The sequence below is a fragment of the Oncorhynchus mykiss genome, chromosome 2 (assembly GCF_057628025.1).
Source record: "Oncorhynchus mykiss isolate SJ-2025 chromosome 2, ASM5762802v1, whole genome shotgun sequence".
NCBI lineage: Eukaryota > Metazoa > Chordata > Actinopteri > Salmoniformes > Salmonidae > Oncorhynchus > Oncorhynchus mykiss.
This window is the reverse complement of record NC_143023.1, coordinates 76,113,867-76,176,322: the sequence shown is the minus strand read 5'-3', so window position 1 is coordinate 76,176,322 and position 62,456 is coordinate 76,113,867. Positions and strand designations below refer to the sequence as shown.

General features: G+C 43.4%; 2 protein-coding genes across 14 annotated transcripts; one reads left to right on the top strand and one right to left on the bottom strand.

Annotated features, from left to right (window-relative positions):
- Positions 1-3,092: 3,092 nt before the first annotated feature.
- On the bottom strand, positions 3,093-16,955 carry LOC110496459 (dnaJ homolog subfamily A member 2). Its single transcript, XM_021572387.3, has 9 exons — positions 16,822-16,955; positions 15,917-15,976; positions 15,185-15,420; positions 15,014-15,094; positions 11,931-12,064; positions 11,638-11,834; positions 5,717-5,861; positions 4,730-4,857; positions 3,093-4,610 (listed from the first exon to the last, which is right to left on the bottom strand). Exons 1-9 carry the CDS (start codon positions 16,897-16,899, stop codon positions 4,422-4,424), a joined length of 1,248 nt encoding a protein of 415 aa, XP_021428062.1. The 5' UTR covers positions 16,900-16,955; the 3' UTR covers positions 3,093-4,421.
- Positions 16,956-16,996: 41 nt separating this feature from the next.
- Positions 16,997-45,548, top strand: ppp6r2b (protein phosphatase 6, regulatory subunit 2b). 13 transcript variants are annotated; one of them, XR_016488376.1, is made up of 27 exons: positions 16,997-17,064; positions 17,421-17,492; positions 17,955-18,088; positions 18,371-18,506; positions 18,599-18,697; positions 18,773-18,959; positions 19,898-20,035; positions 20,108-20,173; positions 20,255-20,367; positions 20,460-20,573; positions 20,708-20,828; positions 22,279-22,470; positions 22,549-22,890; positions 22,983-23,047; positions 24,855-24,970; positions 25,061-25,146; positions 27,825-27,902; positions 27,992-28,089; positions 28,955-29,009; positions 29,153-29,274; positions 29,642-29,802; positions 29,994-30,351; positions 30,442-30,527; positions 31,129-31,354; positions 31,672-31,799; positions 42,151-42,261; positions 45,115-45,548. XR_016488376.1 is itself a non-coding variant. In XM_090208143.1 (26 exons), the coding sequence occupies exons 4-26, from the start codon at positions 18,379-18,381 to the stop codon at positions 45,119-45,121; spliced, it is 3,069 nt and encodes a 1,022-aa protein (XP_090064269.1). In that variant the 5' UTR covers positions 16,997-17,064; positions 17,421-17,492; positions 17,955-18,088; positions 18,371-18,378; the 3' UTR covers positions 45,122-45,548. The 13 variants fall into 13 exon arrangements, 6 of the variants coding, with proteins under 6 accessions (XP_090064269.1, XP_036811721.2, XP_090064252.1 ...); XR_016488375.1 differs by lacking the exon at positions 45,115-45,548 and adding an exon at positions 42,340-42,611; XR_005037930.2 differs by having other exon boundaries at positions 17,012-17,064; positions 18,368-18,506.
- The last annotated feature ends 16,908 nt before the right edge of the window (positions 45,549-62,456 follow it).

Genomic DNA, 62,456 nt, shown 5'->3' with positions numbered 1-62,456 from the left:
CAGTTGATTTCTTCAAACCAAGCTGCTTACCTATTGCAGATTCAGTCTTCCCAGCCTGGTGCAGGTCTACAATTTTGTTTCTGGTGTCCTTTGACAGCTCTTTGGTCTTGGCCATAGTGGAGTTTGGAGTGTGACTGTTTGAGGTTATGGACAGGTGTCTTTTATACTGATAACAAGTTCAAACAGGTGCCATTAATACAGGTAACGAGTGGAGGTTAGAGGAGCCTCTTAAAGAAGAAGTTACAGGTCTGTGAGAGCCAGAAATCTTGCTTGTTTGTAGGTGACCAAATACTTATTTTCCACCGTAATTTGTGAATCAATTCATAAAAAATCCTACAATGTGATTTTCTGGATTTTTTTTCTCACATTTTGTCTGTCATAGTTGAAGTGTACCTATGATGAAAATTACAGGACTCTCATCTTTTTAAGTGGGAGAACTTACACAATTGGTGGCTGACTAAATACTTTTTTGCCCCACTGTAGATCTAGGCTCCGAAACACTAAAATCACACAGATCTGAACTCTGTATTCTTTGTGTGTGTGTTGTGGTTCTGTACGTCATGTCTACTGCAGCAAATGAACAGGAAGTCAGTGTGCAGGATGAGAGTGGTCACTGTGACACACACTGCAACGACACAGCTGGAGACAGACAGTGTGAGGACACAGTCAGAGAGAGACCAGGTGGAGGTTTTGGACTTGTCTCTGTTCCAGTCCAGCTCGGAGGTTGACCAGCGCCCCACCACTGGCCAGGGCGTCTACTATGTCTGGCTCTCTTAAGGTTTTGTCTGATAATACTGTAACTGTGTGATAACTCTGGCTGCATTCCAAACACTTAAAAGACACCCTCTCCCCTCAGCCCTCAAATTAAGTGGACACTTCTGACGAGTTTACACTTGCAGGGCAAGGGGCGAGGGAGGAAGTAATTTTAAATGGACCGCACTTACCCTGAAATTCATCCCTCGTTCAACCCACTAAGATTGTTTTCAGCCACCTGTAGCTTGTGGGTGCTTTATATGCGCTACAGTCAGTCATTATGATTGCATGTCTACTTGTATTAACAATACAATTAGTATATACACCTACCATATAATAGCTAGCAAATTAATTAGCTAACAAACTGCCTGTCTAGCTGGAACTTCTGAAGAAGGAAAATGTTTTATTTATACAATTTCCAAAAGCTAACCAAACAAAAACATCCATACTTTTACGAGACGTGTTTGTGCCACCATGTGGATTAGCAGCACCATTTCTAACTTATTTACATTTGTTTTTACTTACACGTTGTGTATGTTAACTTCTCCATATTGACGTTGAGGTTTTAAGTTTTGGCTGACTTTTCTTAGCGGATGTACAATCATCGCGAATTGAATTATAGGGCGTAATTGTACACTCGCAATCTCGATCAAAAACAAGAGCTGGGGGCTTACGTTGCGAACTTCCTTTGCTTGGCTAATCGTTTGGACGATTCCCCCAAAGGCATAAGGTGTCTTTTATGATTTGAAACGCAGCCTCTGTGTGTTGCAGAAGGAGCTAGTGATGGAGCAATCAGAAAATACCAGGGTAGCCTAGTGGTTAGAGCGTTGGATTAGTAAACGGAAGGTTGCAAATTCAAATCCCCGAGCTAACAAGGTACAAATCTGTCGTTCTGCCCCTGAACAGGCAGTTAACCCACTGTTCCTAGGCCGTCATTGAAAATAAGAATATGTTCTTAACTGAGTTGCCTAGTTAAATAAAGGTAAAATATATATTTTTAAAAGACACTTGTCACACATACTGAGGAGACTCCAACATGGAGCATAGCCCAGCAGGAGGCTGAGTGGGCAGGGCAGTCCTCCTTTCAATGAGGAACACACTGATGACTTCAAACCACACATGCTACTCTAGAGGGAGACAGAACAATGCGGAGTGTGATGGAGAGGACATTGGAGCCGTTCTCTGCAATGGAGAGAGAGAACGATGCGCAGCCGGTTGGACCTGCAGAGGAAACAAAAGAGAGACAGAGAGACTACTTGGGCGGCTGGTAGCCTAGCTGTTAGAGTATGGGACAGTACCTGAAAGGTCACTAGTTCGAATCCCCAATCCGAAAGGGTGAAAAGTCTGTGCCCTTTTCCAATTCACACATATATATACACACTTGTACATGTATAAAATAGGAGAACACTATTTATATTACTGAGAGTGAGACAAAGGGGGAGTGGGGGGTACTGAGAGTGAGACAGAGGGGGGGGACAACCACTGAGGGTGGGAGAGAGACATACTCTTGTGTTTTTTAGGAAGAGAGGCACGACAAGGGGAAAAAAAAGAGAGCAGCTTAGTTATAAAAAGATACTTCCTGTGTCAGGTCCAGGAGCGGCTGTCAATAATCCAGAACAGGAATTCCCATGAGGACCTAATGGGCCTGAGACTGATAGACACCGCACACACAACCTGCCCCATGTAACACACACACACACATAACCTACCACATCTAATATACCCTTTTGTTAGGCATTGGAGGTTGGTGTATAATTCTGGGCTGTATGTGTCTCTCTCAGAAGGATACGAAGATCAGACAGAAACTGGAACAGCTGAAGAGGGAACACTCCTATGTCATGCAGTCTAAATGAGACAGTTAACACACACAAGTAATATGTAAGAGATACAGGTAACAAGACTGGTGTCAATTTCCACCTCTTGCTCATTCTTTATTCTCCCTCCTCCCAGGAATACAGCAGGCTATAAGGAGCTGCTGGGTCCAGTGGAACTCCACAGCGCAGACAGTTGACACTGCTGACTCACTCAGGCTAGCCACCAACACTAACTAATATACTATCACTACCCATATAGCGATGCCATTACTACACATCTAGGTCACTAGAATTCTGATCGGTAAGTCTTGCTCTGGCTGTTCCCCCTCAATCTGTCAATTGCTATACTACTATCCACCCCATTCACTTGCCTGGCTGCAGTTCAGTAATGATTTTGCATAAGATTCAGCTTTCCTTTAATTAAATACAGTGGACTTCAAAGAGCTATACTTTTTTTTTATTAAACTCTGTCATCAGCTTAAATACTGTAGCATGCTGGTAAGTGGAAGAACAGAGGCAGAGAGCTGATGGTGACAGAGTTTATTATACAGTTCAATTGTCATCCTGACAAACATGAGCATCAACAATAATATCACTTACTAAATAAAGCCTGTCTGTTGGTCTGAAGTGTGTCCCTTCAGTGGCCCATTTCATATTTACAGTGACAGTCACATGACTACATCTCTACAGTCTAAAGCAGCCTCCTATCCTCTCCATCTGCACTGATCTCACAGAACTGGACAGGAAAAGGAAATAGGGCAGACTAGCTAAATATTTTGAAACTGGAAATTAGTGTTTTTTTAGGTTGTGATCAAAAAAAAATCTAATTTGTGCCAACTAAACATGACCCTGCTGTTTTGTCCCATTAGTGCAGATGAAGGACAGGAATTTGGATTGGAAGGGAGGAGGCAGCTGAAGAGTACTGAGATGCAACTGTGCACAGGGGATGGGATTGTGGCTGGTATTTACAGAGCTAAGGGAATGGACGTTGGAGATGGCATGTGACAGTTCTACTGGCATGGAGAGTTGTGTATAATACAGAGGTTTGGGGTCGAGGGTTAAAAGGTGACATGGTCAAGGTGGGTCAAGTTCAAAAAATTCAGATGTTTTTATCTTAAATTGAGCATAAACATGAGGTCATCACTCACACTGCCACTACACACAGAATACATACTGCTATGAGTAGAGAAGCCAGCATCTCACACACACACCCTCAGAGAGCCTTGCCTGAGTTTAGAAAGAGGAATAGAGTATGCTACTCAGACAAAAGCTCTGTGGTCACACACACAGATGCGCAAAAGCACACAATCCTCACGCAGAAGAAACATTTTTTTCTGACTGAAAGGTAAATAAGCCTAAAGATTCAAGCTATGTGATTGGTGGAGATAAATCTGAGCCAGGAAGTCCTCAGGTAACTCAGTGATGAGAGGAGTTTGAGCTTACAGAATGTGATGCAATCACTTCCTGTGTGGCTCAGCAGGCTGCCGTGTAGGCCAGGGGCTATGGTAGGCCTGTGTTAAATGTATTTTCAGCATGCGCTGATGTGACAGACTAGACTACGACACTGAAGAAGATAAATGAATGTATTTTTAAAGACAATATTTTCATTTTATACACAAGGTTCGCAAATGACGTTTCCAAAGACAGCTGTAGAGCCTAAAATCCTAGGATGTCAAATGGCCACCACACATCCAGCATAGCCTGCTGACCACACCCACACACTCTGATTGTGGAATGAAGAGGATGGAGGGTCCTGATGGGACCTGGGGCAGGGTGCAGTAGGGAGGTGCCCTTCCCTCACAACAGATGGGCACACAGACTGGAGAGAGAGGGTAGTCGGGGTGTGTATTCAGTCTACTGGTGGGCACACTGTACCCCTGGGCCGTGCGGCCCCCCCTCCTCATCAGAGCTATCATTGTAGGCCTCCCTTCTGGCCCCCGCTGACCCCTGACCTCTGACCTCACAGTCCTGGAGGTCAACCTCCTCTGCCTCCGACGAGATGACTGGTCCATCTGCACGCGCAGGCAGCAGGTCCTCCAACTCCTAAACACACACATGTAAAACACACATTCTGTGAATTACGTACACAAAGTAAAAGGTTAAGACAATGTGTGATGCACCAGACACCTTAGGCGGGCTATTTGGTTCTCAGGGGTACTCACGGTGAGTTTCTCAGGGCTGATCCAGTTGTTGTCAGGGAAGAGGACATCAAACTTGATGAACAGATCGCCTTTCTCAAATGGGTTCCTGTACTGAGGCATACCCTCACCCTTCACCACCCGGATACAACCTGACACACACGTAATGATACAGGGAAAGCAAAATAGATCAAGTTAAAGAGCGACTGCCCCTAAAAAGCAACTTCTCGTTTTGAAAACGTCCTATTTGGCATCGATAGGAGTCAGAATTATCATGTCAAAATGTACTAAAGTAGTATGATCATAAAGTAATTCACCCAAAAAAATGGTACGTCACGGAATGAAGGGTACCGTAAGTGTTCCTTTGGTTGGGCTTATTTCAATCCTGCCCACAGCTGGCAGCACAAGCACATGCAACCCGATCGTAATGACCAAGGTCAATTTCTATTTGACATCCCTATGGGGCAAGTTAGGGACCATAAGTAAGTTACAGTGTACATGGGACAATATTTTAAAATGTCAATAGCTCCCAATTTCAATTATTTAAACACCTCAAACCATCTATAAATTGTAGAAATATCAAAAGCATTTAAAAAGGTGTGCACCATGACAATATTGTCCCATTTTGCTATTTATTGACGGTCACTAACTAGCCCCAGAGTTAGGCTATCCGATGTCAAACCAACTTTGCCACGGTCGCACACCAGCCAGCTGAAGCTAATTGGCGAAAGAAGTTGGCTAGCACTAGCAAGCCTAAGCGACTTCAAGACACAAGACCTGGTTAGACTGTTTCAAGTTATAAGCGTGAGTGAATACTGTGTGCTGTACAAACGAGTGACTGTATGTTCGGATGTGGCAAGCGTTTGTACAGAGACAACCACATTAAACCACACCCCCAAAACATCTCTCGTTTGGCTTCAGTCATGGCTGCTGCATTTCTTAATGACCAAGCCAAAAAACTAGGCCAAACTTGAAGCGGTGTGTGTGTGTTGTGGAGTGGTGAGTGTTTACCTGGGTCTATGACCTTGCCAGGGGGATATTTGACAGCGAGCTGGCGTCCATCGAGGTGTGTGACCGCCAACTGAAAGCCACACAGAGCTTCCACCAGGCCGATACGCTGGGTCATGTGGAGGTCATGGCCATCACGACGGAACTCCTGCAGAACACACTCAATAATTAATATTTTATCAGTACTTTGACTCAACCTCTCTGGTCGGCAAGAGCGTTTAAGGATTGTCTCAAACTCAGGAGATGGGAATTGAGGGCCACCTTCAGAGAGGAAGCTAAAACATTTTGTCACTGGCCGGGTACCACCGAGACTCTGCCCTCAAACTTAGACTGCTGTCCGATGTACATAGTCATTGATTCTCTGGCAGTAAGCACGCCAGTTGCACACTCCCTCAACTTGAGACATCTGTGGCATTGTGTTGGGTGATAACACGGCACATTTTTAGAGTGCCTTCTATTGTTCCCAGCACAAGGTGCACAGGTGTTACGACCATGATGTTTAATCAGCTTCTTGATATGCCACACCTGTCAGGTCGATAGACTATCCTGGCAAAGGAGAAATGCTCACTAACAGGGACGTAAATGCATTTGGGCACCACATTTGAGAGGAAAAATAGTGTGAATATGGACAATTTCTGGGATCTTTTATTTCAGCTCATGAAACCAACCTTTTACATGTTGCATTTATATTTTTGTACAAAACACACACACACAAAGTTTGGGCACACCTACTCATTCCAAGGATTTTCTTTATTTTTACTATTTTCTACATTGTAGAATCATAGTGAACACAAACTATGCAATTACACATATGGAACATTGTGGTAACCCACAAATTGTTAAACAAATCAAAATATATTTTATATTTCTGATTCTTCAAAGTAGCCATCCTTTGCCTTGATGACAGCTTAGCACACTCTTGGCATTCTCTCAACCAGCATCAAGAGTATCAACCTGGAATGCATTTCAATTAACAGGTGTGCCTTGTTAAAAGTTAATGTGGAATTTCTTTCCTTCTTAATGCGTTTGAGACAGTTGTGTTGTGACAAGGTATACAGAAGATGGCCTTTTACCAAATAGGGCTAAGTCCATATTATGGCAAGAACAGCTCAAATAAGCAAAGAGAAACAACAGTCCATCATTACTTTAAGACATGAAGGTCAGTCAATATGGAAAATTAAGAACTTTGAAAGTTTATTCAAGTGCAGTCGCAAAAGCCATCAAGCGCTATGATGAAACTGGCTCCCTCATGAGGATCGCAGCAGTTACCTCTGCTGCAGAGGATAAGTTCATTAGAATTACCAGCCTCAGAAATTGCAGCCCAAATAAATGTTTCAGAGTTCAAGTAACAGACATCAACTGTTCAGAGGAGACTGTGTGAGACTTGCTTGAGTCAAGAAACACAAGCAATGAACATTAGAATGGTGGAAATCTGTCCTTTGGTCTGATTAGAGATTTTTGGAGCCAACGGCCATGTCTTTGTGAGATACAGAGTAGGTGAACGGATGATCTCTGCATGTGAGGTTCCCACCGTGAAGCACGTGAAGCATGGAAGAGGTGGTGTGATGGTGCTTTGCTGGTGACACCATCAGGGATTTATTTAGAATTCAAGGCACACAACCAGCATGGCTACAACAGCATTCTGTAGCGATATGCCATTCCATCTAGTTTTTGCCTAAATGGGACTATCATTTGTTTTTCAACAGGACAATGACCCAACACACCTCCAGGCTATGTATTCGACCTCAACCCAACAGATGGTTTGGGATGAGTTGGACCGCAAAGTGAAGGAAAAGCAGCCAACAAGTGCTCAGCATATGTGGTTGAGATAATGCCAAGAGTGTACAAAGCTGTCAAGGCAAAGGGCGGCTACTTTGAACAATCGCAAATATATTTTGATTTGTTTAACAGTTTTTGGGTTACTACATGACTTAATGTGTTATTTCAGAGTTTGTCTTCACTATTAAATCAACAATGTAGAAAATAGTACAAAATAAAGAACACCCTTGAATGAGTAGGTGTGTCCAAACTTGACTGATACTGTAATATAAATATATATATATATATATACTGCTCAAAAAAATAAAGGGAACACTAAAATAACACATCCTATAAATATTCTTATTAAATACTTTTTTCTTTACATAGTTGAATGTGCTGACAACAAAATCACACAAAAATTATCAATGGAAATCAAATTTATCAACCCATGGAGGTCTGGATTTGGAGTCACACTCAAAATTAAAGTGGAAAACCACACTACAGGCTGATCCAACTTTGATGTAATGTCCTTCAAACAAGTCAAAATGAGGCTCAGTAGTGTGTGTGGCCTCCACGTGCCTGTATGACCTCCCTACAACGCCTGGGCATGCTCCTGATGAGGTGGCGGATGGTCTCCTGAGGGATCTCCTCCCAGACCTGGACTAAAGCATCCGCCAACTCCTGGACAGTCTGTGGATGGAGCGAGACATGATATCCCAGATGTGCTCAATTGGATTCAGGTCTGGGGAACGGGCGGGCCAGTCCATAGCATCAATGCCTTCCTCTTGCAAGAACTGCTGACACACTCCAGCCACATGAGGTCTAGCATTGTCTTGCATTAGGAGGAACCCAGGGCCAACCGCACCAGCATATGGTCTCACAAGGGGTCTGAGGATCTCATCTCGATACCTCTGGCGAGCACATGGAGGGCTGTGCGGCCCCCCAAAGAAATGCCACCCCACACCATGACTGACCCACCACCAAACCGGTCATGCTGGAGGATGTTGCAGGCAGCAGAACGTTCTCCACGTCGTCTCCAGACTCTGTCACGTCTGTCACGTGCTCAGCGTGAACCTGCTTTCATCTGTGAAGAGCACAAGGCGCCAGTAGCGAATTTTCCAATCTTGGTGTTCTCTGGCAAATGCCAAAGGTCCTGCACGGTGTTGGGCTGTAAGCACAACCCCCACCTGTGGACGTTGGGCCCTCATACCACCCTCATGGAGTCTGTTTCTGACCATTTGAGCAGACACATGCACAGTTGTGGCCTGCTGGAGGTCATTTTGCAGAGCTCTGGCAGTGCTCCTCCTGCTCCTCCTTGCACAAAGGCGAAGGTAGCGGTCCTGCTGCTGGGTTGTTGCCCTCCTACGGCCTCCTCCACGTCTCTTGATGTACTGGCCTGTCTCCTGGTAGCGCCTCCATGCTCTGGACATTACGCTGACAGAAACAGCAAACCTTCTTGCCACAGCTCGCATTGATGTGCCATCCTGGATGAGCTGCACTACCTGAGCCACTTGTGTGGGTTGTAGACTCCGTCTCATGCTACCACTAGAGTGAAAGCACCACCAGCATTCAAAAGTGACCAAAACATCAGCCAGGAAGCATGGGAACTGAGAAGTGGTCTGTGGTTACCACCTACAGAACCACTCCTTTATTGGGGGTGTCTTGCTAATTGCCTATAATTTCCACCTGTTGTCTATTCCATTTGCACAACAGCATGTGAAATTTATTGTCAATCAGTGTTACTTCCTAAGTGGACAGTTTGATTTCACAGAAGTGTGATTGACTTGGAGTTACATTGTGTTGTTTAAGTGTTCCCTTTATTTTTTTGAGCAGTGTATATAGTTTTTAAATTATTACACACACGGCCAAAAGTATGTGGACACCGCGTCATATTTGGCTATTTCAGCCACACGCGTTGCTGATAGGGGTCTAAAATCAGCTCAGTGACTTTCAACGTGGCACCGTCATAGGATGCCACCTTTCCAACAAGTCAGATCACCATGCGCAATGACAAGCTCCGGCTGGAATGGTGTAAAGTTTTCCACCATTGGACTCTGGAGTAGTGGAAACGTGTTCTCTGGAGTGATGAATCACGCTTCACCATCTGGCAAAACTCCTGACGGATACCAGGAGAACGCTACCTTCCCGAATGCATAGTGCCAACTGTAAAGTTTGTTGTAGGAGGAATAATGGTCTGGGCCTGTTTTATATTCTTCAGGCTAGGCCCTGTAGTTCTAGTGAAGGGAAATCACACATACAAACCATACAGAAATGGTTTGCCGAGATCGGTGTGGAAGAACTTGACTGGCCTGCAGAGCCCTGACCACAACCCTATCAAACTCCTTTGGGATGAATTAGAACGCCAGGACTAATCACCCAACATCAGTGCCCGACCTCACTAATGCCCTTGTGGCTGAATGGAACCAAGTCTCCGCAGCAACTTTCCAACGTTTCGTGGAAAGCCTTCCCAGAAGAGTTGAGGCTGTTATAGCAGCAAAGGGGGATCCAATTCCATATTAACACCCATGATTTTTGAATTATTTGTATATGCATGCATGAAGGTATCACACACACACACAGAAAAAAAAGAAACTTCCCCTTTTCAGGACCCTGTCTTTCAAAGATAATTCGTAAAATTCCAAATAACTTCACAGATTTTCATTGTAAAAGGGTTTAAATACTGTTTCCCATACTTGTTCAATGAACCATAAACAATTAATGAACATGCACCTGTGGAATGGTCGTTAAGACGCTAACAGCTTACAGACGGTAGGCAATTATGGTCACAGTTCTGAAAACTTAGGACACTAAAAGAGGCCTTTCTACAGACTCTGAAAAACACCAAAAGAAAGATGCACAGGGTCCCTACTCATCTGCGTGAACGTGCCTTAGACATGCTGCAAGGAGGCATGAGGACTGCAGATGTAGCCAGGCCAATAAATTGCAATGTTCGTACTGTGAGACGCCTAAGACAGCGCTACAGGACGGACAGCTGACCGTCCTCGCAGTGGCAGACAACGTGTAACAACACCTGCACAGGATCGGTACATCTGAACATCACACCTGCGGGACAGGTACAGGATGGCAACAACAACTGCCCGAGTTACACAAGGAACGCCCAATCCCTACATCCATGCTCCGACTGTCCGCAATAGGCTGAGAGGCTGGACTGAGGGCTTTTAGGCCAGTTGTAAGGCAGGTCCTCACCAGACATCAACATTGCCTATAGGCACAAACCCACCGTCACTAGACAGGACTGGCAAAAAGTGCTCTTCACTGACGAGTCGCGGTTTTGTCTCACCAGGGGTGATGGTCCGATTCGCGTTTATCGTCAAAGGAATGAGGCCTGTACTCTGGAGCGGGATCGAGGTGGAGGGTCCGTCATGGTCTGGGGCGGTGTGTAGCAGCATCATCAGACTGAGCTTGTTGTCATTGCAGGCAATCAACACTGTGCATTACAGGGAAGACATCCTCCTCCCTCATGTGGTACCCTTCCTGCAGGCTCATGCTGACATGACCCTCCAGCATGACAATGCCACCAGCCATACTGCTCGTTCTGTGCGTGATTTCCTGCAAGACAGGAATGTCAGTGTTCTGCCATAGCCAGCGAAGAGCCCTGATCTCAATCACATTGAGCACATCTGGGACCTGTTGGATCAGAGGGTGAGGGCTAGGGCCATTTACCACAGAAATGTCCAGAAACTTGCAGGTGCCTTGGTGGAAGAGTGGGGTAACATCTCACAGCAAGAACTGGCAAATCTGGTGCAGTCCATGAGGAGATACACTGCAGTACTTAATGCAGCTGGTGGCCACACCAGATACTGACTGTTACTTTGACCCTCCCTTTGTTCAGGGACACATTATTACATTTCTGTTAGTCATACATCTGTGGAACTTGTTCAGTTAAATGCAGTTGACAGTGAGAGGATGTTTCTTTTTTTGCTGAGATGTATATATTTTTTTTGGGGGGATGTGTGTATTGTTTCGTATTGTTACTGCACTGTTGGAACTAGAAACATAAGCATTTAGCTGAAACTGCAATATCTGCTAAATGTGTTTGCAACCAACAAAATTAGATTGAGAATTTCTGAACACTGAATAGTTTCCTGAGCAGTTTATTTAAATCTTTGAGTACTCTCTGCTACAGTGTGTGTGCGTTTTACCTCATGCTCCTTCTCCTGTAGGACCAGTAGGATGTCTCCAGGCTCAGTGCCTGGGGCTTGGTCAGCCTCTCCAGTGAAGCTTATTTTCTGGCCATGCCTCATGCCTTTATCAACATGGACCTCCAACAGCTTGGTCTCCTTGTTCACCTTACGACCCTCACACTTCTTACAGCGGTCCTTCTCACTGATCACCTCCCCTATACAAAACACAAACAGATTAGTTTCCTAACAAAAAAAATATTTTTATTGTGTATTCATTATTGCAGACCACGTGTGTGTGTGTGTGGTCCTACCCTCTCCGTTGCAGTCTGTGCAGACTGACTGCATCTGTTGGACCATGCCAGGAGCCAGCTGCCTGATCATGATCCTCATGCCTCTCCCTCTGCAGGCCACGCACTTCTGCACCGCCCCCGCCTTACCCCCGGCACTGGAGACAGACCAGAGAGAGGAGAGTCAAGTATCACATTAAACAATATATATATATATATATCTCATGTTAAAGGGGCAATCACACCTACATTCATTTTTGGACTTGTACCCATTGATTCTAAAATAATATAACGTATAAATTAACTTTGTTCAATTGTCATATCCCATCACAACCCAAAATATAACCTTGTTTTACAAACAAAGTAAACAAACGGTATACAGCTTCAAAATATGGTAAAAACTATACATTTTTATATCATGAATGTTTAGTCCTGCATCCATCTCTCTGTCCACTAAAGATATTTATACAGAACAAAAATAAAAACGCAACGTGTTGGTCCCATGTTTCAAAACCTTTCCAGATGCATAAAAAGCTTACTTCTCTCAAATTTTTTGAAGAAACGTGTTTACATCCTTGTTAGTGAGCATTTCTCCTTTTCCAAGATAATCCATCCTGACAGGTGTGGCATATCAAGAAGCTGATTAAACAGCCTGATCATTACACAGATGCACCTTGTGCTGGGTACAATAAAAGACCACTAAAAATGTGCATTTGTGTCACACAACACAATGCCACAGATGTCTCAAGTTGATGGAGCTTGCAATTGGCATGCTACTGCAGGAATATCCACCAGAGCTGTTGCCAGATAGATAATTTAATGTTCATTTACCATAAGCTACCAACGTCATTTTAGATACTTTGACAGTACGTCCAACTGGCCTCACAACCGCAGACCACATTTAACCACGTCAGCCCAGGACGTCCACAACCGGCTTCTTCACCTGCGGGATTGTCTGAGACCAGCCAACCAGACATCTGATGAAACAGGGTTTGAACAACCAAATAATTTCTGCACAAATTGTCAGAAACCGTCTCAAGGAAGCTCACCGTCCTCACCAGGGTCTTGACCCGATTGCAGTTCGGCGTCGTAACCAACATCTATGGGTAAATGCTCACCTTCGATGGCCACTGGAGAAGTGTGCTCTTCACAGATCAATCCCGGTTTCAACTGGTACCATGCAAATGGCACACAGCGTGTACAATGTCATGTGGGCGAGCGGTTTGCTGATGTCAGCGTCGTGAACAGAGTGCCTCATGTTGATGGTGGGGTTATGATATGTTCAAGCATAAGCTGCGGACAACGAACACAATTGCCTTTTTTATTGATTACATTTTGAATGCACAGAGACATCGTGACAAAATCCTAAGGCCCATTGTGATGCCATTCACCCGCCACCATCACTTCATGTTTCAGCATGACAATGCACGGCCCCATGTCGCAAGTATCTGCTCACAATTCCTGGAAGCTGGAAATGTCCCAGTTCTTCCATGGCCTGCTGACACACCCATTGAGCATGTTTGGGATGCTCTAGATTGACGTGTATGACAGCGTATCCAGTTCCCGCCAATATCCATCAAATCCGCACAACCATTGAAGAGGAGTGGGACAACGTTCCACAGGCCACAAACAACAGCCTGATCAACTCTATGCGACAGAGATGTGTTGCGCTGAATGAGGCAAATGGTGGTCACACCAGATACGGACTGGTTTTCTGATCCACGCCCCTACCAACCCACTTGGTATCTGTGACCAACATCTGTCAGAGTATGTGAGCAGAATTGAAAATGGAAATCCCACGTCCTTTCCAACTGCTCTGACAAAAAACGCTCCGAGCTAAAAAATAAAAAATATAAAAAATATTGCAGCTCCAAATCCAATCCCTTCATTAAAATCACAATTTATCCAACACCCATCTATTTCTGTGACTACCTGGACCTTTCATTTCTTTTTTAAGTATTGAAACCAAACCATATGATTTGAATGAAAAGTATTTTAATAAACATTAAAAAGGTGAATGTAAGTGCTCCGAACTTCAAATAGGCTACATGTCATATTAAAACAGCATATAAAACACTAAATAGGTCAGGAGCCAGACAAGCCTAAGAAGGAACAAAAATGAATTATTTAAGTTATATCCTACAAAGAAACACATTGTGATGAATTGTGTACAGATGAAGCAGATGCTAAGCTACATGACTGTTTTGCTAGCACAGACTGGAATATGTTCCGGGATCCTTCCAATGGCATTGAGGTGTACACCACATCACTCATTGGCTCCATCAATAAGTGCATCAATGATGTCGTCCCCACAGTGACCAGTACATACATACCACCAACCAGAAGCCATGGATTACAGGCAGCATCGGCACTGAGCTAAAGGGTAGAGTTGCCGCTTTCAAGGAGCGGGACACTAACCCGGAAGCTTAGAAGAAATCCCGCTATGCCCCCCGAAGAACCAACAAACAGGCAAAGCGTCAATACAGGACTAAGGTCGGATCGTACTACACCGGTTCTGACGCTCGTAGGATGTGGCAGGGCTTGCAAACCCTTAGACTACAAAGGGAAGCACAGCCGAGAGCTGCAAAGTGACACGAGCCTACCAGATGAGCTAAACTACTTCTATGCTCGCTTCGAGGCAAATAACACTGAAACATGCATTAGAGCACCAGCTGTTCCGGGAGACTATGTGATCACACTCTCCGCAGCCGATGCGAGTAAGACCTTTAAACAGGTCAACATTCATAAGGCCGCAGGGCTAGAAGGATTACCAGGACGAGCTGACAAGGTACAAATCTGTCGTTTGAAAATCTGGACATCATTGAAAATAAGAAATTTGCTCTCAACTGACTTGCCTAGTTAAATAAAGGTAAAATAAAAAATACTCTATCTGTATTCCAAGACATGTAAACTCCATAGATAGGTCCTAATGAATTCAATTGACTGATTTCCTTTTATGAACTGTAAATCAGTAAAATATTTGAAATGGTTGCATTTATATTTTTGTTCAGTGTATTTCAAAAAGTGTAGTAGCTCAGCAACTACCAACATTGATCTCCATGCAAATTATATTATTTTAAAGTGTGTGTGTGTGTGTGTAGACTCACCCATTGCAGGAAGCACACAGGACATTCTTGCTGAGTTGTAGTTTGGTTGTTTTACCATTGTAGAGGTCTTCCAGTGAAACTCTGTTAGACAGGTAGGCAGGGTAAGGAATAACTCAAATAATATGTCTGGATGAGGACCATAGATGTGAAGGGAGAATAACTGTCACTCACTTGAGGGGATGCACCATGTCCTCGCCTCTCCTGCGCCCTCCATTGCGTCCTCCCCCTCCACGTCCCTGCCCCCCCATGAAGCCAAACAGCCCCCCTCCAAAGATGTGGGAGAAGATGTCATCCATGCCAGCCCCTCCACCACCTCCCTCCCGCAGCCCCTGCTCTCCATAGCGGTCATAAAGCTCCTTCTTTTCTGGATTGGTCAGCACCTCATACGCAAAACTTATCTCTTTAAACTGGGAGAGATGGGGGGGGGGGATCATTAGGGAGGAACCTGCCATTGTCCATCATAACTACCTCCCACAGACATTCTACATAATCAGGTGACATTTTTCATACTGTTAACTTTAAATCCACACGAACAATCATCACATTGTTGTCTCACAGATCCTCTTATCTCAATAGTCTAGGTTTCCTCTCCTTCATCTGCACTGATGTTACACAGGTCAGATGATAGCGATGCAGAAGAAGATGCTGGTTGGGGCAGTGCTGCAGATGAACCAAAGGAGACCAGGAAAGAGGGTGCCTCAACAGACTAGCTGGTGCACTCTTGCTATGGAGAGGAGGCCATTTGAGTAACACCAAAAGCGATTGATACCAGCCTCTGTTACTGCACAAGATGCACAGATAGTCATGATGTGGCTTGATCAGTGTTATGTGCTGCTGTGAATCGTTTTGTGTGTACTGTGTCATGTTTTGATTGTGTTATTTGTGTAACTGCCCGTCTCTTACCTTGTCCCCTGCATCTGGGTTCTTATCAGGGTGAAACTCTTTGGCCAATTTGCGGTATGCCTGAACACAAGAGAGACAGACCTACATTATCAGTCACTGTCTGGGAGTGGGCTGTTGTAGGGCCAACATTTTCTAACTGCGTAGCTTTACCCTGCTGCTGCGGCAAGAGAAACACTTGGTGAATCTGAAAACATTCTAACGTTAGCTAGCTAGCATGCTTAACATAATCATCCTCCTCATGACAATCCCTAGTAAAATAGCAATCTGTAGTATCTGTCAAAAACATGACGACAGAGTAACTAACTTTAGACCATATTAGCTAACAATAATATATGTAGTTAGCCAACATTACCAGACAATTGAGATATATCCCGAGCTCATTATGTACTAGCTGGCTATAACTAGCAAATAACATACCTAGTACCTCTATATGGTTTTAGTCTGTCAGCTTTGCTTTACTCACGCCAACTAGCGCAGCATCTTTCGCTAACGTTAGCTAGCTCCTGCAGCTAACTTCGCGCAGCAGTCTGCACTGCCTAGCAACGATCGGCCGCTGCCTGTGCTACGTTTCTATGCGTAAGGACGGTAAGGCCTAGTTTCTCATTTATAAAATACATATAACCAAATTCTCAACAGGTAGTTAACTAACTAGTTAACTAGCTGTCTTAAATCGCGATTTTCAAATCAGAGAAATACTTACTTTTCATTAGATATTTGCCCCAGAATATGCACTTGCTAGCTCGCATGATTAGCTAGCTAACGTTAACTAGCGATAGTTTAACTAGCTGGGTTAGCTTAGCATCTGAATAGTGTTGGTAAGGCCACATCAACCCTGTTTTGCGGTCATATAATTTCATGTAGGCGCTGATTGTGTATTATTTATTTACATAACACCAGTCACTTACCTTCTTTAGGTCGTTTTCTGAGGCGGAGGGTGAAACTCCGAGGATGTCGTATAGCTTGGTATCCACAACGTTGGCCATAATGCTAGCTAACGTTAGTCATCTACAGACAGAAATACCTTCTGCCGAGGAAAGGAAACGAGAGAAGATAAACAAGCCGGGTGGGAACGTCATAAGCAATGCGTCAATATGGGTCAGTGCTGACAGTCAGCTGATAGGCTACAGAGAGCAGCAGAGATTATGGAGGCATGTAGCTACAAATATTCATATTTATTTGTATAAACCTATCTCTAGGCTAGTTGCAGTTTTGAATAACGCCGGCTGGTCAATGTTGGAAGTACCCTTCTGACTGGGCCACCTAGTTAGCATTTTAATAATCTCTTCTGTTATTTTTTACTAGGGGCATGCAGTCTGTGCTATGTTTTAAGGGTGCTACACATTTTGGAGGGACTTGTCAAGAATATTCAAGAAGCGCAGTATCTTTGGCACACCAATAAACCACACATGCTCGGCGTAGATTTGATTGCTCGTTCCCGCAATAGTGTCCGCCATTTTGATTTAAAATATGTGAGAATCCTTTTCTGTCTTGCTCCAATCTCCAGGATAAAAGCGACAACTAATTTACTGAACCTGGGATTGTCCTATACACAGTTGGAAGGGTCAGGCAGCTTCTGGTGAGTTGACAAGAAAACACTCGACAGATTACTGACATATTTTGTTAAATAACCTGGACGTGCATCACCAGTTGGCTGGTTTGGAACGTAAACAAAATGCTCAGCTAGCAGGTTAACAACACTGACGCACTGAAGCTAAAGTCAAGGTAGGTGCTTGTCGTAGTTTAGCTGAGAATTCTCAACCCCACGATATCGTGGAGATGATAGTTCCCAGAGTCGTAGCTGTGACATGGCAAGATTGCAATAATCAGCCTGGCTATATACGCAGTCTAACGTTAATTAGCAGCGCGTAAGCTATCAACAACATCCGGATTCTACTAGCTAGCTAATATATGCTCAGACATTTGACAGTCATGGATAGCTAGCCACCTTGCTACGCAGCACTGCATCCTAAAGATGAGGAGAGTCAGCTGTGTGTGCTGGAAGACACTAATTACTGTTATCTCTCTCTATCACTTTCAGGTTGCAGAGGTAGTGATGGCTTGTGTTTGAGGGAGTGTGTGTGTAATCATCCATACAGATTCATGACCGTTCCTACCTGCATATTTGAAATAAATGACTGAAGAGGTCTGACCTAGGACACACATTTTACTAAGGTAAGAAGAAAACACACTCACACCTGACACATTATGCTCACTTAAAGATATCATCTAGACTATCTGTTCACTTCAGGTTTAAAGTGCTTCCCCTGTAAACTGAGTGTGTGTCTGACTGTCACCCCCCCCCCCCCCCAAATCATACCCCCTCCTTGCATCCTTCGTTAGCAAGACAATAGGAAACCTCATAAAACACAAGACCAAACAGAAAAATTAAAGTTGCAAAACCTATGATACACAGTGAAGTTGGTGTTTTCTATTCACTGTGTCTCCTCCCAGCAGCAGCAGCCATGTTCTGGAAGTTTGACCTGCACACGTCGTCCCAGCTGGAGGCCCTGCTTGAGAAGGGCGATGTCACGCTCACTGAGCTCATGGAGGAGGAGGACTTACTGCAGGAGTGCAAGGCCCAGAACCGCAGGTTAGCCTTTAACATTAGCCCCTGCACACTTTTTATTAGCATTAGCATTTCCAATGCTAACAAGTGTCTGTTGGCTCCTCTCTGGGCCCCAGGCTGCTGGTCTTCCTGTCCCAGGACACCTGCATGCAAGAGCTGCTGCACCTAATCACCACAGAGCCACCTGCTGGTCTGGAAGAGATCAAACGCTTCAAGTGAGTCGATGCACACATGCACGTACGTCCAGTCAGTCACTGGGATGCTTCAATGAGCGTGCGTGTGTCTTCCAGGCATCCTAACATAGCATGTGAGCTGCTGACGAGTGATGTAGGGGTGATAAATGATAAGCTGGGGGGAGAGAAGCCCCTTCTGGACATCCTGTACTCCTTCCTGGAGCAGCCCCCTCCCCTCAACCCCCTCCTCGCATCCTTCTTCAGCAAGACCATTGGAAACCTCATCACACGCAAGACCGAACAGGTACAGTAACAAACACATCTTACACACAGTTAAAGGGATACTTCGGGGTTTAGGCAATTAAGCCTTATTTCCTACTTACCCAGAGTCAGATGAACTCATGGATACCATTTTTATGTCTGTGTGTGCATTTTGAAGGTAGTATATCGTTAGCTTAGTGCTTTTGTTGGAAGTCTCCACAAACTACTAGCCAGCTCCTCTCAAAAGCAGGGAAATGGACTTAACTACTCCAAAGCTGGGTGGTTGGTCATTTATATTCTTACAAAGCTATACATAGTAATCAATATTTAATAAATTCGTACATTTTTCTGATAATCACAAGAAACAAGGATCTATCCACTTCCTCATTCTGTCCCCTTGTCACATAGAGATTGCAATTTTGTATCTGTCTGTGGCACTACCCATGCGCTCACAGGCGCAATAATGGGACAGATACAGCATTGCGATCTCTGTGACAACGGAGCAGGATGAGGAATTGGATATAATCTTGTTACTTATGATAATCAGTCAAATAAACACATTTATAGAATATTGACTTGTATAGCCTTATAAGACTAAATTACCAACCACCCAGCTTTGGAGTAGTTAGGTCTATTACCCTGCTTTTGAGAGGAACTAGTTGTTCCTGGAGACTTCCAGCAATTGCACTATGCTAACAATATACTACATTCAACTTTGTTCAAACTGCATGCGGAGACATAAAAATGGTATCCATGAGTTTGTCTGACTCTCGGCAAGTAGGGGGAAAAAGGCTTAATTGCCTAAACCCTGAAGCATCCCTTTAATGGTTCTAATCTGGTTGTTGTGTTCCGTTTCCTGCAGAGCAAGGAGATTTCATCTCTCCAATGTAGATTAATAAAATTGGTTATAACCTATATTTCAACAATATAGATTATTTTCAGTTGATCTGGGTGACAGGTGGTTGTGTTGTGGTTGTGTAGGTGATCTCCTTCTTGCGGGGAAAGGAGGGTTTCCTGGGTCTGGTTCTTAAACACATCAACACATCGGCCATGATGGACCTCCTGCTACGCCTCATCAGCTGTGTAGATCCTGCTCCTCTCCGACAAGACACACTCAATGTATGTCACACACACACACACACCCTCAGTGTGACTTAAATATGTAATGGTGTGTTTGTGTTCCCTCTGCAGTGGTTGAATGAAGAGCGGCTGGCTCAGAGGCTCATAGAACTCATTCACCCTGGGAAAGACACGGATGTGAGACACACACACACACACACACAATCTACTGATGACTAGAGTGCTGTCAGAGGAGTAATGTAGCCAAATGTGTTTCAGAGACAGTCAAATGCGTCTCAGACTGTGTGTGACATCATCCGTTTGAGCAGAGACCAGACCAATCAGCTCCAAGAGAACTCTGAGGCCGACCCTCTGCTTGCCGTGCTGGAGTCGTAAGTCTCTTTCTCTCTCTCACACTCACACACCTACCTACCTACCTACCTACCTACCTACCTGTAATTCCCTCTGTCCTGTGTTCCTGCAGGCAGGAGTGTGTGAGTCAGCTGCTGGACAACATGTTTGTGGGAGAGAGCACAGAGAGCTGCATCGTCTACGGAACTCAAGTCCTTCTCACCTTACTGGAGATCAGGAGGCCGGGGTTGGTGTTCCATTCTCACATTCCTATAAAGCCTACCGAATAGGATGTATAGGAATTTGGTCATAGGCTAGCCCCTCTTTGACTCACAGATTTTCACAAATCCTAACTGTGTGTTTGGTGTGTGTGTGTTCCAGAGTGGAAGGTGTGCTGGATGTGTGTGTTCTGGGATATGAAAGGTGTGTCGTCAGCAGCATCCTGCAGGCTGTCCAACCCCACCTCAAACACTACCACCAACTACTGCTGGATCCTCCCAGGGTAAATGCGCGCACACACACACACACACACACACACACACACACACACACACACACACACACACACACACACACACACACACACACACACAGGGTTGGGCGGTATCCAGATTTTCATATTGTCCTTTTCTCATCCTGGGATTTACGGTATTAGTACACAAGGGGGCACCAAAAAAACGTTTTAAATAGCCCATCGGGTGTCTATTACCAGAATGCTAACAAAATTAGCACAAGTAATGGTGAACGAGCGATCAGTGGAGAAAAAAAAGGAAATGGACAGTGAAAATAACAGTAGCGAATCTTTATACAGGTGGTACCGGGACAAAGTCGATGTGCGGGGGCACCGGTTAGTCAGGCTAATTGAGGTAATATGTGGGTGTATAGTTAAAGTGACAATGCGTAGATGCATTGTAGCAGCAGTGTAAAATAGGGTGTTTTTCATGCAGGAAAAAAAGATACAACGCAGAAATATCTTGCTGCGTTTTTTCGACGCAGATCTAAAATGCTTCTTATTGTAATTTCTGCTCGGGATCGAACGCATTTTGTGCTTCAGTTGTACTTCTCCACTCGGATGAGAGTTCACGAATGAACCGGCATTCTATCACCAGACAGCGCTCTGACTGATGTGTAGCTACATTTACCGGTACCTTTCTCTGTGTAGCCAGCTTAATTTTCTCAGGTAAAATGCTAGATTAACTTAAAACAAAACATTAGGAAATGTAGCTGGCTACATTCTTTCTATAAATAAACTTTAGAAATATGGCAGCCATGCATTGTTTTTGCAAAAAAAATACCATGCTTTTTCATTGTAAGCTCATTTACTTATGTGGCTGCCAGCCAAATAGAGTAGCACTTCTGTTGTCATCTGATGAAAATGAAGCTATTTTCTGCCGAATGTGTTGCACTAATGTATTTTCTGTGATGGATAACTTTAGTTGCATGTCCCTGATCACTCTATTGAAGCAAAAAACAAAACAATTTTCAATATAAAACGCGACCCCTGTCAATACACAGCTGGACTCAACCTGCTCCCGCTTTCTCCCGTTGTGCTATTTACAAACAAACAGGAGATGGCTCAACTGTTCTAAGGTAAGCTTCATAATGTAATGTGACAGGTGAAATGAGGAACGAGATCTGCTTCATCTCTTAACATATTGCACAAGTTGACTGCAGGTATTTACTTAAGTATATATAAAAATGTTTTGGAAAAACTTCAAATAAATAGTTGTAATGTTGACGCTATTGAAAAACCATTCTGTGGCTATTTCCAAGTACCTCAGTATACTGTGCAAGCCTACACACACATGCACACCTTCAACATACACACATCCTGTATTCTCTATGTCACCCTTCCAGTCTTGCGGTGTTATACATTCTTGGAGCTGTAATGTCAGCTATTCATCACACCATAAAACTAAATTACACCTGTGTCTATGTGCGTGTGTTTCTAGCGGACCCCCATGCTGACCAGTCTAGGTGTGTTGGAGGTGCCACTGGGTAACTGTCGTCTCCATGTGGCCAGACTAATGGCCTCCCTGCTACAGACCACTAACATGAGTTATTACACCTGTTTTGACGACACGATTTATAACAACACCGTCACACTGGAGCTCTGCAGACTCCAGACCATAAGCCTCCTACTGGTGAGTATACTCGCACACACCATGTCCTGGTTTGTATACATATTTTATCTGTTAACCTGTTTGTGTTGTGTGTTGCAGGACCTGTTCTTTAAGTACACCTGGAACAACTTCCTGCACTTCCAAGTGGAACTGTGTGTGGCAGCCATTCTCAGCCACTCTGCTCAGGAGGAGAGGCCCCAGGTTGGCCTGGTTATCCAGGAAAGACCCTTGGTTCCCCTGGAGGACATTCCCCAGGCCAGCTTTGTGGCCCAGGAAAATCCCATGTTTCCCCAGAAGGAGAATCCTCAGGGCAGCCTCCCGACCCAGGAAAAACCCAGGCTTCAGCAGGAGCCCCAGGAAAACCATGCCTTGCCTGGCCCCAAACCACCACTGCCCTCTGTTCCTCCTGACATCTCCACACATAACCCACTGGTGACCCATGTACGTGTCTCTGTCTGCCTGTGTTTCTCTAACATATTCTCTCTCAAGGTCTCCCTCTCCCTCACTCTTTCTTTCTCTCTCTCCATCTGTAGTTGTTTCAGGACTGTCGTCTGGTTCAGAGGATATTGGAGGCCTGGGAGGAGAATGATAAGACTCAGTAAGACACTCAGTGCCGGAGAAAATAGAGCCCTAAGGAGGCGCAAGTGTTAAACGCACATTAGTTTGCAATTTTGTAATCTAAATACTGGTGCGGTGGCATTTTCCAGCCCTAACGCCAGGTTCGGCAATTTACCTGTCTAACATTAGCGCGAGGAGGGGTGGCAATATTTGAGGTGTGTCATTAAAAACAAGCGCAAAAGTGAAAACTTCATGCAGCGCTAATGGGAAGTTTTAAGACTCACAAAAAGCATGTCTTAAGGGTAATGCAATTAATAATGACATGGATGTTGAGAGTGGAAGTGCAGCCTTACCAGCCATAATGCACAGTGCCCATGGAAGAGGGATGTGCCCGTGAATCTCGTATTTACAAACATAAAAAAACGATTGCTTTCCCCTCATTTTATTTAAAAACCAAGCATAGCCTACCCTCCCCTCAATCAAAGTTGGTTTAACAGCATTGCATAGGTGCATCTTTTTATCCTGGCCATTAGCCAAGTAGCCTATGGATGAAGGCTTCTAAATGGTCTACTGAGAGTGCTTTGAAATATTTTAGGTTTTTGCCCTCATGCTATCCATCTCCATTTTCAAAGAGCGCCCTTCATCCGATTACCAAAGACATGCTCCTCCAAACTATTCAGTCCTCCTATAATGCCATATCAATGATACAATTGTATTTTGTGTAGTCGTGTGAATGTTATGAATAAAGACATTTAGGCTTACGTGTTTACACGGTGCCATGGAATGAGAGAAGCGATTTTATGATATAACGCTTCTGACCCCGTCCGATTTAGAAATAATGTTGGTGTTTTAATAAACAGATTGCTTTTTTTGTTTAATATCACGCCCTCAATAGGCTGCCCTTACCCGACGCTACTAAGGCTGGTTGAACAGCAATGCGTTGTGTTTTTTTATCCTGGCATTGCAAAGTAGCCTTCCATGAAAGGTGTTTAAATGGTTCGTCTGAGTTAATTTTGCTTGTTCAAGTATCCATCTCCAAAGAGTGCCTCATCTGGTTACCAAAGACGCACTCCTCTAGACCTAATTCAATTATTCTGTCCTATAATGCAATATCAACAGTATGCCTATGCTATATTGAGAATGTGCCTCACACATACAATTTATGGGAGCCTAGTATTTTTTTATTTTAGGAGAAGTGCAATGAGTAAGGACATGTAGGCGTGGTTAGGCTCGTTGAAGAGAATTGCAACGTTGACCAGCAACACTCCAAACAGGCTATTGAGCAAACACTGGATTAAAAAATAAAATCAAAACATTTCTGTTGCTAATTGTTACTGTAGCCTATGCTATTTAAAAACTGTAGGATCAATCCACAATGGACCAGAAAGAGAATATTCTGTACTCCAAGACGAATTGGTGTTGATGACAATGCAAATACTGTCAGTAACCTACAGAACTTGAAACAAAACACATTCAGTATTAAGCCATGGAACATGTTGATTGGCCAGTGAGTGGCCAAGCCCTCATCACACCGACAGCTTGTTTATTCATCAAAACCCAGCCATTTCATGCCACTGCCAGCTATTGCGCTCATATTTCCCTCTGAAAATATAACAAATATTTCTGGCACACCCTGAACCTATTAAGCTCTGCCAGCGCTTAGATTTACCACTGCGTTAGGTTTGTTAATAGAGCCCTCAAACTGTTAAAGTTAAACAGATTCAACAGTTCAGCTGTTTTTGCTCTTGTTTTGTCATCTGTGATTGGTTTGTCACGAGTGTAGGTTGTTAACGTTTATAAATGTAATTGTGCATGTTACATTTTCTCATGAACGTGTGTGTTCTCAGGGCAGAGGGGGGTATGAGGAGAGGCTACATGGGTCACCTGACAAGAATCGCTAATACTGTAGTCTGTAACATGGAGAAAGGACCAGTCCGCATCCAGATCAGCAGCCTTATTACAGGTAGGGCTGTATGTGTTACTTAGGCCTACGGACATAGCAAGCTTATTGTAGAGTAAATATGTGTGAAGTTCTCTACTGTCTGTGTTGCAGAGCTGCCTAAGGATTGCAGGGGGCGCTGGGAGAGCTTTGTAGACCAGGCCCTGACAGAGACCAACAGGAAGAACACTGTAGACCTGGTACACATACCTGCTCACACAAATGCACACCAGTGATTCCCATAGCATTTTCTTCAGGAGTGGTGGCAAGGGTAGCCGGGGGGGTGTGCATTGGTACAAGCGGGGGACTTTGCCAATAAGACAACGACTATCCATTTAAGTGCGCGTCTCGTCATTAAAAAAAATATATATATATATATTGAGGAACAACAACAAACTTAATCCATTTTAGTATACGGCTGTAGCGTAACTTTTTCTACATTTTATGTTACAGCCTTAGTCTAAAATGTATTAAATAGTTTATCAATCGACGCACAATACTCCATAATGACAAAGCTAACACAGGTTTTTTTTTTTTTTTTTTTTTTGCAAAATACTGAAATATGACATTTACATTAGCATTCAGACCCTTTACCCTTTACTTTACCCTTTAGTACTTTGTTGAAGCCCCTTTGGCAGTGATTACAACCTTGAGTCTTCTTGGGTATAAGCTTGGCACATCTGTATTTGGGGAGTTTATCCCTTTGCAGATCCTGTCAAGCGCTGTCGGGTTGGATGGGGAGCGTCGCTGCACAGTTATTTTCAGGGCTCTTGATCGGGTTCAAGTCCGGGCTCTGGCTGGGCCACTCAAAGACATTCAGAGACTTGTCCTGAAGCCACTCCTGTGTTGTCTTGGCTGTTCTGCCTTATTATTATTCGACCATGCTGGTCATTTATGAACATTTAAACATCTTGGCCATGTTCTGTTATAATCTCCACCCGGCACAACCAGAAGAGGACTGGCCACCCCACATAGCCTGGTTCCTCTCTAGGTTTCTTCCTAGGTTTTGGCCTTTCTAGGGAGTTTTTCCTAGCCACCGTGCTTCTACACCTGCATTGCTTGCTGTTTGGGGTTTTAGGCTGGGTTTCTGTACAGCACTTTGAGATATCAGCTGATGTACGAAGGGCTATATAAATACATTTGATTTGATGTTTGGCATTCAGGCTAAAGAACCTTGTTTCGCATGGTCTGAGAGTCCTTTAGGTGCCTTTTGGCGAACTCCTCAGTAACAGGCACTGCCGCCCACTTGGAGTGGCTTCCGTCTGGCCACTCTACCATAAAGGCCTGAGTGGTGGAGTGCTGCAGAGATGGTTGTCCTTCTGGAAGGTTCTACCATCTCCACAGAGGAACTCTGGAGCTCTGTCAGTGACCATCGGGTTCTTGTTCACCTCCCTGACCAAGGCCTTCCTCCCCTGATTGCTCTGTTTGGCTGGGTGTCCAGCTCTAGGAAGAGTCTTGGTGGTTCCAAACTTCTTCCATTTAAGGATGGAGGCCACTGTCTTCTTGGGGACCTTCAATGCTGCTGAAATGTTTTGGTACTGTTCCCCAGATCTGTGCCTCGACACAATCCTGTCTCGGAGCTCTACGGTCAATTCCGTCGACCTCGTGGCTTGGTTTTTGCTCTGACATGCACTGTCAACTGTGGGACCTTATATAGACAGGTGTGTGCTTTTCCAAATCATGTCCAATCAATTGAATTTACCAGAGGTGGACTCAAAGTTGTAGAAACATCTCAAGGATGATCAATGGAAACAGGATGCACCTGAGCTCAGTTTCCAGCCTCATAGCAAAGGGTCTGAATACTTATGTAAATAAGGTATTTTTATCAATTTACAAAAACATTTAACCTGTTTTCGCTTTGTCATTATGGGGTATTGTGTGTAGATTTGTTTTTAAAAACATTTAATTAATTTTAAAAGGCTGTAACGTAACAACATTTTGGAAAAAGTCAAGGGGTCGGAATACTTTCCGAACACTGTTTTTTATTTGATATATAATATTTTATTTTGCAACAGTTTAGCAGCTAAATGAATATAGGGGGAACTCTGCATACCACAAATATAAACACAACAATTTCTAAGATTTTACTGAGTTTCAGTTCATATAAGGAAATCAGTCAATTTAAATAAATAAATTTGGTCCTAATCGATGGATTTCACATGACTGGGCAGGAGCGCAGCCATTGGTGGGCCTGGGAGGGCATAGACCCACCCACTGGGGAGCCAGGCCCAAGCCATCCAAATTAGGTTTCCCCCACAAAACAGCTTTATTACATACAGAAATACTCCTCAGTTTCATCAGCTGTCCGGGTGGCTGGCCTGAGAGGATCCAGCTGGTGAAGAATCCAGATGTGAAGGTCCTGGGCTGGCGTGGTTACACGTGGTCTGCGGTTATGAGGCCGGTTCACCAGATTCTCTAAAATGACGTTGGAAGCGGCTTATGGTAGAGAAATGGCTTTTGGTAGAGAAATGATCATTCAATTCTCTGGAAACAGCTCTGGTGGACATTCCTGAAGTAAGCATGCCAATTGCACGCTCCCGCCAAACTTGAGACATCTGTGGCGTTGTGTGACAAAACTGCACATTTTAGTGGCTTTTATTGTCCCCAGCACAAGATGTACCTGTGTGATGATCATGCTGTTTAATCAGCTTCTTGATATGCCACACCTGTCAGGTGGATAGATTATCTTGGTAAAGGAGAAATGTTCACTTACAGGGATGTAAACACATTTTTGCACCAAATTTGAGAAATAAATAAAATAAAAAATTCTAGGATCTTTTCAGTTCATGAAACATAGGACCAACACTTTACAACTTACGTTTTATTTTTTGTTCAGTATATATACACATGTAAACCCCCTGGCTTCTGTGTGTTCCAGGTGTCTCACAACCTGCGCTCCTCCAGTGAAGACGATGACCGACAGAGTCCCTTCCCCAAAGAGCTGTCACTGCAACAGGTACACGAATTTAGAGTCATCTACTGCTCCTACTCTGTCCTGGTAGCTACCATGATTTAGGTCTGTTTTATATGACTGATATCTTACAGACATTCTCAGACTACCAAATCCAGCAGATGACTGCTAACTTTGTGGATCAGTTTGGCTTCAATGACGACGAGTTCTCAGAACACAGCGACAACATCAGGTAAGACGCACAAACGTGACATCAAGTAAGTTCAATCAAACAAATGTATTTGTCACATACACATGGTTAGCAGGTGTTAATGCAAGTGTAGCGAAATGCTTGTGCTTCTAGTTCCGACCATGCAGTATTATCAAACAAGTAATATAACCTAACAATTTCACAACTACCTTATACACACAAGTGTAAAGGAATGAATATGTACATAAAAATATATAAATGAGTGATGGCCGAATGGCATATGCAAGATGCAGTAGATGGTATAGAGTACAGTATATACATATGAGATGAGTAATGTAGGGTATGTAAACATATAAAGTGGCATTGTTTAAAGTGGCTAGTGATACATTACATCAAGATGGCAAGATGCAGTAGATGGTATAACGTACAGTATATACATATGAGATGAGTAATGTAGGGAAAGTAAACATTATGTAATATAAAGTGGCTAGTGATAAATTGATTACATACATTTTTCCATTATTAAAGTGGCTGGAGTTTCTGTCAGTATGTTGGCAGCAGCCACTCAATGTTAGTGGTGGCTGTTTAACAGTCTGATGGCCTTGAGATAGAAGCTGTTTTTCAGTCTCTCGGTCCAAGCTTTGATGCACCTGTACTGACCTCGCCTTCTGGATGATAGCGGGGTGAACAGGCAGTGGCTCGGGTGGTTGTTGTCCTTGATGATCTTTATGGCCTTCCTGTGACATCGGGTGGTGTAGGTGTCCTGGAGGGCAGGTAGTTTTCACACTGTCTGTGTGGGTGGACCATTTCAGATTGTCCGTAATGTGTACGCCGAGGAACTTAAAACTTAACTTCCTTAAGTGGTTCTGACTTGATTATGACTGAGTGTGTATGTTCTGTGCTGCAGCGCCACCTTTGACCGGATCAAAGAGATCAACTTCAACGTGGACACAGAGGACACTGTGAGTGACTGAGTCAATAGTATCTACCTCATATGTGCTTCCAGTTTTGAAATGTACTGTCTGTCATTACCTAAAATGCTCTTGGAGTACAGTCATGCGGGGAATCTATACGTATACATTGTTGTGTTTGCGTTCACTCACAGGCTAAGACTGCAGCATTTGAGGCCTGCACTAAAGAGAAGATCCAGTTTGATGACAGCGAGGAAGAAGACATCTGGGAGGAGAGAGAGATCAACTATACTATGCACACCAAGTCTAGGACCAGGTACACACAAACTCATTAACAATACAACACACCGGGACTTTGTACACACACACACAGGCCTACATATATGCTATCTTAACTTGAGCCTGCTTCTCACGGCAGGAAAATAATCCTTCAACAGGAAATGTGGATTATAGTTAATGGAAATGTTTGTGTGGGTTAATGCATTTTTTTTGTTAGGGAAAATCAAATCTGACATTTTAAAGTTACAAACTTTAGGAGCCTTTTAAACCTTGAATATACTAGAATTTGCTTTTCCTGATGCTCAGGAAAATTCTTTGAAAACAGAGTGATCCAATTTAGACCGGAGATCTACATACATACAGACACACACACACACACACGTAATGCTCTCTTGGTTTCTCAGGTTTGGGGGGCCACAGACGTCTGTTGGATCGGCTCAGAGTGATGGGATGAGCGATACTCCTGATAAGTCAACAGGTTCTGACACAGAGGGGGAGGTGCCTAATGAGGTCACAGGTCAGACTGAACACAGCAAGAACATCAGCCAGACAGAGACTGCACAGAGTAAGGATGACTATTTGACCCCAGGTCTGCTTGTGTGGGTGGGGGTATTTCATGGGTTTGCTGTGGAGTGTTTTTGTTTGTGGGGTGTTTTTGTGGTTGTGTGTGGTTCTAGTTTTCTTTGGTTGTGTGTTGCTGTGGTAGTATAAGTTTTTGTGTGTCTGGTGCTTTTTCTGAGTTGTTGTTTCTCTCAGGCCCTGGCTGGGCGGCTAGTTTCGGGGAGGTGAACTTTAACTCCCCCTCATCTGGAGTGGACCCATGGGGTAGCCCCGCCCCCAAGCCTGGAGTGGGTGTAGACCCATGGGGTAGCCCCGCCCCCACGCCTGGAGTGGGTGTAGACCCATGGGGTAGCCCCGCCCCCACGCCTGGAGTGGGTGTAGACCCATGGGGTAGCCCCGCCCCCACGCCTGGAGTGGGCGTAGACCCATGGGACAGCCCTGCCCCCAAGCACGGAGTGGCCGTAGACGCATGGGGAAGTCCCGCCCCACAGCCTGTAACTACAGAGGCTGAGAAGGGCTGGGCCAAGTTCACTGACTTTCAGCCCTTTTGCTGGTGAGTGCAGCCATGTTTCAGCCCATCTTTTTTAACCTTCTGCTGCTTATGTATAGGATTATATTCTGACACGTGTGTTTGTGTGTTCAGTTCAGAGACAGGTTTGAGATGCACTTCTCCAGTGGACTCGGAGATCTGTGGGTCAGACAAAACTAAACCCAGCCAGGGAATGAACCGTAAGTCTGTGTGTACTCTCCCTGCATTGTGAGTTGTTTGTGTACACTGAGTGTACAAAACATTAGGAACACCTTCCTAATATTGAGTTGCATCCCCTTTTGTCCTCAGAACCGCCTCAATTCGTTGGGGCGTGGACTCTACAAGGTGTCGAAAGTGTTCCACAGGGATGCTGGCCCATGTTGACTCCAATGCTACGCACAGTTGTCAAGTTTGCTGGATGTCCTTTGGGTGGTGGATCATTCTTGATACACACAGGAATTGTTGAAAAACCCAGCAGTGTTGCAGTTCTTAACACACTCAAACCGGTGTGCTTGGCACCTACTACCAGACCCAGTTCAAAGGCACTTCAATCTTTTGTCTTGCCCATTCACACTCTGAATGGCACACGTACACAATCCATGTCTCAGTTGTCTCAAGACGTAAAAATCCTTCTTTAGCCTGTCTCCTCCCCTTCATTTACACTGATTGAAGTGAATTTAACAAGTGACATCAATGAGGGATCATAGCTGGTCAGTCTGTCATGGAAAGAGCAGGTGTTCCTAATGCAAAGTGTGTTCACTTTGCAGAGCATGTGTGTATAATTGTGTGTTTTCTCTGCAGCATGTGTGTGGAGTGTGTGTGTGGCGAGGAAGGCTCCCCTGGTAGCATCAGACACCTCTTCATCAGGAGGCTCAGACAGCGAGGAAGAGGAAGAAAAGACTGAATCTGTTACTATGGAGATAGTATCCAAGGAAATGGTCACTACAGAGACCATCGTCACAACCGCCGGACTGGAGACCATCAGACTTAACATGAATGTCAAGAACGAGAGAGCTGGCTTCAACAGGTATATACAGTGCATTTGGAAAGAATTCAGACCCCTTCACTTTTTCCGCATTTTGTTACGTGACGGTCCCTCGTTAATCTACACACAATACACCATAATAACAAAGCAAAAACAGGTTTTAGACATTTTTGCAAATAGATATTTTTTTAAACTGATCACAATTACATAAGTATTCAGACCTTTTATTCAGTACTTTGTTGAATCACCTTTTGGCAGCGATTACAGCTTTGTCTTCTTGGGTATGATGCTACAAACTTGGCACACCTGTATTTGGGGAGTTTCTCCCTTCTCTGCTGATCCTCTCAAACTCTTGTCAGGTTGGAGGCTGCCACCACCATGCTTCACCGTAGGGATGGTGCCAGGTTTCGTCCAGACATGACGCTTGGCATTCAGGCCGAAGAGTTCAGACCAGAGATTCTTGTTTTTCATAGTCCGAGTCCTTAAGGTGCCTTTTAGCAGACTACAAATGGGCTGTTTAGTCAAATCAAATTGTATTTGTCACATGCTGAATATAACCTTACAGTGAAATGCTTACTTACAAGCCCTTAACCAACAATGCATTTTTAAGAAAATAACCCCCCCCCCCCCAAAAAAAAGTAAGAATAACAAGTAATTAAAGAGCAGCAGTAAATAACAGTAGCGGTGCTATAAACAGGGGGTACCGGTGCGGAAGCAGGTAGGTAGAGTTATTAAAGTGAGTGGTGGCTTCCGTCTGGCCACGCTACAATGTATGCCTGATTGGTGGAGTGCTGCAGAGATGATTGTCCTTCTGGAAGGTTCTCCCATCTCCACAGAGGAGCTCTGTCAGTGACCATTGGCTTCTAGGTCACCTCCATGACCAAGGCCCTTCTCCCCCGATTGCTCAGTTTGGCCAGGCGGCCAGCTCTAGGAAGAGTCTTGGTGGTTCCAAATAGAGGTCTACCGATTAATCGGAAGGGCCGATTTCAAGTTTTCATAACAATCGGAAATCTGTATTTTTGAACACCGATTTGAATTTTTTTTAAATTTTTTTTTTTTTTTTTAACACCTTTATTTAACTAGGCATGTCAGTTAACCTCTCTGAACCACCCATCTGGGATAATTGGCATCAGCAACGCTGAATAGCATAGCGCAACAGTCAAATAATATTACTAGAAAATATTCATATTCATGAAATCACAAGTGCAATATTTTGAAACACCGCTTAGCCTTTTGTTAATCACCCTGTCGTCTCAGATTTTGAAATTATGCTTTACAGCGAAAGCAATCCAAGCGTTTGTGTAAGTTTATCGATAGCCTAGCATAGCATTATGTACACTTAACATCAGGAAGCTTGGTCACGAAAATCAGAAAAGCAATCAAATTAACCATTTACCTTTGATCTTTGGATGTTTTCACTCACGAGACTCCCAGTTACACAGCAAATGTTCATTTTGTTCCATAAAGATTATTTTTATGCCCAAAATACCGACGTTTGTTTGTCGCGTTATGTTCAGAAACAGAAACATGTCAAACATCTTTTATAATCATTCCTCAGGTAGTTTTTAAAATATATATTCGATAATATATCAACCGAGTGTGTAGCTTTTTCCATAACAGCGGGAGGAACAATGGCCATTTTACTCAATTGAGCACCAACTCACTCTGAGAGCCCCCACCTATCCACTTACGCAATGTGATCGTTCACGCTCATTTTTTCAAAATAAAAGCCTGAAACTATGTCTAAAGACTGACACCTTAGGGAAGCCACAGAAAAATGAATCTGGTTGATATCCCTTTTAAATGAAGGACAGGCACGCATAGGAACACAGAAGTTTCAAAATAAGAGGCACTTCCTAATTGGATTATCCTCAGGCTTTCGCCTGCAATATCAGTTCTGTTATACTCAGACAATATGTTTACAGTTTTGGAAACTTTAGTGTTTTCTATCCTAATCTGTCAATTATATGCATATTCTAGCATCTGGTCATGAGAAATAGGCTGTTTACTTTGGGAATGTTATTTTTCCAAACGTAAAAATAGTTCCCCCTAGCTTCAAGAGGTTAAGAACACATTCTTATTTTCAATGACGGCCTAGGAACGGTGGGTTAACTGCCTTGTTCAAGGGCAGAACGACAACATTTTACCTTGTCAGCTCGGGGATTTGTTTTTGCAACCTTCCGGTTACTAGTCCAATGCTCCAACCACCTGCCTTACATTGCACTCCACGAGGAGCCTGCATGGCATACCTGTTACGCGAGGGCAGCAAGAAGCCAAGGTAAGTGGCTAACTAGCATTAAACTTATCATATAAAAAAACAATCTAAACATAATCACTAGTTAAACTAGTAATATCATCAACCATGTGTTCTAGCGTGTCCTGCGTTGCATATAATCGATGCAGTGCCTGTTAGTTTCTCATCGAAATCACAGCCGACTTCGCCAAACGGGCGATTTAGCACTGTCATTGCACCAAACCGAACCATAAACATCAATGCCTTTTTTTTAAATCAATACACAAGTATATATTTCTAAACCTGCATATTTAGTTAATATTGCCTGCTAACATGAATTTCTTATAATTAGGGAAATTCTGTCACTTCAAGCAGTCCGGGTATATGCAGCAGTTTGGCCCACCTGGCTCGTTGCGAACTGTGTAAAGTCCATTTATTCCTAACGAAGACCGTAATTAATTTGCCAGAATTGTACATAATTATGACATAACATTGAAGGTTGTACAATGTAACAGCAATATTTAGACTTAAGGATGCCATCCGTTAGATAAAATACGGACCGATTACGTATTTCACTGAAAGAATAAACGTTTTGTAATATGGATTTGACCATATTAAATCAAATCAAATTTTATTTGTCACATCCACATGGTTAGCAGATGTTAATGCGAGTGTAGCGAAATGCTTGTGCTTCTAGTTCCGACAATGCAGTAATAACCAAAGCGTAATCTAACCTAACAATTTCACAACTACCTTATACACACAAGTGTAAAGGGATGAAGAATATGTACATACAAATATATAAATGAGTGATGGTACAGAACGGCATAGGCAAGATGCAGTAGATGGTATCGAGTACAGTATATACATATGAGATGAGTAATGTAGGGTATGTAAACATATGAAGTGGCATTGTTTAAAGTGGCTAGTGATACATTTTTTACATCAATTTTTCCATTATTAAAGTGGCTGGAGTTAAGTCAGTGTCAGTGTCAGTGTGTTGGCAGCAGCCACTCAATGTTAGTGGTGGCTGTTTAACAGTCTGATGGCCTTGAGATAGAAGCTGTTTTTCAGTCTCTCGGTCCCTGCTTTGGTGCACCTGTACTGACCTCGCCTTCTGGATGATAGCGGGGTGAATAGGCAGTGGCTCGGGTGGTTGTTGTCCTTGATGATCTTTATGGCCTTCCTGTGACATCGGGTGGTGTAGGTGTCCTGGAGGTCAGGTAGTTTGCCCCCGGTTATGCGTTGTGCAGACCTCACTACCCTCTGGAGTACCTTACGGTTGTGGGCGGAGCAGTTGCCGTACCAGGCGGTGATACAGCCCGACAGGATGCTCTCGATTGTGCATCTGTAAAAGTTTGTGAGTGTTTTTGGTGACAAGCCAAATTTCTTCAGCCTCCTGAGGTTGAAGAGGCGCTGCTGTGCCTTCTTCACCACACTGTCTGTGTGGGTGGACCAATTCAGTTTGTTCGTGATGTGTACGCCGAGGAACTTAACTTACTACCCTCTCCATTACTGTCCCGTCGATGTGGATAGAGGGGGTGCTCCCTCTGCTGTTTCCTGAAGTCCACGATCATCTCCTTTGTTTTGTGATGTTGAGTGTGAGGTTATTTTCCTGACACCACACTCCGAGGGCCCTCACCTCCTCCCTGTAGGCCGTCTCGTCGTTGTTGGTAATCAAGCCTACCACTGTACCACCACCGTCTGTAGACTTGATGATTGAGTTGGAGGCGTGCATGGCCACGCAGTCGTGGGTGAACAGGGAGTACAGGAGAAGGCTCAGAACGCACCCTTGTGGGGCCCCAGTGTTGAGGATCAGCGGGGTGGAGATGTTGTTACCTACCCTCACCACCTGGGGGTGGCCCTTCAAAGTCCAGTACCCAGTTGCACAGGGCGGGGTCCTATGTTATAATTAAGTCTATGATTTGATATTTAATAGAGCAGTCTGACTGAGCGATGGTAGGCAGCAGCAGGATCGTAGGCATTCATTCAAACGGCACTTTTTTTTCCCGCTCTTCGCTGTGCTTCAAGCATTGAGCTGTTTATGACTTCAAGCCTATCAACTCCCGAGATTAGGCTGGTGTAATTGATGTGAATTGGCTAACTAGTTAGCGGAGTGCGCGCTAATAGCGTTTAAAACGTCACTCGCTCTGTGACTTGGAGTAGTTGTTCCCCTTGCTCTGGGCCGCGGCTTTTGTGGAGCGATGGGTAACGATGTTTCGAGGATGGCTGTTGTCTGTGTTCCTGGTTCAAGCCCTGGTAGGGGCGAGGAGAGGGATGGAAGCTATACTGTTACACTGGCAATACTAAAGTGCCTATAAGAACATCCAACAGTCAAAGGTATATGAAATACAAATGGTATAAAGAGAAATAGTCCTATAATAACTACAACCTAAAACGTCTTACCTGGGAATATTGAAGACTCATGTTAAAAGGAACGACCAGCTTTCATATGTTCTGAGCAAGGAACTTAAACGTTAGCTTTTTTACATTGCACATATTGCACTTTTACTTCTCCAACATGTTGTTTTTGCATTATTTAAACCAAATTTAACATGTTTCCATATTTACTTGAGGCTAAATTTATTTTATTGATGTATTATATTAAGTTAAAATAAGTGTTCTTTCAGTATTGTTGTAATTGTCATTATTACAAATACATTTAAAAAAATTGGCTGATTTAATCGGTATCGGCTTTTTTTGGTCCTCCAATAATTGGTATCGGCGTTGAAAAAATCATAATCGGTCGACCTCTAGTTCCAAACTTCTTCAATTTAAGAATGATGGAGGACACTGTGTTAGAGACCAATGCTGCAGGCATTTTTTGGTACTCTTCCCCAGAGCTGTGCCTCGACACATTCTTGTCTCGGAACTCTACAGAAAATTCCTTCGACCTCATGACTTGGTTTTTGCTCTGACATGCACTGTCAACTACAGTACCAGTCAAAAGTTTGGACGTGGGGTTTTTTATTTATTATTTATTTTGACTATGTTCTTCATTGTAGAATAAGAGTGAAGACATCAAAACTATAAAATAACACATGGAATCATGTAGTAACAAAAAAAGTGTTAAACAAACCCCAAAATATTTGATATTCTTCAGCCATCCTTTGCCTTGATGACAGCTTTGCACACTCTTGGCATTCTCTCAACCAGCTTCATGAGGTAGTTACCTGGAATGCATTTGAAATAAAAGGTGTGCCTTGTTAACACCCCTTAAGGATTTTTTTTTTTCAAAATTTCCCCTTAAATGACACTCAAATCTAACTGCCTGCAGCTCAGAACCTGAAGCAAGGATATGTATTTTCTTGATACCATTTGAAAGGAAACACTGAAGTTTAGAAATGTGAAATTGATGTTGGAGAATATAATTCAAATCAAATGTGTTTATATAGCCCTTCGTACATCAGCTGATACCTTTCTAAGGAGTTTTTCCTAGCCACCGTGCTACACCTGCATTGCTGTTTGGGGTTTTAGGCTGGGTTTCTGTACAGCACTTTGAGATATCAGCTGATGTACGAAGGGCTATATAAATACATTTGATTTGATATCTCAAAGTGCTGTACAGAAACCCAGCCTAAAACCCCAAACAGCAAGCAATGCAGGTGTAGAAGCACGGTGGCTAGGAAAAACTCCCTAGAAAGGCCAAAACCTAGGAAGAAACCTAGAGAGGAACCAGGCTATGAGGGGTGGCCAGTCCTCTTCTGGCTGTGCCGGATGGAGATTATAACAGAACATGGCCAAGATGTTCAAATGTTCATAAATGACCAGCATGGTCAAATAATAATAATCACAGGCAGAACAGTTGAAACTGGAGCAGCAGCACGGCCAGGTGGACTGGGGACAGCAAGGAGTCATCATGTCAGGTAGTCCTGAGGTATGGTCCTAGGGCTCAGGTCCTCCTCCGAGAGAAAGAGAGAATTAGAGAGGGCATACTTAAATTCACACAGGACACCGGATAGGACAGGAGAAGTACTCCAGATATAACAAACTGACCCTAGCCCCGACACAAACTACTGCAGCATAAATACTGGAGGCTGAGACAGGAGGGGTCATGAGACACTGTGGCCCCATCCGAGGACACCCCCGGACAGGGCCAAACAGGAAGGATATAACCCCACCCACTTTGCCAAAGCACAGCCCCCACACCACTAGAGGGATATCTTCAATCACCAACTTACCATCCTGAGACAAGGTCGAGTATAGCCCACAAAGATCTCCGCCACGGCACAACCCAAGGGAGGGGGGGGCCACAACCCAGACAGGAAGATCACATCAGTGACTCAACCCACTCAAGTGACGCACCCCTCCCAGGGACGGTATGAAAGAGCCCTGTAAGCCAGTGACTCAGCCGCTGTAATAGGGTTAGAGGCAGAGAATCCCAGTGGAAAGAGGGGAACCGGCCAGGCAGAGACAGCAAGGGCGGTTCGTTGCTCCAGAGCCTTTCCGTTCACCTTCCCACTCCTGGGCCAGACTACACTCAATCATATGACCCACTGAAGAGATGAGTCTTCAGTAAAGACTTAAAGGTTGAGACCGAGTGTGCGTCTCTTACATGGGTAGGCAGACCATTCCATAAAAATGGAGCTCTATAGGAGAAAGCCCTGCCTCCAGCTGTTTGCTTAGAAATTCTAGGGACAATTAGGAGGCCTGTGTCTTGTGACCGTAGCGTACGTGTAGGTATGTACGACAGGACCAAATCAGAGAGATGGGTAGAAGCAAGCCCATGTAATGCTTTGTATGTTAGCAGTAAAACCTTGAAATCAGCCCTTGCTTTGACAGGAATCCAGTGTAGGGAGGCTAGCACTGGAGTAATATGATCACATTTTTTGGTTCTAGTCAGGATTCTAGCAGCCGTATTTAGCACTAACTGAAGTTTATTTAGTGCTTTATCCGGGTAGCCGGAAAGTAGAGCATTGCAGTAGTCTAACCTAGAAGTGACAAAAGCATGGATTCATTTTTCTATAACACATTAGATCTGGTAAAAGATAATACAAACAAAAAAACATGCGTTTTCAAAATTGTTTTTGTTCCATCGAGAAAGGCCATAATATATTATTGCAGTTTAGTTGCAATTTAGGTTTTGGCCACTAGATGCCAGCAGTGTGTGCAAAGTTTCAAATTGATCCAGTGAAGCATTGCAATACTGGACAATATTTTGTATCAAGTTTGCCCAAATGTGCTGAATTTTTATTTCACCTTTATTTTGGTCAGTTGATACAATTGATACATTTTGGTCAATTTATATATTTTCAAGTACATAACTAGAGAATATACAAAAATGATAAGGTAATACAACATATTTAAGTGTACACACTCCCAGTAATGTCCTACATGATGGATCATTAGCTCATACACAAACTTTCACACATCTAGATGGCCGGGCGGGGTGAGTGTGGAGCCAGAGACAGCAGGGGTTCAAACTGTAGAACCCAGTTACTACATTTTAATATAAAAATGTATTTTATCAAACAAAACTTTGCTACATTTTTATCTCTGGGACCCTCAGGATGAAAAATCATAGCAAGATAACTGAATTGAAGTAATCTTCAATTCAGAGGTGAATGTTTCAAACCAGTTGGTGTGATCATTTTTGTTGTTGTGCACTCTCCTCAAACAAGGGCATGGTATTTTTTCACTGTAATAGCTACTGTGAATTGGACAGTGCAGTTAGATTAACAATAATTTAAGCTTTCTGCCCATATAAGACATGTCTGTCCTGGAAAGTTTGCTGTTACTCACACTTGTCATGCTAATCACATTAGCGCATGTTAGCTCAACCTGTTAACAGTTCAATTGTGGAATTTCTTTCCTCAATGCATTTGAGACAATCACTTGTGTTGTAACAAGGTAGGGTTCGTATATACAGCAGGTAGCCCTATTTGGTAAAATACCCAGTCTATATTATGGCAAGAACAGCTCAAATAAGCAAAGAGAAATGACAGTCCATTACTTTAAGACATGAAGGTCAGTCAATCCAGAAAATGTCAAGAACTTTGAAAGTTTCTTCAAGTGAAGTCACAAAAACCATCAAGCGCTATGATGAAACTGACTCTCATGAGGACCGCCACAGTAAAGGGAGACCCAGAGTTACCTCTGCTGCAGAGGATAAGTTCATTAGAATTACCAGCCTCTGAAATGGCAGCCTAAATAAATGTTCAGGTAACAGACATCTCAACATCAACTGTTCAGAGGAGACTGCATGACTGCACACTTAACCAGCATGGCTACAACAGCATTCTGCAGCTATACGCCATCCCATCTGGTTTGCGCGGTGTGGGACTATGACCCAACACGCCTCCAGGCTGTGTAAGGGCTATTTGACCAAGAAGAAGAGTGATGAAGTGCTGCATCAGATGACCTGGCCTCCACAATCACCCGACCTCAACCCAATTGAGATAGTTTGGAATGAGTTGGACCGCAGAGTGAAGGAAAAGCAGCCAACAGGTGCTCAGCACATATGGGAACTCCTTCAAGACTGTTGGAAAAGCATTCCAGGTGAAGCAGGTTGAGAGAATGCCAAGCGTGTGCAAAGCTGTCAAGGCAAAGGGTGACTACTTTGAAGAATCTCAAATGTAAAACATATTTTGATTTAACACTTTTTTGGTTACTACATGATCCATATGTTATTTCAAAGTTTTGATGTCTTCATTATTATTCTACAATGTATAAAATAGTACAATTTAAAGAAAAACCCTTGAATGAGTAGGTGTATCCAAACTTGACTTGTACTATATAGACAGGAGTGTGCCTTTCCAAATCATGCCCAATCAATTGAATTTACCACATCTCAAGGATGATCAATGGAAACGGGATGCACCTGAGCTCAATTTAGTCTCATTGCAAAGGGTCTGAATACTTAAGTAAGGTATTTCTGTTTTAGTTTTTAAAGAAATTTGCAAAAATTTCTAATCTGTTTTCGCTTTGTCATTTATGGGCTGTGTGTAGATTGATGGAGGGAAAAAATAATTGAATCGAATTTAGAATAAGGCTGTAACGTAACACATTTTGTTAAGTCAAGGGGTCTGAATACTTTCCAAATGCACTGTAGGTATGAAAGTACTCATTTGGCAGTGTCTTATTTCTGATTATCTTGACTCACCATGTGCACCACTTATTTATTTTTCTTTACCTCACACAAGTCAAGCAAGTTTGTTTTTTAGCATCCATTGCGAATGATAGTTCCTCAGTATTTGAAATATATCTTTCGAACACTCCTTGCCTCGCTTATCACCAAGCCGCGTGAAAGAGCTAAATATCACGATCTGATGATCCCAGTGGAAACATCATAAACAACTTACTGTCCCGAGCTCACACAACTCTGCGGTTAGGGATAAGTGCCTTGCTCAATTGGCAGATTTTTCACCTAGTCAGCTCTGGATTTGAACCAGCAACATTTCGGTTCCTAGAATGTTGCATTTCACTAGCAATAGTTCAAGACAGATAGAAAGGGAGGCAGAACAAAGAGATTAATTTGATTTGACAACCAGAATTTTCATCGGGATATTTTCTGCTGTTTTTATTTGTCGGACAATGTATTTGACTTAACTGACGATGGAACTTATAGGCCTACTGCTACATCTGAGTTATGCTTTCATTTCTTTAGCTGCAAGTGGATCACAGTATCAATGTGTCCATATGGCAGAGGCTTGTGCTCTCCCAATAGTGTCATTTACATTTTTTGATTTTTATAATTTTACTTTTATTATTAACCACGTGACAATGATTTTGAGATACAAACATTTTTGAAATTAAACTGTTCCATGAAAAATGTGCATGTAAAAATAATCATAACTGGTTCGCAGATTGGTAGGATAAATTGTAAGCTTCCCCAGACTTGAAACTCACCAGCTGCCTATGGTCTTTACTATTACATCTATTCAAAAAATTGTGAACGCACGTGCACAGATGAGAGGTCCCGTGAAAAAAACATACCCTCCTATGGAAATCAAAGGCCCCTCCCAACTGATTTGTTCTGGTGCCTGGTGCCTCCCTGCCTTACTGTCTACACCACTCATCTTACCTTCTCTCCTTCCCACTGTTCCAATACTTATCCCTCCCACCTCATTTCCTTTCCTTCTCTTCCTCTCCTCTACTCTCTAATTTCGTCTTCTCTCTCTCGTCCAATCCCCCAATTCCACTCCCCTTTCCTCCACTCCCCCATTTCCTCCCCGCTCCTCATTATGTAGTGTATGAGGTCTCCAACCACTGAGTGTGTTGCCTGTGTTTGTTGCTTTGGGAGTGTTAGAGTGTACAACACTTTGCAGACCAAAAACCAATGGTATGTGTTGGCCACATGTTAATTCTGTTAATAAGGCGTTGAACTTTGTGTGCAGCTGCATGATAACTAACTGTTTGTGTGTGTGACCTTTGGCTGGACATCCCTCCGTTCCTCTCTGACCCTATCACTATGCCTCTCTACTCTAGGTCTACAAGGGGAAAATCTGAAAAGGCTAGAAAGTCCTAAATAGTGCACTACTTTTGGCCAGAACCACATAGGCCTGCCGCATAGGGCTCTGTCTAATAATAGTGCCCTCTACAAGAAATAGGCTGCTATTTGAGACACAAACAATATGTTCTTAGTTGTGCCTTTCTACTTTTACAGTGAGGTTGACATGAAAGAGAAGGAAAAGGAGAAAAAGAGGGTGATGGGTGGAGAAGACCTGCTTAATGCCACAGCTGCTCCTCTCACAGATCGCCCTGCCACCGTCACAAAGTAAGTGTGTTTCTGTCTGTCTGTGTTGTGTACCTGCTTCTTCACTGACACCACCCCCATCCTCCACTCTACCCACAGAGAGACACCCTCCTCAGCAAATGGACCGGCCTAGTACTGCGCTACCTCGACACTTACACACTCCATTTCCTAGCTAACACAACCACACTCCACTTCCCAACAACACTCTATGACATGCAACATCCTGTATTTGTGAGCAGTGCTGTCCTGTCATTGGTCCATGTCAAGGACATCTATGGTGGTTGAGCAGGACAAAAGCAGAAGAGAAAAGCCAGTTCAGAATCCAGACCACAGCTCTTAAACACCAACAACCAATAAACAGATTAATGTGATGTTTGTCCCTGCCCTTCTGCTGAAGTCTCTCCTGCACACCTATCACCACTCTACACATTGGGACATGACGTGTGTGTGTGTATGCGCACGTTAGTGCTGCACAATGAATCAAATTCACATCGACATTGCAATATTGACATGTGCAATGTCCTTGTCTCAACATCCAAAGTTGCAACAATAGTTTTAAAACGCCACTAAGCCACGTAAGGAAAGTTTTTATAGTTTACTCTGTCGTCCCTCTTGCGGCATATTCACACTCACACCAAGACTCTACCCCTGTCAGTCAAGCAGCGCATTTCCTCCTCCTCCTCGGTCAATGCAGTCAACAGATTGTTCTAAACAAGAACAATGCTTCTTTCCACTTTGCTTCCTAATATACAGTACCAGTCCAAATTTGGACATACCTACTCATTCAAGGGTTTTTCTTTATTTTTACTATTTTCTACACTGGAAAGCTCCAACAGGTGCTTCGCATATGTGGGTACTCCTTCAAGATTGTTGGAAAGGTATTCCAGGTGACTACCTCCATAAAGCTGGTTGAGAGGATGCCAAGAGTGTGCAACGCTGTCATCAAGGCAAAGGCTGGCTACTTTGAAGAATCTAAAATATATTTTGATTTAACACTTCTTTGGTTACTACATGATTCCATATGTGTTATTTCATAGTTTTGACGTCTTCAATGTTATTCTACAATGTAGAAAATAAAGAAAACCCTTGAATGAGTAGGTGTATCCAAACTTTTGACTGATCCTGTACGTCATTGTGTTTCTATGATTCCAACAGTTCACCCAAGTGTTTTGATCTTCATCACAAGTCAAATTGCTATTCATTTTTGTGGGCTATCATGCAGCTCTAGCACACGCACATGATCCAGCTTTATGTCGTCTTGTTAGTTATTATCTCTCCAGCTGTGTTTTTTTTCTTCCACTTAAGCTTGTTGAGTAGAGAGACGAGATACTCTACTCCCGCTGTAGTCATCCTCAGCCCAGAGCAAAGTCTGAGGCCTGGGGAGGAGGGGAGTGAGTAGTCAAGTACTGACTGTAAGATCCTCAAAGCCAAAATGTGTTCCTAGTTTAATTTATTTGACTCAATCATTTTATTATAGAAAATCCAGAATGATAATGAAAATCAACCACTATCTTTCTCTCTCTTTGTGTGGACTATTACAAGTAGTGAAGATATTGGTTGTGTCTGTGCGGTCTCTTCGCTTGCGTGTGGGTGTGTGGAAGATTTGGGATATATTCTCAAGTTAAGCACACCTGTGTGACGTCACACAAACACACAGCACGATTACACACACACATACTCAGTGTGAGTATTCGCACACACAGAAAATACTATATATATATATATATATATATATATATATATATATATATATATATATATATATATATATATATATATATGCACACAAACACAGCGTGAGGCATACACACACACACACCACTACCTGAGTGTGCACACACACAAAGCGTCAAACATAAACCACTACCTGAGTGCACACAAACAGTCACACCCTTCCTTATCACCCCTCCACAGAGCTGTGTAAATGTAATATTGTGACATTTGAACCTGTATTAGGTTGTGGTATAATGTAAACGTATTATAATGTAAACAGTATATAAATAAACACTTATCTATTTTTGGTATCAATTCAGATGTATCGGAAAGCGGTTTGCTGTGTGTTGAAATGAGGCAATGACGTCTGTGTTTTGGTTTTTAACCCCAGCATCAGACCCTGTAACCCTGCTACATGCTTTCACCTGGGTGTGGGGGGGGGGGGGGGGGTTGATATATTGGAAATGTCTTCCATATACATACAGTTTTGGTGAAAGAGGAAATGAACTGCATATGTTCCGTTGACCAGATTGGCGCACATTCAACAAATCTGATCTAACGAAGTGGATATTCGTCAGTTACAAATATCATGAATTTTTGTATTGTAAACAGGCCCACAATGTCGGTGCTTAAGTCAGATTTTTGTGTTATTTCGCTGCATGGAATGCAGATGATTGCTAAATGCTAACTCGCATTCGTATATAAGCTGGTTAGCAGAGCTAGTATACAGAAAACAGAGGTTGTCAAATTAGTTTTGAACTGTAATGCAGTTGACTGGTAACGATGACATGAACATGTGTTGCGGTTGACATCCATACCAGCATTATACTCTGGTTTTTAGAGACTTGTGATCTTTTCCCCACGCATTCCCATGGCAATTCCATTATTTTGGTTAAGTTCGATTGATCTCTTTACTGCATCTATGCTATAATTATGCTCTATCATCCCATCAGTATAAAAAGAGCTCTCTCTCCCTCCTGTCTCTCAGAGCATAGCATGTCCTTAATGTTGTGTGGTTTTATGTTTCTAAAGCACTTTGTGATGGTGTCACAACCACCAAGGTTTTTCCTCACAGCTGAGGAGATGTTTGACTTAAAGGAATCAGTTTGAAATATTTAGATTTTTAAATAACTATGTTATATGATGGGTTTTTATCCACAGATCGTGATGCCAAAGTGTCTTCCAGAGTGGGCTGGGTCTCAATCCTATAAGAGATAGTCTTCTTCCTCAGAAGTGTCCAGGGGATTAAAAATGGGTTGTGTAAGTGGTAAAGGCTTAGGTTCAGGAGAAGTGTATAAGGAAGGTGTGGAGGGTCGAGACAAATGAAATAGGCTAGATTTGGGACTGGGAGAAGGATCCACCCTGAGTCAGGGTCTGAAAAAGCTAACTAGTTGTACAGGGTTACATCATACCTTCACCCCAACACCACACTGCATCTGACCCATACGTGTGTATGTGCTTTCTGAGGTCAGAAGCCTTTTGTAAAGGGTGCGGCTGCTGGTGGTTCATTTCTGTATAAGTAATAGGTATGTTACTGTTGTCAAACCCTAGCCTGTATGTTAAGATCTCAAACGAATAAATATGTCAATCATCAATACTGGCTTCTGAATGTCATTGCTTAATGTGTTGAAATGATTTATGAATGTGGCGCGCACACACACACACACACACACACGCACGCACAAATACAGTACGTTTATCTTTAGTTCAGGTGAGTAGTGTGGTTGGGTTCCACTTGCAGTCCAAAACACAAAAACATTATACACACAGTTATTTAGGTTAGAAAGAGTCAATAACCCCTTGACTTCCACACACAGCTACTCGCAGACAAGAAACACCTGCATTCTTTCTGATAGAGCTCCCTCCCTCAGTCTCTGTGATATGAGACACACAGTACAGACACTGCTGCTCTCAAATCAGATTCCTGATGAGTTTGAGGCCAAACACCATACCGTCTCTCACACACTGTCTAAAACAGACATTCTGTCTTTCTGTTACTCTTCCTCTCTGTCTTTCACACTCCGTGCTGCTCTGCTGTCGAGAAGCACCGTCACAATGCGTTTAGTCATTAAGTCACCAGGAAGCTGTGAAGCACTGGGGAAGCTGTGGAGCCAGCTGTAGACTTGCAGGATTGTATTTGAGTCTGTTATTAAATGTGTATGTTTCTGCTTTTCATTAAATCATGTATGGCTACAAATATTGTAGCCCAGGCCTGTATAGATTTGTTCATATGAGCAGAATATTGTATATTTGTTAATGTGGTTATAGAAGGGGCCGAAGGCTAAAAACAGCCAATATCTAGTTTCTACAATGTATTGTTGTTTTATCTATTTTTCTTACACTGTCCATTAACATCAATTCACTATAAAACCTTTAATCAACAAAAAGCTTACCAAAATACAAAAAAAATATGGGGAGAAAAGAAATGGGCCTAAAACATTTTATTTAAAATAACCAAAAAATACAAGGCTACATGGCAATGAATCGCCATTAAAAACTAGTTCAGGTCCAAATCTTTCAAGAACGTGCTTAACATGCTGGTCTCATACGGATTGTCGTTGAGACCAACATCCATTTTGTTGAAATGGATGTGTTATAAAGAAGTGTCCAAGTAGGCTAGGTGCTCATTTTTCTCAGATGAATTTTGCAGCGTCTTGTCATTTGTGTGGTATAAAAAAATATTATTATAATGTATCCAGTCATGTAGAATTTCAGGAAATTATTTTAGAAAGGGCTATGTTTTTCTCAGTATATGTCCCCGTCAGTCCCTGGTCTTCAGGGCTGCGTTCCTGGTTATGAAACTCTGGTGAAGTCCCTGTTGCTTGTTCTGACCTAAGAATAATGAATGCTGAGGGTAGCAATGCAGATTAGCATATGAACGACTTGCAATTCGATTGCTGGACTATCAAAGCCATCCATCTAACCCATTTATTCAGATCTGGTAGTTCAAAGAGGATCGGTTCAAAGGTAATCGATTGGGCCTAGTTATTGTTCATTAGCGGCATACATTTGCTTTCATTCTCTCTTAAATCTCTTAAACTAGCCTATACTCGTCTTGTGCAATGTATAGCCTTCTGCACTGTTGGTGAGAATCTTAAGTTAATAATTATTTAGACATGAGGTGAATATAAAAATGGTTTTAAAAGATGCTGGGTAGATCTTTTAGTATAATAGCCTATAGAGTCAACTCAAATATGGTAAAATATGAAATAGCCTACATTTTCCATATCATAATGAGACTAAATGAAATGACATAGACCAAATGGATTTGGTCATGTTTTCCTATATTACATGGACTTATTAGACTGTTTAAAATGTAGGGGGGAAAGCATTTTATATAAACATTGGATTTCTGTGTCTGAAATGTCATCATTTTAGTTTTCAGATGTTTTCTTTTGGTAGGCCTACCCATGTCTCTCCTCACCCAGATAGCCTGCTCACTGAAAGTTGATAATTGTGACTTCATTAAATTGGAATGATGTGAATAATGATTGTGATGATGGTGAGTGCCCAGTATAGCCTAACACGTTGATAATAGGCTATTGTTACTTTGTGTTTCTCAAATCACAATGTTTCAAATTCTAGTCGTGTGATCGATTATCGTAGATTTATTGGTGGTGAGTGTTTCCTAGCCTCAGTGCATCTGGGAGGAGGTGGTCTTATTCTCCATGGACTTTACAGTGTCCCAGCACTTTTGGGAGTTTGAGCTACAGGGTGCAAATTTCTGTTTGAAAAAGCTAGCCTTTGCTTTCCTAACTTTCTGTGTATATTGGTTTCTAACTTCCCTGAAAAGTTGCATATCGCGGGGGCTATTCGATGCTAATGCAGTACGCCACAGAATGTTTTTTTACTGGTCAAGGAGTGAACCGAGGGCTATATCTGTTCTTAGTTCCATTTTTTTTTATGTGGCATGCTTATTTAAGATGGTGAGGAAAGCACTTTAAAAAAATAACCAGGCATCCTCTGCTGACAGAATGAGATCAGAATGAGATCAATATCCTTCCAGGATACCCGGGCCAGGTCTATTTAGAAAGGCCTGCTCAGTGATGAGGGGTGGTCGTTTGACCGCAGACCCATTACGGACGCAGGCAATGAGGCAGTGATCGCTGAGATCCTGGTTGAAGACAGCAGAGCTGGTCAGGATGATATCTATGAGGGTGTCCATATTTACGGATTTAGGGTTGTACCTGGTGGGTTCCTAGATAATTTGTGTGAGATTGAGGGCATCTAGTTTAGAGTGTAGGACGGCCGGGGTGTTAAGCATATCCCAGTTTAGGTCACCTAGCAGAACAAACTCTGAAGATAGATGGGCGGCAATCAATTCACATATGGTGTCCAGGGCACAGCTGGGAGCTGAGGGGCTCTATAACAGGTGGCAACAGTGAGAGACTTATTTCTGGAGAGATTCATTTTTAAAATTAGAAGCTTGAACTGTTTGGGCATAGACCTTAAAAATATGACAGAACTCTGCAGGCTCTCTCTGCAGTAGATTGCAACTCCTCCCCCTTTGTCAGTTCTATCTTGATGGAATATGTTGTAGTTGGGGATGACCTTCATAAGCCAGGATTCAGACATGGCAAGGACATCAGGGTTGGCAGAGTGTGCTAAAGCAGTGAATAAAACAAACTTAGGGAGGAGGCTTCTGATGTTAACCTGCATGAAACCAAGGCTTTTATGGTTACAGAAGTCAACAAATGAGATCGCCTGGGGACACACAGGGCCTGTGTTAACCTCCACATCACCCGAGGAACAGAGGAGTAGTAGGATGAGGGTACGGCTAAAGGCTGGTCGTCTAGTGCGTTGGGGGCAGAGAATAAAAGGAGCAGATTTCTGGGCATGGTAGAATAGATTCAGGGCACAATGTACAGACAGGGGCATGGTAGTGTGCGGGTACAGTGGAGGAAAACCCAGGCATTGAGTGACGATGAGAGATGTTGCATCTCTGTAGGCACTAGTTATGCGAGGTGAGGTCACCGCATGTGTGGGAGGTAGGACAAAGAGGTATCTAAGGCATGTTGAGTGGGGCTAGGGGCCCTGCTGTAAAATAAAACAATGATAACTACCCTAAACAATAGTATACAAGGCATATTGACAGTAGAGAGACATAAAGCGAGGCATAAAGCAATCACAGGGGTTGATTGGGGGAGCTAGCTAAGACAACGGGTAAGACAACAACAACAGGTAAAATGGCAATGAATGGGCAGAGAGGGTCAGTTAACTACACACAGGGCCTGAGTTCAAGGCTGGGGCAGACAGATAAACTAAATGGAGTACAGTGATTAATGAACAGTCCAGCAGGCATCAGTTATGTAGCCAGGTGATCATAGGGTCCAGTGAACAGCAATAGATGAAACAGGGAAGCCTTTAGTTAGTCGTTACTACCCAAGCAAGCGGGTGACACGGCGTACATAAAGTTATGTCCGTTGTGCCCTCAACCGGCCTTTGCCGGAAGTCGATGAAGACGCTTCTGCTAGCCCCGGCCTGCTATCTTTATGCTATCTTTACCTCTGCAGACCAGTCGTGGAGGATCAGCAGGGCTCCGTGTTGACAAGGGGTCCAGGCTAATTGGCAAAAGAGGTATTGTAGCTGGAGTAATTTTGTTTGCTATCCGGGAGATGCGCCTGGCTCAAGGCTAACTGGTGAAAGCTTCGGGATAAGGGCGTTAGCTAGCTGCTACCGAGTGGCTATCTACGATGCAAAGGTCAAATCAAATCACATTTATTTGTCACATACACATGGTTAGCAGGTGTTAATGCAAGTGTTGCGAAATGCTTGTGCTTCTAGTTCCGACCATGCAGTAATATCTAACAAGTAATATAACCTAACAATTTCACAACTACCTTATACACACAAGTGTAAAGGAATGAATACGAATATGTACATATTATATAAATGAGTGATGGCCGAACAGCATAGGCAAGATGCAGTAGATGGTATAGAGTACAGTATATACATATGAGACGAGTAATGTAGGGTATGAAAACATTATATGAAGTGGCATTGTTTAAAGTGGCTAGTGATACATTACATCAGGATGGCAAGATGCAGTAGATGGTATAGTGTACAGTATATACATATGAGATGAGTAATGTAGGGTAAGTAAACATTATATAATATAAAGTGGCTAGTGATAAATTGATTACATACATTTTTCCATTATTAAAGTGGCTGGAGTTGAGTCAGTATGTTGGCAGCAGCCACTCAATGTTAGCGATGGCTGTTTAACAGTCTGGTGGCCTTGAGATAGAAGCTGTTTTTCAGTCTCTCGGTCCCAGCTTTGATGCACCTGTACTGACCTCACCTTCTGGATGAAAGCGGGGTGAACAGGCAGTGGCTCGGGTAGTTTGCACCCGGTGATGTATTGTGCAGACCTCACTACCCTCTGGAGAGCCTTCCGGTTATGTGCAGAGCAGCTGCCGTACCAGGCAGTGATACAGCCCGACAGGATGCTCTCGATTGTGCATCTGTAAAAGTTTGAGTGTTTTTGGTGACAAGCCGAATATCTTCAGCCTCCTGAGGTTGAAGAGGTGCTGCTGCGCGATCTTCACCACGCTGTCCGTATGGGTGGACCATTTCAGTTTGTCCGTGATGTGTACGCCGAGAAACTTAAAACTCTCCACCCTCTCCACTACTGTGCCGTCAATGTAGATAGGGGGCAGCTCCCTCTGCTGTTTCCTGAAGTCCACGATCATCTCCTTTGTTTTGTTGACATTGAGTGTGAGGATATTTTCCTGACACCACACTCCGAGAGCCCTCACCTCCTCCCTGAACAGCATTCGTACATAGGTATTCCTCTTGTCCAGATGGGTTAGGGCAGTGTGATGGCGATTGCGTCGTCTGTGGACCTATTGGGGCGGTAAGCAAATTGGAGTGGGTCTAGGATGTCAGGTAGGGTGGAGGTGATATGGTCCTTGACTAGTCTCTCAAAGCACTTCATGATGACGGAGGTGAGTGCTACAGGTCGGTAGTCATTTAGGTCCAGAGCTTATGGAAGGAATCCGGTGATGTAGCTTCTAGTCGTGTTGGTGAAGAGTCCGGGAGGCGTCAGCTGTGTAGCCAAGTGTTAATAGGGTCCACTGAGCAGGCTGGGATGTGGGCCTGGCTCAAGGCTAGCTTTGGGGCTGGGCCACTCGGGAGCAGCTAGCTAGCTGCGATGATATGGAGTAATGGTCCAGAGCTTACGGCAGGAATCTGGTGATGTAGTGGAGAAGAGCAGTCCGGTATGCTCAGGGTTGATATCGTGCTGTGCAGACTGGCGAGTATTATCCAAGCTAAAAGCGGCTGGTGTCTGAGCTAAAGGTAAAGGCCACTAGCAGTGGCTAACAATTACTAAATAGCGAGTAGCTAATTAGCTGGTTAGCATCTGAAGGCTAGCTCCTGATGGAGGTTCTAGCTATAAGGTATAAAAATAGCAGATCCGTATCACATTGGGTGAGGCGGGTTGCCGGAAGGTAAATTTAATTTAAAAATAGAAAAAGATTGAAATATATACAATAAAAGACGGGGGGGGGGGGAAATTATATATCAGTATACCACCACCTGTATACCACAGATATGACAAAAGTATATTTTTACTGTTTTAATTATGTTGGTTACCAGTTTATAATAGCAATAAGGAACCTCAGGGGTTTGTGGTATATGGCCAGTATACCATGGCTAATGGCTGTATCCAGGCACTCGGCATTCCGTTGTGCATAAGAACAGCCCTTAGCTCGGGCCTTATTGCTTAAGTATAACCCATCTCTCACTGTGTCAGCCCCTCAGCTGATTTGTTATGCTGTAGAAGCATTTCCATTATGACCAGACACATAGGTCATTCAATCACATAACACAGACACATAATTAATTCACTGAATTGCCCATGCGCGTAGGAGGAGGAGGAGGAGGAGGAGGAGGAGGAAGAAGATCAGAGAGTCCAGACTACAACAAAGTGCAATCACATTGCTGGAGCAATGAAACACACACATCTGGAGCATCCCTACCTGTAGCAGCAGTATGTCTCTGAGAGGATCACACTCACCGGACTGGACCAGGCTGAGTGGTTCGCAAGCAACAGTCAGTGCACACGCACACACCAACTGATTAATGGACTGCTGAATGTATAGATTTTTTCTCTTGCTTTGTTTTCTCTTTTCCGTATTATGTCTATCTCTGATACTCAGGAAATGGCTGGAAATAGCCCATATTAATTTAGGAGCCTTAGGTTCATGAAATCAATAACTTGCTAACATCAGATAACATTTCATATATTAGCCATTTCTGAGACTCACCTATATAATTTATTTGATGCTACAGCAGTAGCAATACAAGGATACAACATCTATAGAAGAGACAAGAATGCTTATGGGTGAGGTTTTTCCATATACTGTATATTCAGAGCCATATTCCTGTAATGCTTAGAGAAGATCTTATGTCAAGTGTTATTGAAGTGTTGCGGTTGCAGGTTCACCTTGCACATCTAAAGCCTTTTTTTTGCGGTGTTGCTATAGGCCGTCAAGTGCTAACAGTCAGTAACTAAATCATATGTATTGAATGCTTGATAGTGTATGTGACGTAAACAGAGAGGTCTACTTTCTTGAGGACCTGAATATTGACTGGTTTTCATCAAGCTGTCTGCTCAAGAGGAAGCTTCTCACTGTAACCAGTGCCTGTAATCTGGTTCAGGTTACTAATCAACCTACCAGGGTGTTTACAGACACTACAAGAACCAGGAAGTCCACATGTATTGATCACATTTTTAGTAATACTGTAGAACTTTGTTCTAAAGCTGTATCCGTACCCATTGGATACAGTGATCACAATATAATGGCTATATCGAGGAAAGCCAACATTCCAAAAGCTGGACCTAAAATTTGTGTTTAAGAGATCATACAAAATCTTTGGCTCTGACTCTTACGTAGATTTAAATATTTGTTGGTGTGATTAATAAAATCATCTAGATGCTGCACTTGATTAATTTATGAAATTGCTTCTTCCAATTAATGATAAACATGCACCTGTTAAGGAACTGATTGTTAGAACTTTTAAAGCTCCATGGATTGATGAGGAATTTAAAAACTGTATGGTTGGAAGAGATGGGGCAAAAGGAGTGGCTAATAAATCTGTCTGAATATCTGACTGGCTGATTTACTGCAAATTGAGAAATGATGTGACTGAACTCAGCAAAAAGAAGAAGAAACTATTATGAAGCCAAGATCTATTATACACTGCTCAAAAAAATAAAGGGAACACTAAAATAACACATCCTAGATCTGAATGAATTAAATATTCTTATTAAATACTTTTTTCTTTACATAGTTGAATGTGCTGACAACAAAATCACACAAAAATTATCAATGGAAATCAAATTTATCAACCCATGGAGGTCTGGATTTGGAGTCACTCAAAATTAAAGTGGAAAACCACACTACAGGCTGATCCAACTTTGATGTAATGTCCTTAAAATAAGTCAAAATTAGGCTCAGTGGTGTGTGTGGCTTCCACGTGCCTGTATGACCTCCCTACAACGCCTGGGCATGCTCCTGATGAGGTGGCAGATGGTCACCTGAGGGATCTCCTCCCAGACCTGGACTAAAGCATCTGCCAAACGTCCTGCACGGTGTTGGGCTGTAAGCACAACCCCCACCTGTGGACGTCAAGCCCTCATCCCACCCTCATGGAGTCTGTTTCTGACCATTTGAGCAGACACATGCACATTTGTGGCCTGCTGGAGGTCATTTTGCAGGGCTCTGGCAGTGCTCCTCCTGCTCCTCCTTGCACAAAGGCGGAGGTAGCGGTCCTGCTGCTGCATTGTTGCCCTCCTACGGCCTCCTCCACGTCTCCTGATGTACTGGCCTGTCTCCTGGTAGCGCCTCCATGCTCTGGACACTACGCTGACAGACACAGCAAACCTTGCCACAGCTCGCATTGATATGTCATCCTGGATAAGCTGCACTACCTGAGCCCCTTGTGTGGGTTGTAGACTCCGTCTCATGCTACCACTAGAGTGAAAGCACCGCCAGCATTCAAAAGTGACCAAAACATCAGCCAGGAAGCATAGGAACTGAGAAAACCATTTGATGTTGGCAATTATTTTTATGATTACTTCAGTGACAAAGTGCACAAACTTGGGCAGTAAATGCCAACAACGAACAGTGAGCCATTGTACTCATGTATTAAAAAAAACTAATAATGAAAGAAATGCATTGTAATTTTGTAAAGTGTGGGAGAGGTGGAAAAATTGTTCAAAAATGACAAACCTCCTGCCGTTGACAACTTAGATGGAAAGCTACTGAGGATGGTAGCTGAGTATATAACCACTCCTATCTGTCATATTTTTTATCTGTGTCTAGACTAAAGTCTGTCCTCAGGCCTGGAGGGAAGCTAAAGTCATTCCGCTAAACAAGAGCGGTAAACAGCCTTTACTGGTTCTATCAGGTTGCTGCCAGCTCTTAGCAAACTGTTGGAAAAAATGGTGTTTGACCAAATACAATGCTACTTCTCTGTGAACAAATTAACAACACTTTCAGCATGCTTATAGTGAAGGACACACAACATGTACTCCACTGATACAAATAACTGATGATTGGTTGAAAGAAATGGATAACAAGAAGGTTGTATGAGCTGTACTGTTAGATATCAGTGCAGCATTTTATATTATTGACCAAAACCTGTTGTTGAGAAAACATATGTGTTAAGGCTTTTCAACCTCTGCCATGTCATGGATTCAGAGCTATCTATTTAATAGAACTCAGAAGGGTTTCTTTAATGGAATTGTTCCTGTTCCCAAGAAAGCTAAGGTAACTGAGCTAAACGACTACCGCCCCGTAGCACTCACTTCCGTCATCATGAAGTGCTTTGAGAGACTAGTCAAGGACCATATCACCTTATCACCTCCACCCTACCCGACACCCTAGACCCACTCCAATTTGCTTACCGCCCAAATAGGTCCACAGACGATGCAATCTCAACCACACTGCACACTGCCCTAACCCATCTGGACAAGAGGAATACCTATGTGAGAATGCTGTTCATCGACTACAGCTCGGCATTCAACACCATAGTACCCTCCAAGCTCGTCATCAAGCTCGAGACCCTGGGTCTCGACCCCGCCCTGTGCAACTGGGTACTGGACTTCCTGACGGGCTGCCCCCAGGTGGTGAGGGTAGGCAACAACATCTCCACCCCACTGATCCTCAACACTGGGGCCCCACAAGGGTGCGTTCTGAGCCCTCTCCTGTACTCCCTGTTCACCCACGACTGCGTGGCCACGCACGCCTCCAACTCAATCATCAAGTTTGCGGACGACACAACAGTGGTAGGCTTGATTACCAACAACGACGAGACGGCCTACAGGGAGGAGGTGAGGGCCCTCGGAGTGTGGTGTCAGGAAAATAACCTCACACTCAACGTCAACAAAACTAAGGAGATGATTGTGGACTTCAGGAAACAGCAGAGGGAACACCCCCCTATCCACATCGATGGAACAGTAGTGGAGAGGGTAGCAAGTTTTAAGTTCCTCGGCATACACATCACAGACAAACTGAATTGGTCCACTCACACAGACAGCATCGTAAAGAAGGCGCAGCAGCGCCTCTTCAACCTCAGGATGCTGAAGAAATTCGGTTTGTCACCAAAAGCACTCACAAACTTCTACAGATGCACAATCGAGAGCATCCTGGCGGGCTGTATCACCGCCTGGTACGGCAACTGCTCCGCCCACAACCGTAAGGCTCTCCAGAGGGTAGTGAGGTCTGCACAACACATCACCGGGGGCAAACTACCTGCCCTCCAGGACACCTACACCACCCGATGTTACAGGAAGGCCATAAAGATCATCAAGGACATCAACCACCCGAGCCACTGCCTGTTCACCCCGCTATCATCCAGAAGGCGAGGTCAGTACAGGTGCATCAAAGCTGGGACCGAGAGACTGAAAAACAGCTTCTATCTCAAGGCCAGCAGACTGTTAAACAGCCACCACTAACATTGAGTGGCTGCTGCCAACACACTGACACTGACTCAACTCCAGCCACTTTAATAATGGGAATTGATGGGAAATGATGTAAATATATCACTAGCCACTTTAAACAATGCTACCTTATATAATGTTACTTACCCTACATTATTCATCTCATATGCATACGTATATACTGTACTCTATATCATCAACTGCATCCTTATGTAATACATGTATCACTAGCCACTTTAACTATGCCACTGTTTACATACTCACCTCATGTATATACTGTACTCGATACCATCTACTGTATCCTGCCTATGCTGCTCTGTACCATCACTCATTCATATATCCTTATGTACATATTCTTTATCCCCTTACACTGTGTATAAGACAGTAGTTTTGGAATTGTTAGTTAGATTACTTGTTGGTTATTACTGCATTGTCGGAACTAGAAGCACAAGCATTTCGCTACACTCGCATTAACATCTGCTAACCATGTGTATGTGACAAATAAAAAATGTGATTTGATTTGATTTAATGGAAGCTTCTCTAATGTCAAACATGTAAAGTGTGGTGTACTGCAGGGCAGCTCTCTAGGCCCTCTACTCTTACCAATGACCTGTCACTGCCATTAAACAAAGCATGTGTGTCCATGTATGCTGATGATTATTGACCATAACCTGTTGTTGAGAAAACATATATGTTATGTCTTTTCAACCTCTGCCATATATTATACAATGGCGCCGGATCAATTGTGCGATTGTGATTTTTTTCACGTTATTTTTTACTTATTTTATACATAATGTTTCTGCCACCATCTCTTCTGACCGAAAAGAGCTTCTGGATATCAGGACAGCGATTACTCACCTCGTACTGGACAAAGATTATTTCTTTAACGAGTTGGATGCCAAGGATTTACTTCAGACACAGGACAAGGCCCAAATCCCCATCATTCGCATGAAGAAGATACAGAGATATCGGGGATGTAAACTCAGCAAAAAAAAGAAACGTACTCTCACTGTCAACTGCGTTTATTTTAAGAAAACATAACATGTGTAATTATTTGTATGAACATAAGATTCAACAGCTGAGACATAAACTGAACAAGTTCCACAGACATGTGACTAACATGGAATGTGACATGGAATAATGTGTCCCTGAACAAAGGGGGGGTAAAAATCTAAAGTAACAGTCAGTATCTGGTGTGGCCACCAGCTGTATTAAGTACTGCAGTTCATCTCCTCCTCATGGATTGCACCACATTTGCCAGTTCTTGCTGGGAGATGTTACCCCCCTCTTCCACCAAGGCACCTGCAAGTTCCCGGACATTTCTGGGGGGAATGGCCCTAGTCCTCACCTTCCAATCCAATCCCAGACATGCTCAATGAGTTTGAGTTCTGGGCTCTTCGCTGGCCATGGTAGAACACTGACATTCCTGACTTGCAGGAAATCACGCACAGAAAGAGCAGTATGGCTGGTGGCATTGTCATGCTGGAGGATCATGTCAGGATGAGCCTGCAGAAAGGGTACGACATGAGGGAGGAGGATGTCTTCCCTGTAATGCACAGCGTTGAGATTGCCTGCAATGACAACAAGCTCAGTCTGATGATGCTGTGACACACCGCACCAGACTATGATGGACCCTCCAAATCGATCCCGCGTCAGAGTACAGGCCTCGGTGTAATGCTCATTCCTTTGACGACAAACAGTTGCCTCCGGTAAGACAAGGGGTAGCGGTCTGTGTATATTTGTCAATAACAGCTGGTGCATGAAATCTAATATTAAGGAAGTCTCTAGATGTTGCTCCCCTGAGGTAGAGTATCTCATGATAAGCTGTAGAGTATATCATGATAAGCTGTAGACCACACTATTTACCAAGACAGTAGTCATCTATATTTTTCATAGCTGTCTATTTACCAGCTGTATAAGGCCATAAGCAAACAAGAAAATGCTCATCCAGAGGCGACACTCCTAGTGGCCGGGGACATTAATGTAGGGAAACTTAAATCCGTTTTACCTCAATTCTACCAGCATGTTACATATGCAACCAGAGGGGATAAAAACTCTAGACCACCTTTACTTCACACACAGAGATGTGTACAAAGCTCTCCCTCGCCCTCCATTTGGAAAATCTGACCATAACTCTATCCTCCTGATTCCCAATTACAAGCAAAAACTAAAGCAGGAAGTACCAGGGACTCACTCAATACGTAAGTGGTCAGATGACGCAGATGCTAAGCTACAGGACTGTTTTGCTAACACAGACTGGAATATGTTCCGAGATTCTTCCGATGGCGTTGAGGAGTACACCACATCAGTCACTGGCTTCATCAATAAGTGCATTGATGACATCGTCCCCACAGTGACTGTACGTACCCCAACCAAAAGCCATGGATTACAGGCGACATCCGCACTGAGCTAAAGGGTAGAGCTGCCGCTTTCATGAAGCGGGACTCTAACTCGGACACTTATAAGAAATCCCGTTATATAAAACAATGCAGGATTCAAGACTTCATGCTTTTCAGCTAAAATTATTACATAGAATTATTGCCACCAACAAAATGTTGAATATTTGGGGCATAAAATCATCGAAGCTCTGCAGATTTTGTTGTGAGGATAAAGAATCAGTAGACCATTTATTTTGGTAATGCCCTTAGGTAGCCTGTTTCTGGTCTCAGGTTCAGGAGTGGCTGAAAATGCATAGCATTGATCTAAAATTGACCCTAGAAATAGTACTGTTAGGAGATCTGGAGAGACCGGGTCAGACAATTACTAATATACTAATACTTTTCGTAAAAGTATTTATCTTCAACACACAATCTGTAGATTCTATTCTATTCGATTGATTGAAATTGTACGTTAAAAGATATGTGTTGCATAGAAACACGAAGTAGGTGGCCAGCAGAGATAGATGGAATGGGCTGAGAAAAGCTGAGGGTTGGTATGTGGAATTGGAGACAAGTGGGAGTGGAGTTGCTGCATGCCGTCCAGGTGTTTGTACACATGCATATACACACACTCATAAACTCATAAACACATACAAGAACACACACATACATGTAATAGTGCCAGACATGCACACAAACATATAAAGTAGGCATTGCTGTTATGATTTCAGTTGACCTTGATGTCCTTTGTTTTAAATGTATTATTATTTAATTTTTTGCATTGCTGTTTGCTGTTTTCTTCTGTCTTTAATTTTTTCTCTTTAGTTCATTCTCTTAGTTGTTGGTGCATTGGGGGGTTCTTGGGGGTGGGGAATGGAATTACTATTATTTATATTTTTTCTTCTGGGGGAGGGGCTGTGGGAGGGGTCTCGAATGGTTGAGGATCAGCTTTTTAAGGGAACTGTGGGGGGATCTTGGAGGGTTCGGGCTTCACAAGATTGTGATCATGAAAAAGGAAACTATGACATATATTTTAAATCACTACCATGCACACGCACCCTCACACATAAGGATGGCTCTGTTGCAGAAAGACTGATATATGTTTGATAGTGTCTTGATGCTGTATTATTTGTCCTTCATGTTCCAATAATTTAATGTTATCCCTTCCTTGTGTTTTTTGTAATAAATAATTATAAAAAATAAGAAAAAAAAGAAATCCCGTCATGCCCTCTGATGAGCCATCGAACAGGCAAAGCGTCAATACAGGACTATAATCTAATCGTACTACACCGGATCCGATGCTCGTTGGATGTGGCAGGGCTTGCAAACTATTATGGACTATAAAGGGAAGCCGCAAGCTGCCAAGTGATACGAGCCTACCAGACGAGCTAAATTACTTCAATGCGAGCTTTGAGGCAAGCAACACTGAAGCGTGCATGAGAGCACCAGCTGTTCCGGACGACTGTGTGATCACGCTCTCCGTATCCGATGTGAGTAAGACATTAAACAGGTCAACATTCACAAGGCTGCAGGGCCAGACGGATTACCAGGACGTGTGCTCCGAGTATGTGCTGACCAACTGGCAAGTGACTTCACTGACATTTTCAGACTGAGTCTGTAATACCAACATTTTTCAAGCAGACCACCATAGTCCCTGTTCCCAAGAAGACCAAGGCAACCTGCCTAAATGACTACAGACCCGTAGCACTCACGTCTGTAGCCATGAAGTGCTTTGAAAGGCTGGTCATGGCTCACATCAACACTATTATCCTAGAAACCCTAGACCCATTCCAATTTGCATACCGCCCCAACAGATCCACAGATGATGCAATCTCTATTGCACTCTACACTGCCCTTTCCCACCTGGACAAAAATAACACCTACCTGAGAATGCTATTCATTGACTACAGCTCAGCGTTCAACACCATAGTGCCCTCAAACTCATCACTAAGCTCAGGAACCTGGGAAAAAACACCTCCCTCTGCAACTGGATTCTGGACTTCCTGACGAGCCGCCCCCAGGTGGAAAGGGTAGGTAACAACACGTTTTCCACACTGATTCTCAACACAGGGGCCCCTCAGGGGTGTGTGCTCAGTCCCCTCCTGTATTCCCTCTTCACCCATGACTGCTTGGCAAAGCACGACTCCAACACCATCATAAAATATGCCGACGACACACCAGTGGTATGTATGCCTGATCACCGACAACGATGAGACAACCTATAGGGAGGAGGTCAGAGACCTGGCAGTGTTGTGCCAGGATAACAACCTCTCCCTCAACGTGATGAAGACAAAGGAGATGATCTTGGCCTACAGGAAAAGGAGGGCCAAGCACACCCCCATTCTCATCGACAGGGGTGTAGTGGAGCAGGTTGAGGGCTTCAAGTTCCTTGGTGTCCACATCACGGTGGTCCAAACACACCAAGACAGTCATGAAGAGGGAATGACAACACCTACCCCCCCCCCCCCCCCCCCTAATTTCTGTGTTCTATTCACGTGCTGTTTTAATAAGCAATTTCTTTGTTCACGCAAGTGACTGATGGAACGAATCCTCACTTATCAGTATCTGCAAAAAAGACCTAAAAAATAAAAATAAAAACATTTGATTTGAGCGTTGGGCCAGTAACCGAAAGGTTGCTGGATCGAGTCCTTGAGCTGACATGGTAAAAATGTTGTTCTGCCCCTGAACAAGACAGTTAACCCACTGTTCTCAGGTAGGCGTCATTGTAAATAAGAATTTGTTCTTAACTGACTTGCCTAGTTAAATCAAAGTTACATTTAAAAATCATGTACTGCATTGTGTGCATGCCATTCCAAAACCACCCACAGGGTGGTGGCAGTTTCCTACTGTAGTACAAAGGCACCAATCCTATTGTAGCTATCACACTAATCCAGTGTCAAATGTAGACACCATTGCAGATCTACGCACCGAGTGAGTGAGTGTAAATGTATAAAGGCTTTAATGGATATGTTAGTTCTGTTCTTTCAGTGGAACTGCCACTGTTGATCTTATAAATGTGAACTGCAACAGCCTTAGCCTTGTTATAAACGTCTGATAAAAGTTTTACTGTTGTTCTTTGGTCGGTCCAGAAGCGTGTGTGCATGCTTGTGTGTGCATCTGAGCCAGACAGACAGACAGACGGATGGATGGAGACCTCAGCCAGACAGAACACTCATTGAGTCTGAGCTCAGCCTGAGGTGGTAAATTAAGATACATTCTATCTGACTTCATTACTGAAATGCAACTCCTCCATGGTGAACTGAAATTTAGGAGATCAGAGAGATGGGAAAGATACACAGACTTACTTGCACGCACACACACACACACACACAGTGGTCTGTGCTAAAAGCAGACTGAAGGTGTGCTAATGCACATATTGGACTGTGATGGGGATCCCTGAGTTAAGAGCAGAGCTAAGAAGGTATTACTGTAGACTGCTGAGTCACACACGCGCACGCACACACACACACACACACACACACACACAAACACACACACACACACACAAAGCATTCTTTTAATCAGGGCCAGACACTGATCCTCTAATCTCTTCACACCGTATCACTCCATCTTTCTTCCATCCAACCATATCTTATCCCAACATATCTCTCATATCTCAACTCTCCATCTCTCAACTTCTCCTGACTTCATACCGGTCTAGTTTTTCTTTCAGTTCTTGAGTGAAAGAAGCCAAGATTTCTCTTTCATTCGCTCTCCATCCCTCAATACAGAGAACCCGGTCCTGAGCTGTGTCCACATCCCTCCACCCTGACACAATGCCAAAGACAGCCTGGCCTACAAATCCAGGCCAAGAGGTTGCCTTTTATTGATTGATTAATGGCATTGTTTGGCCAGACAGTCCAGTCACCTATTGTCTCAGATCTGAATCCGTCTGAATAGAGGGAAAATTTGAAAAATGTTGCTAAATGTTGTGAAGAACTGTGATAAATCACGGTGTGGGAAATCAGACCCAGTTGATGATGGTAAGGCCGTTGACATACTGTAGTTTACATGTCAACTATTGTTGTGGTTTGGCCATGGTTTACCGCCACTGTCTCTGTGGTCTGCTCAGCTCTTCTGGATCACCATCAGGATTTTCCCAGAACTGTTGTTCCATATGTTCCCACTTTCGCTCTGACTGGATTGGGAATGCCCTGGCACTGGCCGGCACTGTC

What these genes read in the sequence shown, in the direction of transcription:
- LOC110496459 (XM_021572387.3), bottom strand. Translation starts at nt 16,899, where the DNA reads ATGGCCAACGTTGTGGATACCAAGCTATACGACATCCTCGGAGTTTCA. An exon ending in CAGAAAACGACCTAAAGAAG is followed by an intron (nt 15,977 to 16,821) that starts GTAAGTGACTGG and finishes TCTTGTGTTCAG; the next exon opens with GCATACCGCAAATTGGCCAA. An exon ending in CTGTGTGCTTCCTGCAATGG is followed by an intron (nt 12,065 to 15,013) that starts GTGAGTCTACAC and finishes GTCTGTCTCCAG; the next exon opens with TGCCGGGGGTAAGGCGGGGG.
- ppp6r2b (XM_036955826.2), top strand. Translation starts at nt 18,379, where the DNA reads ATGTTCTGGAAGTTTGACCTGCACACGTCGTCCCAGCTGGAGGCCCTG. An exon ending in AGACCATAAGCCTCCTACTG is followed by an intron (nt 22,471 to 22,548) that starts GTGAGTATACTC and finishes TGTGTGTTGCAG; the next exon opens with GACCTGTTCTTTAAGTACAC. An exon ending in ACCCAGCCAGGGAATGAACC is followed by an intron (nt 30,528 to 31,128) that starts GTAAGTCTGTGT and finishes TTTTCTCTGCAG; the next exon opens with CATGTGTGTGGAGTGTGTGT.